The 71,541-nt window shown below is 50.4% G+C and overlaps 1 long non-coding RNA gene across 3 annotated transcripts; it reads left to right on the forward strand.

Annotated features, from left to right (window-relative positions):
• The first annotated feature begins 742 nt into the window (after positions 1-742).
• Positions 743-26,016, forward strand: LOC106560001. 3 transcript variants are annotated; one of them, XR_005373519.1, is made up of 5 exons: positions 743-1,220; positions 6,102-6,281; positions 13,123-13,218; positions 21,734-21,889; positions 23,287-26,016. It is a non-coding gene; the product is annotated as an uncharacterized LOC106560001 (long non-coding RNA). The 3 variants fall into 3 exon arrangements; XR_005373520.1 differs by lacking the exon at positions 23,287-26,016 and adding an exon at positions 22,018-22,237; XR_005373518.1 differs by lacking the exon at positions 21,734-21,889.
• The last annotated feature ends 45,525 nt before the right edge of the window (positions 26,017-71,541 follow it).

The following is a 71,541-nucleotide window of genomic DNA, read 5'->3' on the forward strand; positions in this document are numbered from 1 at the left end:
TTTGCAGGTGTTCTTTATGTAAAGGGGATGCCGGCCTAAGGTCTGCGGAGCGCTGGGCCTCCTCGCAAACCTTCGTCTGGCCTGTTCCCTCAGGGCTTCCTGATCTGGGCTGATGTCCTTCGAAGAGCTATTTTTCTGTGCCTTTTGCCTACAATCCATCCTCTCTGCCCCCTTGAAACGTGTGAGTGTGCACTTTTGCCGCCCGCAGCAGTGGGCTGTGAGCTACGGCAACCTGGTCCCGCCCCACTGCTGCCTCTCCTCGCACTGGCCCTCTGCTCCTACCTGCTTTCCTGTTCTCGCAGGGCGACCCGCTTTGTGAGGTTGTCAGGGTTTCCTGTTTGTCTCTCCAATGGGAGCGTAAGACCCATGCGGGCTGTGCCTGGGGCAGGGATGCGAGCAGAGACCCCAGACGGTGCATCTCCGTGCATCTCCCAGGGCCGCGTCTCTGCCTCCACCCCAGCCTGGTTTCAAGTCTTTGTGGCCTAGGAGAGTACACAACACAGCCGGCGTGTTAACAAGTGGTTACAATGGAACCCAAAAAAGTCTGATGGGACAAAGCATGGCCTTAAATCGTGTCCCCCAGAATGCATGCTTAAGTCCTGACCCCTGGCGCCTGGGAACGTGACCTTAATTGGAAAAAGTCTTTGCGGATATAATCAAATAAAGCCGACGTCACTAGGGTGGGCCCTAATCCAACAGGATGGGTGTCTGAATAGGAAGAGCAGAGACAGACACACAGGAGGCCACATGAGCACGGAGCAGAGACAGGACGATGTGGCCACCGGCACAGGGCCGCCCGGAACCCCAGGAGTGGAAGAGGCAGGAAGTGTCCTCCCCCAGAGCCTCCGGAGCTCGGCCCTGCCCACACCTTGATGTTGGATTTGGCCTCTAGTCATGGGTTGGTGGAGGGGGGAGATCACATGGTTGTCCTAAGCCAGCAGCGACAGCAGCCCCAGGAAGGGACAGCTGTCTCACCGAATGCGTGCCTGTCCTCCAAGCTGTGGCTGTGAGTGGCCCAGTAATGTGTAGTGATGGATTGAATAAGCACCAAGGAAGATGCCCAAGCTTTGGACCGTCACTGCACCACTTGGTGTCTCTCTACGTCGTGATGGAGGATGGAAGACACAAGTCAATACGGAGTCAGAAGAAAACCATGTCCAAGGGCCTGGGTGGGGCCTGCATGGAGAGGGAGGTGACAGGTGCGGTGCCTTCAGAGGGAGGTAAGGAGGAGGGTGGAGAGGATTCAGCGAGGGGCTGGGGGAGGGGTGGGGGGGCTTTGTCCGGGGGAGCGTGTGAGTGGGGACACCTGGTGGGAACCGGGGCCTCTGCCCAGCATGTGGCCCTCTGCTCTCCCTGCCGAGGCCCCTTTGGGACCTGGGTTTGGGTGCATGCAACCCACAGCACTTGTCACCCCTAACTCCATAGCTACCTGCCCCTCTTCATGGATGTGGCACCCTCTAAAATATGTCAGGGATGTTATTTTAAACCTCCCTCTAGCCAATAGGTTATAACCAGCTTACAGTGTAGTTTTGTTCGCTCAGACAGTCACGGTGCTGCTTTTCCTGGTTATTCTGTGATTCGAAGTGAGTGGACTGGTCATGGCTTTGGGGTCTCAGTCAGCTTCTCCTTGACCCAATAACCCTGTAGTGGGAGGCCATGATGCCATTCCCCAAGGTCACACACTGTCCAGGTGGTGGGCCTGATGCTCGACTCCAGGCCTCTGACTCCAGAATCCACTATCCTCACCACTGTCCTGGTGTTTCTCAAACTGGGGTCTCCAGCACCCCACCAGGGTGTCCAGAAAGCCAACACTATCTTCACAATTACAACAAGACACTGGTTTCCCTTTCTCTGTGTCCTTCATGAGTGAATGGTGGAACTTTCTGGAAGCTACATGATGGGTGGTATTGGCACATAGTGACGATGGACAGAAGCTGATGAGAAACCAGCTGTCCCCTATTACGCCCTTTTTACCAGGGTTTGGGTGGAGAGGAGGAGGAGGCAGTGACTTAAAAAAAAAAAAAAAAAGCATCATGTGTAAGCCCATGACACGTATGTTATTTTATTTATTTTTTATTTTATCATTTACATTTTATTTTTTCAGTGTTAAGCTTTTATTATCCCTGCTTGTAAAATTTAGTTTTATTTCTGCCACCTTACATTGAGCTATAACTGACTTATAACATTTATAAGTTTCAAAGTGTGGCAGGGTGATCTGATATGTGGATATCTTGTGAAATAATCACCGCAAGTGAATTTACTTCTTGCACATTTTCTTCATTGCGATGAGAACTGAGAACGGTTCAGATCTACTCTCTGCAACTTTCCAACACACAGCACGGCATCGTGAGTGATTGCCACCGTGCTGTGGGTCACATCCCCAGGACTTGTGGGTCTTGTAAATGGAGACCTGCGCTTTTGACCACCTTATTGATGTTTTCTTAAACGAACTTGTAAACAAATATTCTAAAACTTGGCCAGTGCCCATTTCCGCTATCCTATTACACGTGGACCCACATACACAAAAGGGTTCGGGACCCTTGATAGTGGTCAGGGGGTGATGCTATGGGCACCATGTGATTGGGGACCAGTCTTCACTTTTTTTTAAAGATTTATTTATTTATTCATGAGACACACACAAACACACACAGAGAGAGAGAGAGAGAGAGAGGCAGAGACACAGGCAGAGGAGAAGCAGGCTCCCTGTGGGGAGCCCCATGTGGGACTCGATCCCGGATCCCAGGATCATGCCCTAAGCCGAAGGCAGATGCTCAATTGCTGAGCCACCCAGGCATCCCCCAGTCTTCACTTCTTGGGGTCACAGTGCTCAGGTCCCTTGGTAGAAATGATGTCCCAATAATAGTGAAACACAAGTTTTCTGTCTTGAAACCTTCCTTTATTCAAAATAAACTCCAGACCAATACAGCAGTGCCCCCTCCACGACTATTTCTGGAGGGTCGTGAAGGGTCTCAGATGTGGTCAGGAATCCTTTGGGTCTTGGCCAGCTTCCAGGTTCCAGCTTCCAGCTTCACCAACCCCTGCTGTGCTGTGGTGCGCCACCATCGCCTATAATCCAGGAGAGACCAGCAAGGCCACTGCCCACCTCTGCCCAGAGGGCTCCACCTGTACCCCGAGAAACACAACTGATCAGATGAGTGTCTGTGTGTAAAGAGGTTTGTGTGAAGGACTTAACTCACATGCTTGTGGGCCCTGGTGAGTCCAGAATGTATAGGGCCGGCAAGGCAAGATCTCCAAGTTACTGTCTTAAGGGGATTCCTTCCTTCTCAGGAAACCTCAGTCCTTATACTCTTAGAGCCTTCACCTGATTGGATGAGGCCCACCCACATTATGAAGGTGATCAGTTTTACTTGAAGTCAAGTGATTTAAATGTTGATCACATTTACAAAATACCTTCACAGCAATGTCTAGACCAAGGTTTGACCAAACAGATGCTGGGTACTATGGCCCACTCCCCTTCCAGGTCACTCTGACATGGGTCTGGTATCCCTCAGCAGGGTGGTCTGGACCGTAAGATGATACAGGGTTTACTGGGATGGAGCTTTTTGCCCATATATTCCATCTGCCCCCCTTTCTCTCGGGTGATTGGGTCAGGAGGATAGGGTGGGTGGACCCTGACCTTGGCCGTGCAGAACAGACCCTGTCCCGCCAGGATGGCTGCTTCTCAGGGCCCCCAAGCCTCCTTGAAGACCGGGAGAAACACCTGACACGGGTCCAGATCCATTTTGCAAGAGGTCCCTGAACATCATGCCTATTGGGAATAAGCAGATGCCCGGAGAAGGGGTTGGGCACACGGAAGAGGCAGTTCTCTGGAAGCTGCTCTGTGTCCACCAGAAAGAGGAGAATGAGAAGAACCATACAGAGCAGAAGGGACTGGGGGACACAGAGTCCAGATGGACGGCAGCAGATCACAAATAGCAAGGGGACCGTGAAGGAGAGATGCCCGCGGGGCAGACACCCTGAGGGCTGGGGAAAGTCGGGTCAGATGGTGGGCACATGGTCACTTCTGCTTCCTGTTTGTGCCACTCCCCCGGGGAAATTTTGTTTGTTTTCTTAAAATTTAAAAACATCCATTGTTTTTCTGGGTGCTTTTGCACTTTGACTTCGGAGCACTGCGTCTTGCCCTGACTGGCTGGTGCCTGGTCCACACCTCACGGGGGAGACGGGCCAGGGGTGTTGAGACTCAGCTGGAGGCCTGCATGGTTCCTGCCAGGTCCTCTCCCATGGTTGCCCTGACCCCCTGACCGGACCCCAGGCCATCAGGGAACATCTCGGGGGAAGGAGAGTGAGACAGAGCCTGGGGGGCAGGAGTGCTTGATTGCTGCAGAGAGTGGGACCCTCTTTCCATAACTCAGCTGTGCTCAGCTGAGCTGGGTGTGTGCCAGGCCCGGACCTGCTCCCCATCTTGGCTTCTGGGGGACGGGCTCCAGGCAGACATGCTTCTAAAGGGTTTGTAGCTCGAGCTGCAAGGGCAGGAGGGGTCTGGCTGGGAAGCCTGAGCATTCCCTCCTCTGCTGCTCTGTCCTGCTCCCGCTCCAACGCCCCCCGGCCCCCCCTCAGGTCGTGGAGTTTGCAGAGACATGAATTTGCACTTAATTGCTCCGAAGCATCAATCAGTGCGCTGGCAGGATCCCTTCATTCAGGGGCATAGCGCAGTCCCTCAACCTCCACCCCACCTGCCTGCCGCCCCCACCCCCTCGGGAGGCACCGGCTCTGGGCCTGGGAAGAGCCTGTTTTGCTTCCTCCCCAGGAGACTGTTTGGAGGAGGGGCTCCCACACCAATGGGCTAGTTCGGAAGTGCTGCTACAGCTCTGCTTTGCCTGGAGGTGGCGTTCTAGCACCGTCCATGAGGCTACAGGCTACCTTTAAGGAGGTTTAGGGAGATTTGCAGCACTTTGTTGAGATCTCGTGCTCAGCCGCCTTCCTGAGACCACCTGCAATGCCACAGGTGGTCACTGCAGGCTCATCCCCACAGCCGTCATGCACCCCACTTTACAGATGAGGCACAGAGCTGGGGATACATAGCTGGCAAGTGGGGGGCGGGGTTGGGGGGCTGCCCCTGTGTCTGTGCATCCTCAGGGGAAGGCTGGCCCCCGGGCCAGTGATGTCGTGAGGACCCTTGTGAAACCCACCCCACTGATTGTCCCGGGACTGTGACGATTTTCTTGCCATCAGCCGCTGGGCTGGGCTGGTCTCCCTCGGACGCTGTCAACGGTGTGGAGCCAGAGCGTTTCCCTCTTTGCCCAGAGCTGGGAGCTCAAGATGTTGTTGTGGGAAAAACAGTTGAGTGTCAAACCATTCAGCTTTGGTTTTCGAGCTGGCCTGCCCTCGGAGAAGCTTGCAGATGCATCCCAGCCAGCGCAGGGCTGGATGAGGTCCGGCCGGATGAAGTGACGTGAGGTTAGGGTCGTGGGGACCACAGGGCGGTGGGCTGGGCAGGGGTGTGGGAAGGTGGCAACCAGGATGAACGTGAATTGCACCCACGTGTGAAAGCATCAGGGGCCTGGGGCCTATGGTGTTGCTGGGTCTGCACAGGGCAGGTTTTGGGGCGAGCTTTTGGTCCGAGAGGGGCCGCAGGGCCGGAGCCGCCGTGAAGACAAGCCTCGGTGGGGAGCCCCTTGCAGAGGGTGGTCTCGGGCTGGGCAGGTACGTGGTGGTCAGTGTGCTCCTCATCCCAACAGGCCGCCCCGTGGCAGCAGCTGGCTGGGACCAGGGGGTTGACTCACTCTGGGGGACAGGAGGCTCGGCTGTGCCCTGAGGGGGACAGAGGCTGCTGCCTGGCGGCGGGGTGCCCCGTGTGACTGGCCAGAGCGCAGGACAACAGTGAGGGCGGCTGACAGTTACAGAAGAAGCTGTTTGGGGCCAGGATTGTAGTTGGGCTTCCTGGACTTCTTGCTGGTGTGGTGGACCTGCCTTCCTGCACCCCTGATGCCCTGGGGCAGCGGGCGGCTGCCTTGGTGACTGTGGACGGCGACAGAGAGGGGCTGACAGTCCCCGTGTCGCCCGTGGCCTACATGTCTGTTTGGATGTTTGTCTCCAGCGTTTTATCACATTCAATGTAATTGAAATCTTGCCACTTGCAGCAACGTGGACGGTCCTTGAGGGCATGAGGCTGAGCGGAACAGGCCAGATGGAGACGAACCCGCATGACCACCTTCCACGGGGCTGGGAAGTAAACCCGCCGACACCGAGAGAAGCTGCTGCTCGCCAGGGCTGGGGGCTGCGGTGAAGGTGCTCGGAAGGTCCCAACTCCCAGTTATGAGGTAAATAAAGGGGAAAAATCTTGCGAGTTTGTATTTGAAAGGTCAAATAATGTGGGGGGTTTAGAGGGAAAGCAAGACTTGGCCTCCCTCTCCCTCAGCCCTGGGCCCCATGCAGAGGATCTCTCTCTGTCTCTGTCTCTCTGCCTCTGTCTCTTTGTCTCTGTCTGTCTCTCTGACTCTGGCTCTGTCTGTCCTCTATCTGGATCTCCCTCCCCCCACCCCTGAGGTCCAGGCTCAGGCAGGACGGGTCCTCCTGAGGCCAATCTGTGTGTGTGTGGACGGCTATGCTCTCCCTGGGTCCTCACTGGGTTATCCCTCAGTGAGTGTCTGTGTCCTGATCCCCTCTTGTTGTGAGGACCCTGGTCACACTGGATCAGGGTCACCTTGGTGACCCCATGTCACCTCTAGCACCTCTGTAAAGGCCTGATCTCCAGCCGTGGTCCCATTCTGAGGTCCAGGGTGTAGGACTCTGACTTATGAATTTGGGAGACACTGTACTTTGAACATCCCTCCTCTTGGGGTAAATTTCCTTCCTGGCTAATTCCCAGAAAGCCACACCAGCACCAGCTCTGAGGGTCTCTAGATCCTGCATTGGTATAGAACCTGACTTTCCGGGTACCTCTCCAGGGAGGTCTCACCAGAGTCCCAGGGGTGGGTGGATCGGCTAATCTGGCCCGAGTTATTCGCCCACTGTTTCTGGGGCTGGGGCCCTCCCTATCACAGGGGGAGCAGGCTGGCACACCCACGCAGGTTCCCAGGTGCCAAGCAGCAGCATCCGGACGCAGGCAGTTGGCCCAGGAGAAGCAGGGCTGGGGCCAGCGGCCAGAACCACGGGAGCAGGAACCCCACCTCTCTGCAGCTACAGAGTGAAGACGGGGATGTGGGTGGATGGTATACTCATCTCTGGAGCCCTGGCACCCAGTTGGGACCCTCAGAGAATCAGGCCAGTGCCATGGGCACGGTCGGCTATAGGAGAGGCCGGGTCAGCTGCTCCGTGGGTGTCCCGGAGCCTGGCGACCTCCCGGGCCTCTGAGCTGGCCTCTGCATGCGGCCTTCCTGTGACGAAGGGTGGGTGGCTGGGGAGGGGGCACAGGGGTCAGGTGGGACGTCGGCTGGGGTGGGGGTGACGGCAGGGTCTCGGCGGGGCCAGGAGGGGACGCTTGTTCCCACCGCTGCTTTCCGGGTGACCTCCTCTTGCACTTTCTACATCCTGTGAGAAGGCCCCTTGCCTGGGTTCTCATGTAAACATGTACGGCTATAAATTCTCTTCAAGTCTCTGCTACTTTGGGGCCTGTCTCCCTGGTTTTGATACAGAATCTTTTCTAAATGTTGTCTAATTGCTGGAATTACTTCTTTAATCTATGCATTATGGGGAGATATGCCTTTAAATTTCCAGAAACGTGGGGCTTTTCCAGCTATCTTTTTGATGTTGGTCTTCAAAAGTCCTGCAGGGGATGGAGAACATTCCCTGCGGCTGTGCTGAGATTAGGCTCATCGTGAGTAAGTGGACAGCTGTCCGGGCTTACGGATGCCCGTTCTTCAACCACGGGGTGCAGAGTCTGTCCACACCCAGAGTCTTTAACCTTTTAGTTGTGTGCTTCAAACTTGCCGGCCTTCCTGGCCATTTTGAATCCGACCAGACTGAGAGAGATGTGCTGACCGTTCCCCCCTTAGGCATGCACTCACTGAATCCCCCCGACACTCTCGGCAGCCTCCTGCCTCAGGGCCTTTGCACTGGCTGGGCGAGAAAGCACTGCCCGGGGGACAGGACGGCTCACTGCTTTGCTGCGTCCTGGTTGACAGATGGACACCTTCCCCAGGAGGTCCACCCTTTAACACAGGCCACCTTCCCTCTGGGAAGTCCTTTCCACTTCCCTGTTTTATTGTCCTCCTTGGAACACTCTCTGTCACTCAGTGGTCCCACTTGCTTTTGTCTGTCCCTCCCCATAGAGGGTCACTCAGTGGTCCCACTTGCTTTTGTCTGTCCCTCCCCATAGAGGGTCACTCAGTGGTCCCACTTACTTTTGTCTGTCCCTCCCCATAGAGGGTCACTCAGTGGTCCCGCTTGGTTTTGACTGCCCCTCCCCATAAAGGGTCACTCAGTGGTCCCACTTGCTTTTATCCATCCCTCCCCATAGAGGGTCACTCAGTGGTCCCACTTGCTTTTGTCTGTCCCTCCCCATAGAGGGTCCCTCAGTGGTCCTGCTTGGTTTTGACTGTCCCTCCTCATAAAGGGTCACTCAGTGGTCCCACTTGGTTTCGACTGTCCCTCCCCATAGAGGGTCACTCAGTGGTCCCGCTTGCTTTCATCCGTCCCTCCCCATAGAGGGTCAGCTGCCCAGACTGAGATTGTTGTGTGTTTTCCTCCCATCTGCGTCACTGCTCCCAGCCGGTGCCAGGACAAAGCAGATGCCGCGTCGGGGCTGCTCAGAAGGACGGATTCTCCTCGGCTTTACTGTGCCGTGTGTGTGTGTTTCTACAGATCCTGTTTTCAACCCAGAAATCTCACTGTTAGCATTTCTCATAAACACTCAAAAATTCCCCCACATTATCTCTTCGAACGTTGACCCCCACCCCCGCCCCTCGCTCCCTCTGCCCCCTCCGGCAGCCCGGCGGCCTGCGGGTCCCTATGTGTCTGTGTTCCCGTGTGGAAGGAGAGATAACCTATCGGTGTTTACACACCCCGGCACCCACTCTCTTTTCATCTGGCCGAGCCAGACCCGGCAAGTTGTGAAATTCAGTTAGTGTAGTTCTTGTTTGTAGAATTTCCGCGTTCGCTGTCCCGGGTGCGTGGCCGTGTTTGTGGGCTCTCCTCTGCTCCCCTTCCAGAGGCTCTGGTATTTCTTTAGAGATTTCCGCAGCACCTCTTCTGTGCCATGTGTGCTGGTTGCAGAGACCGGAGCCTTTGCTGGGTGCGCTCTCCCGCCGGTGGCTGCTGCCTCTCCCACCAGGCCTGTGTGTGCAGTTTGTGATTTGTGATTTGGGCTCCCGGGAACTTCATCTGTGGGGTCCGTTGACATCTGCTTGCAGGTGACTTTCCTTCTGGGTTGTTTGCTCGCATCCTTGCTCACCTGGCGCGTCCCAGCCTGGGCTGCCTTGACAAGACGTCCCATGTGCCTCCAGTTTTCAGGAGACGCTTGGCAGGGCCAGCCTCGAGGCTGCTCTCCCGCCACACCCCTGGCCAGCACTGGTCCCCGCGGCTTCCCTTCGCCAGGCCTATGGGGGGCCAGTGGCACTCGTTCACCTTCCCCTGTGGATCCGAAAGTCCCTCAGGCCTGGGCACTGAGGAGCCGCCCGGTGACCTTCCAAAAATCATTCTGTGATCTAGCAGGTGTTTCTTGGAGGACTGTGGTTGGCGTCTGGTCGGCCTGTCTTACCCAGCAGGCTGCGTACAAGTGGAACTCAGAAGAACATTTGGAAATGTGCATGTCGTGGAGTTGACGGCTCCGGCCATGGTGCTGTTGGGTCTGCTGCCCTCAGAGCAGGCCCGGGGCCGGGCCCGGGGGCTCCAATTGTGCAGCCTGCGCCCCAGCATTGGCCTGCCTTGCCCGATGAGCCCCCAACGCCTGAGCTCCTGGGAGGACTGTTCTTGCACATCAAAGTCCAGAGCCTGGGGCCTCAGACGGGGGCCTTTTGTGGAAATAAGGCTGTGGCAGCCGCGGCTCTGGGTCAGGGAGCCCCTGACCCAACAGGACTGGTGTCCTTATAGCGAGTGGACATCAGGACACAGAGAGACGACACTGTGAGGACCCAGGGAGAGCATGGCTGTCCACACACAAGCTGAGAAGCTTCAGGGAGACCCTGCCTCCCCACACCTGGACCTCGGGCTTCGGCCTCCAGGACCAGGGGACAGTGAGCATCTGTGGTTCAAGCCAGGGTTTGTGGTGCTTTGTTAAGGCCACCTGAGCAAACTCATACAGTAGGGAACACGGTGGAGCTAGGGATGTTGGTCCCAAAAGTACGGGAGTGGAATTATGTAAAAGTTGTACATGTTTTTAATCATGTAGAAGCTGAAACAAAGACTCACAGAGTAAACTTCTGGGAGGTACAGATTGTATTTATTTAGAGATCCAGACTGAACACTTGTCAAAGAGGGAATCCCAGCAACTGAGCAAAGAACCTGAACCATTGACAGAGAAGGAAGGGAAGGGCTTGGAGACCCCGTTCCCTCAGGGAGGACCCCAGGGCACTGATGCCTCAGTGTCCTCCAGCTAGAGATTAGTGGCCATCCCAGTTCAGACAGCCTGGGTGGGTTGGGGAAGGAGGGACGTGGTGAAGCTAGGAGTGGGCCGGGGGGAGGAGAGGGTCGGCAAGGGTCCAGGTCAGAGGGCATCCAGCTCAGGATCCTCCCTGTGAGCTCTCTGGGGGCACCAAGTGGCTTGGTGAGCTCAGGAATGGTGGCGGAGGGGACAGGGCCCTGGGGTTGTTCATGAGTTGAGTCCTGAGGTCTGGCCACGAGGCTGCAGCTGTCCAGAGGACAATAGACCCAGGGTTGTACACCAGGAGCTCAGGACACACTGGCCATTCCAGGAGAGCTCAGATCTGCAGGAGCCAGAGCTCTGCTTTCTGGGTCTAGGATGCAGCACTTGTCACTGCCTAGGGGAGAGACAGGGGTACAAGGGCCACCTGAGGTCTGTGGCCAGCATCTCACACCTTGCACTGGCGCAAACGGGGACACAGCAGCAGGACTGGGAGCAGCAGGGTTTGCAGCAGCTGGACTGGCAGCAGCAGGGTTTGCAGCAGCTGGACTGGGAGCAGCAGGGTTTGCAGCAACAGGACTGGGAGCAGCAGGGTTTGCAGCAGCTGGACTCACAGCAGCAGGGTTTGCAGCAGCAGGACTGGGAGCAACAGGGTTTGCAGCAGCAAGGCTCACAGCAGCAGGGTTTGCAGCAGCAGGACTGGGAGCAGCAGGGTTTGCAGCAGCAGCTGGACTGGGAGCAGCAGGGTTTGCAGCAGCAGGACTGGGAGCAGCAGGGTTTGCAGCACCTGGACTGGGAGCAGCCACAGGAGCCACAGCCTCCCTTAGAGCCTCCGCAGGACCCACAGCCCCCCTTGGAGCCCCCGCAGGAGCCACAGCCCCCCTTGGAGCCCCCGCAGGAGCCACAGCCCCCCTTGGAGCCCCCACAGGACCCACAGCCTCCCTTAGAGCCCCCACAGGACCCACAGCCCCCCTTGGAGCCCCCGCAGGACCCACAGCCCCCCTTGGAGCCCGCGCAGGACCCACAGCTGGAGCAGGGACAGGCCGGCACACAGCAGCACACGGGCTTGCAGCAGCAGACAGGCACACAGCAGCTGGAGCCACAGCCCCCAGAGCAGCCACAGCAGGTCATGGTTCTGGTGGGTGGAGGGTGGAGCAGGTCAGAGGAGCAGGTGCAAGGGGAGGGGTTCAGGTGTGGAGCCTCCTGGGCTGGGGCCCCCCTCTATATACCTGCCCAAGGTGTTTATACTCAAGACATGATTACTTCCTTTTATGTGTTTACACTATTTCTTTTTTTTTTTTAATATTTTTTATTTATTTATTTATGATAGTCACACAGAGAGAGAGAGAGAGAGAGAGAGAGAAGCAGAGACACAGGCAGAGGGAGAAGCAGGCTCCATGTACCGGGAGCCGGACGTGGGATTCGATCCCGGGCCTCCAGGATCGCGCCCTGGGCCAAAGGCAGGCACCAAACCGCTGCGCCACCCAGGGATCCCTGTTTACACTATTTCTTATGGACAAGTGTTATTTTTAAACTCTGCAATCCCATGAACTCCTAAGAGCTCAAGCCAGGTCAACTTTCTTTGGTTCCCAAATCTGGCTCTTTCCTCATGAGTATTTTTCTTTGTAAACAGAGACCGAGCTCCTTCCTCAGGAGAGGAGGTCAGTGGTGGGTGGGCTGGGGGGCTGCCATCCGTGGCTTTTCCACTTCTGCTCATTGATAAGGATCCTCTGTCCCCCTGACCCTGGGCGCTGGTGTTTATACTCCTGCTTAAAAATCAGTTGCTGCTCATTTTTGTAAACATAAGTGTCAAGTTGAAGGACAAGACTCTTTGCAGCCACATATCCCCAAATGGTCAGCACAGATATTTTGTTAAATTGGTAAAACAAAATCTTGAAGTGCTTAGTTTTCATGCACCACCCATAATTCCTCTCTCTTACTCAATCAGCTCCCCGGGCCCCATCTGGCCAGCCCCCAGCACCAGCCACACCCAGAGTTCTCTTCAGGAGACCCAGTTCACAAATTCCTGCTAGGGCACCCACGCTTTGTAAAAACCCCACACATCCGCTAACATAATTCAAATTCATTGTCTTTGAAGTCTATGCCAGTTTACCAAGTGGGTGGGCCACCATTTGATTAGCCATCCTCTCTGGCAGACTTCCATTGTCTAGAAAATTAATTTTTTTTAATCAAGTTAACATTCACATCCAGTGAAATGCACATATTCCAAGTCCACAGCATTGAGTTTTGCTCAGCGTGTGGTGGTGCCACCACCGCGCACCTGGACAGACGTCTCTGGCCTTCCAGAAGGTTCCCTCTTCTCTGCCCACTCCTGGTGTTCAGTGTCGGGTGCTGTCCCCTCTCTGCGCATGTGTCCTCGTGCAGAGAACCGGCCCTCGTCCTGACCTTGATTTGCATTGCTCTGGTGACTAACGTTGTCTACCCTCTTTTCAGGTGCTTGTTGGTGACACACACATCCTTCTTGGGAAAATGTTCAAATTTTTTGTCCCTTTTTATTGTGGTTTTCTCTTGTCTCTTAGTGATTGATTTGTTGGAGCTCTTCATAGATGGTGGCTACATGAAGGGCTAGGGATGTATGTGTTATGTACAACTATATATAATTATATGTATTATCTTAACAGCGTCCTTGGAGAGGGAGACGTTTAACATCTGGCTTGAAGTGAGCCTGTTGCTCTGACCTCTCTGAAAACTCGGATTTTCTTCTTGGAGCGACGGAGGTATTTTTATGCGTATTTCTATGGTGGGCTTTGGACTGATTTTTGTGCACCATGAGAGGCCAGAGTTCATCTTCAAAGCGATTGTGCAGGTATAGACCAGACTGCAAGAGGAGGGGCCGCACGAGGATGGGATGTGCCAGGTTGGGATGTGCCAGGTTGGGGGAAAGTGCACCATCAGGCAGGTGAGCTGCTCTACTGGGAAGAGATGTTAGATGTGTCAGCTCCTCTGTGACTATTTTTTCTTTTCTTTTCTTTTCTTTTTTCTTTTCTTTTCTTTTCTTTTCTTTTCTTTTCTTTTTTCTTTTCTTTTCTTTTCTTTCCTTTTCTTTTCTCCTTTCCTTTCCTTTCCTTTCATTTCCTTTCCTTCGATTTTATTTATTTGAGAAAGAGGGAGAGCCAGAGAGAGAGCAGGAGTGGAGGGGAGAGGCAGAGGGAGAAGCAGACTCCCCAGTGAGCAGGGAGCCTGATGTGGGACTTGATCCTAGGACCTAGGATCATGACCTGAGCTGAAGGCAGATGCTTCACTGACTGAGCCACCAGGGGTCCCTCATCTGTGACTGTTTTCAGGACATGATGGCCCTTCCTGGTTCCTGGGGATGCAGGGTCTGGGGTGCTGGGGTAATGAGGACCAGCCTCGACTGGACCTGGGGTCTGGGCTAGGAAGTGGGCTGGATGCTGAACAAGGGTCTTGGTTGTTGAGGAAATTTCCGAGTGGTGGAGGAGCCACTCCTGAAAGCAGGGGGTGATGCAGGGATGGAGCCAGGGCAGCTGCCACCAACTGCCATTGGTTCTGCTTTGGAGGCCCATGTGGGCTCTGATGGGTACCACCTTCACCACCACCACTGACCATGTAGGGCGCTTTCTGTGCACCAGTCACTCAGTTCTGCTCTTTGGAAATGGCGCCTTTGGGAGTCAGAGGATCCCCATTGTAGCTTCCTATTTGGGGGAAACTGTAGGTTCCCAGCCTGTGGACTCACCAAGGGACACCATCAAGGCCAGATATGTTTTAATCTGAATTTTAACCATTCGTGGCTGCTCAGGACCTTCTAAGGATTATCAGTGAGCAGTTGGGGTCGAGAATTCTGTAGTTCCTCACATTTCTGGGCTGATCCCACCCCTGTCCTTCTGGCCTGCACAGAGGCCTGTTGTTTGAGTTCACCTCTTTCTCATAATGCTCTGCAAAATGTGGCCACAGTGCACTACGTAGAGGCAGCCCTGAGTTTCCTGAGTTTCCCCCCCAGAGATACATGATCTGGGACTGTGATACCAAACCCATAATAGCCATCTTTCCAGCCTCTGAAAACAATTTCCTTTCCACTCCCGCCCTGGCCACTGAACCAAGGCCACCACTCTCTGCTTTCGTTATATTACCTTTCTGGGTCAAGCAGGATGGGTCAACCAATTATGCTGCTGAGCTAGCTGCCCCCACGGTTCAGTGCTTATTTCGGGCTCGTGCTACACGCCACCGCAGGCCAGCTCCCGGCTCACTGCACTTCCTCCCTTGGGACTCAGGCTGGAGCAGCCGCTGCGCTGGGAATGCTAGTGGTCTGGAGGAAGGAAAAGCGTACGTGGGAAACTGCACTGAGGTCTCTGCTCACGGGCTCATGCAAATCACATGGTCACGTCCAGCTGCCGGGGGACCTCGGGGGCCACTTGCCACCTGCCATCTGACCCTGTCCCCAGGAAAGGAGGAACAAGGGGGCCTGTAAATAGCCTGGATTCAGTGTTCCGTGTGGCAGCCCTGTCAGCACTTTAGATGGTTTTAGCTAATGATCTTAAGCCTGTCTTCTCAACTCACTTATGCATTTGAAGCTAGAAGTTTCCACTACGCCCGACTGGGTTGTGTTCAGTAAATTTAATAGGTAATGATTCACCATCATCACCTACACCCGTCCTTTTGCTGGGGTTGCAAAGCGGTGGGTTTCTAATCCTGCGGTTCCTCACTGATGGGCTGGGGTACGTACGTCCTCTCGCCATCTGCTTGCCATACGGTGGAGTTTGTGTATTGAAAACAGGAAAAAGCACGATTCTTTTCCTTATCTCCTCTTGTTCAGAATAACGAATTGATTCCCAACATCCTCCAAGGGCAACTGAAGGCCTTGCATATTTTTCCCAGCTTCACTGAGGGGTGGTTGATAAATGAGGAATGCATAAACTTAGTCTGCACCATGTGATGTTTTGATGCCTGTACACACTGTGATTACCACCATCTAGGTAACAATCCAGCACCTCGCACACTGACCCGTCCCCCCACTTTTCTGTAGTGAGAACATTTAAGATCTGCTCCTTTTGTCACTTTCAAGCGTACACCACACTATCGTCAACTATAGTCCCCGTGGTGTGCCTTACATCCTGGGAACAGTTCGCCCTACAATGGGAAGTTGGTACCCCTTGACCGACGTCTCCTCCCCTTCCCCCAGCCCACCCCATGGCCGCCACCATTCTGTAATTTATTACTGTGAGTTCCATGCTGTTAGATCCCATCTATAAGTGAGATTATGCAGTATTTGTCCTTCTGGGTCTGGCTCATTTCACTGAGCATAATGTCCTCCAGCTTCATCCATGTTGTCACAAATGGCAGGATTTCCTTCTTTTTAAATATTGTGTAATGGTTCATTGTATATGTAAACTATACCTTCTTTATCCATTCATCTGTTGACAGACACTGAGGTTGCTTCCATATCTCGACCATTGTGAAGAACGCTGTAGTCACCATGGGGGTGCACGCATCCCTTCAAGCTAGTGACTTCATTTCCTTTGGGTAAATACCCAGAAGTGCAATTACTAGATCATAGGGTAGCTCTATTTTTAACTTTTTGAGGACCCTCCATACTGTTTTCCAGAGTGGCTGCACCAGCTTGCATTCCCACTAACCGTGCACAAGGTTCCCCTTTCTCCGCATCCTCACCAGTGCCTGTTGTTTCTTGCCTTTTTGGTACCAGCCATTCTGACAGGTGTGAGGCGGTATCTCATTGTGGTTTTGGTTTGCAGTTCCCTGATGAGTGAGGTTGAGCACTTTTTCATGTACTCATTGGCCATTTGTATGTTTTCTTTGGAAAAATGTCTATCTATTTGGGCCCTTTGCCTATTTTTTAATAGAGTTATTTGTTTTTTGGCAATTGAGTTATATGAGTTCCTTATATGTTTTGGATATTAACCCCTTATCAGATAATATGGTTTACAAATATTCTCTCCCATCCTGTAGGTTGCGTGTTCACTCTGTTGATTGTTTTTTGTTTTGGTTTTCGTTTTTTTTTTTTTTTCCCCTGTGCAGAAACTATTTAGTTTGATGTGGCCCCACTGTTTATTTTGCTTTTGTTTTCTGTGAAAGCTATCTGTCTTGGATTTTCCTTTGCTGGGAGATTTTAATTCAGTCTCCTGACTGGTTATTGGTCTGTTCATATTCATTCTTTCTTTCTTTCTTTCTTTCTTTCTTGGGGGGGAGGAGGGGGTGGATCAAGGAAGGAGGGCATGAAGAGGAAGTAAGATCTCATACCTCCTCCCATCCCTCCCTCCTCCCTCCTCCTTCCTTCCTTCCTTCCTTCCTTCCTTCCTTCCTTCCTTCCTTCCTTCCTTTCTTCCTTCGAAGGAGAGTACACATGAGCAGGGATGGTGGGAAGGGCAGAGAGAGAGAGAATCTCAAGCTGACTCCCCACCTACTGCAGAGCCTGACATGGGGGCTTGATCTCACAACCTTGCGACCATGACCTGAGCCAAAATCAAGAGTCAGATGCTTAAAACCGACTGGGCCACCCAGGCTCCCCCAGATTTTCTATTTCTTAATGATTCAGTCTTGGTCGGTTGTATGTTTCTAGGAATTCATTCCTTTCTTCTAGGTTGTTGTGGTATGATAAAAAAATATATATATGGTCTTTGTCTCCGGTTTCTGGTAAGAAGCTCCTAAAAACCTTAGGACTTCCTGAGAGGTAAGAATGTCTTTTGTCACTTATTAGGAGTCTCTTTTGAGCACACCTGAGTGAATGCTGATGAGGTGACTCAGGGTGGGCCCCTAGATAGCCCCAGGGTGGGGCTAGTCTCCAGAAAGACCTTGGAACTTTCAGCCCCACCCACCTGCCTCTGGAAAGGGGAGAGGGTGCCCTACAGATTAGGTTCTATAAAAACTCTTAAACATCAAGACTTGAGGAGATTCCAGGTTAGTGAACATGGGGAGGTTTGGGAGAGGGTGGTATGCTCGGCAGCATGGAAACTCTGCGCCCTTTCCCCGAACCTTGCTTCCTACATCTCTTCCATCTGCCTGTACCTGAGTTTATCCTCTTATAATCCACCCTTAATCTAGTATACGTGACATGTTTCTTTGAGTTCTGTGAGCAACTCCAGCAAATCAGTCAAACCCAAGGAAGGTTGTTGGAACCTTAGGTCTCTCACTGGTCGGTTAGAAGCACAGGTGACTCTGGGCTTGCAATTGGCATCAGAAGTTGTTGGGGGGGGGCGTTCCCATGGGACTGTGCCCTTCACCTGTGAGAGCTGATGCTAGCGCCAGGTGGATCATGTCAGAACAGGTTTAAGTGAACTTTGTGGGACACTCAGTCTGTGACTGCAGAGAACTGGAGGGTTTTTGGTGGTGTTGAAAAAACACACGCTGGAGGGCTCTGATCTGTTGGTGTGTAATTGCTCACGGTAATCTCTTAGGATAAGTTGTGTTTTTGTGGGATCTGATATAATGTCCCCTCTTTCATTTCGGGTTTTATTTGAGTCTAAATTAATCTAGTTAAAGTTTTGTCAACTTTTTTTTTTTTATCTTTTCCAAAGCCTAACTCAGTTTCACAGATCTTTTTAGTTGTTTTTCTATAGTCTCTTTCATTTATTTCCACCCTGAACTTTATTATTTCCTTCATTCTACTAACCTTGGGCTTGGTTTGCTCTTTTGTTCCCTAGTTCCTTGAGATGTAACATTAGTTGTTTATTTGACATCTTTCTTTTTTCTTAATCTAGGTATTTGTCATGTAAACTTCTGCCTTAGTCTGTTGGGCTGCTGTCGCAAAATATCACAGCCTGGGTGGCTCTTAAACAACAGAGCTTATTTGTTATAGTGGTGGGACAGAGTCCAAGATCATGGTGCTAGCAGATTGGGTGTGGTGGATGGTGAGGGCGCCTCTCCTGGCTCATAGATGATGCTTCCACCTGTGTTCTCCCTGTGGGAGAAGGCGCTGGGGAGCTCGGTGATGTCTCTTGGAAGAACACCAATCCCATTCAGGAGGGCTCCACTCTGATGACCTGGGCCCCTCCCAGAGGTCCGACCTATTAAAACCATCATCTTTGGGAATTAAGATTTTAATATGAATTTTGAGAGGATGGAAACATTCAAGCCATGGCAAGTAACCTCTTATGCTGCATCCCATATATTTTGGTATGATGTGCTTCCATTTTCTTTTGTCTCGAGATATATTTTTTAAAGATTCTATTTATTTATTCATGAGAGACACAGAGAGAGAGAGGCAGAGACACAGGCAGAGAGAGAAGCAGGCTCCCTGCAGGGAGCCCGATGCAGGACTTGATCCCAGGACCCCAGGATCACTCTCTGAGCTGAAGGCAGATGCTCAACGACCCAGGTGCCCCTCAAGATATTTTTTGGTGCTTCTTTTGATTTCCTTTTTGACTCAGTGGTTGTTCAGGAGTGTGTTGCTCACTTTCCATGTACATGTGAATGTTTCCATTTTCTTCCCATGACTGTTCTCTACTTTCCTGCCTTTGGCTGTCAGAGAAAATGCTCCATACAATTTCAATCCTCCTGTGTTCAAGATCTGTTTTGTAACCTAACATGTGATCTATCCTGAAGAATGTCCCATGTCACTTGAGAAGCATGTGTTTGCTGTTCTGTAGGTGTCTGTTAGGTCCATTTGCTGTAAAACAGTTCAAGCTCAGTGATGTTCTGTGCGAGTGATCTGTCCATTGATGAAAGGGGGCACTGAGGTTCCCTGCTACTCTTGTGTCTGTCACTACTTTCTGATCTGTTACTATTTGCTCCATACATTTAGGTGCTGTGATGCTGGGTGGGTTATAGCTTCCTTGTCATCCTCTTTGTCATTTATTATTATTATTATTATTATTATTATTATTATAATTAATTTATTTATTCATGAGAGATACCGAGAGAGAAAGAGAGAGAGAGAGAGAGTCCCCTGATGTGGGACTCAATCCCGGGACTCCAAGATCATGCCCTGAGCCAAAGGCAGATGCTCAACCGCTGAGCCACCCAGGCATCCCTCCTCTTTGTCATTAATAATGACCTTCCTTGTGTCTTGTTACCATTTTGACTTGAGTCTCTTTTCTCCGATGGGAGTACAGCTTCCCCGACTCTCTTGCTTTCCATTTGCTGGAAATATCTTTTTCCATCCATTTACTTTCAGCCTATGTGTGATCTGGAAGCTGAAGTGAATCCCTTGTAGGCAGCATAGAGTTGGGTCTTTTATGTTTTTTCTTTAAATCTAGTAAGTCAAAAAAAACAAAAAAAACAAAAAAAAAATAAATCTAGTAAGTCTGTGTCTTTTGAAGAATTTAATCCATTTATGTTTAAAGTAATTAACCTGTCTCTTTATTTTGTGTATATCTACTGTAAGGTTTTTCTTGTGTGGTTACCTCATGGTACCATGTACCCTGGTTACATGAAACACCTTATAGTTATGACACTATGCATTTTGCATATTATTTGTATTATTATTTGTGCATTATTATGTGCTCATAGATTTAAGCATACTTTTTAAAAAATATTTTATTTATTTATTAATGAGAGACATGGAGAGAGGAGAGGCAGAGACACAGGCAGAGGGAGAAGCAGGCTCCATGTAGGGGAGCCCATTGTGAGACTCGATCCCGGGACTCCAGGATCACGCCCTGAGCCAAAGGCAGAGGCTCAAGCTCAACCGCTGAGCCACCCAGGCATCCCATTGATTTAAGGATACTTGACGCGTATCAGTCCTTTTGTTTTTTTGTTTTTTGTTTTTAAATGTTCATTTATTTATTTGAGAGAGAGAAAGAGAGAGAGAGAGAGAGAAGGAGAGAGAGAGAGAGGAAGAGAGCAGGAGGAGGAGGAGGAGGGAGAGGGAGAATCTGAAGTAGACTCCTTGCCCAGTACAAAGCCCAATGCAGGGCTCCATCTCATGACCCTGAGATCATGACCTGAGCTGAAACCAAGAATTGTATGCTTGAGCCACCCACGTGCCTCTGTATCAGTCCATTTAAACATTTGGTGTTCACATTACCCAAATTTATCTACTGGAGATCTCTTTGAATTTGACACCCTGCTTCTTTTCATGACCTGAGGAGTCTTTGTCATCTCCTTGCTTTCTGGGATAATGAGATGTCCAGATTCATCTCGGTTCATTTCCAATCCCATTTCTGCAGAGAACTGAGGTTCCACTTATGTACAAGAGATGATATTTAACAACAATAGGCTTGGCACAAGGAGTGCTCACAGCTACCAGGTTGGCCATTTTTCTAGGTCTTTCAGTGAAATAGGAAACTAATTTTTTTCAAAAGATAGCTTACATTGTAATTTCATAGTGACATCTTTAATTCAAATTCAGCACTGTAGAGTTTTTAGTCAGTTTCATCAACCCCATACCCACAACCACATTTCTGGTACCAACCTAATTTGCTCTCCCCTGGGACACTCAAACTGTCTGAGTGATAATACCAAGCTGCCACCAATAAAACGATTACTGAAAACAGCTTAAGATTTCTGTTTTTGTGTTTTTGTACGCTGAGAGCGTATCACACCAGGAGATTACTGTGTTTTCAAATGACTTGAAATAACTCATCTCTATTAATACTGCCTTTTAAGAATTTTGAAAGAATGTGGTTGGAGGTCTCAAAATAACAAGGGAGGCCTCAGAGTATGATTTCCCAAGGCCCTCAGTCTGGGAAACAGCCACTGTTTTTCTTTTTCTTGACAATCCCTTATGTATTATGCAGATTGGAACAGATAGGTTAAGGGCTGGGACGCGGATACAGAAGGTGAACTCCCTTCCTTAGGCCAGTGTGTGAGTTTCCTGTGGCAAGAGGCTGGTTGTACCACGGTCCTCAAATGTGGATGATGAGTGGCAATGTCTGGTTCCCAGGCCCCAGCCACTTGACTAAGACAGGGATTCAGCTCTGCCTGTGGTCGGAGAAGGAGGGAGGTGGCACAGGCCTGGGACAAGAGAAGGGACAGTCTAGAGCCCCAGACTGTCCCACACTGTGAGGCCTCTGTTGGCCTGGCCTTGGGGACTGTCCTGTCTCCATCACATCAATGGCTGGTAAGATGTGAGGAAGAGAGTGTCCTGAGGATAGAAAAGACAGGCCACAGAGGAGATGTGAGGCCAGGCTGACTGCCAGCCTATCCTGGGGGTGGGGTGTTAGCACCCCCCAAAAACAGATCCATCAACCTCCTCAAGTGTGGAATAGGATGAGAATGAGAACAGCAGTGACCATAGTGGAAGTAATGACCAATGATAGAAACACACAAGCCATGGGTTTCAATTTGTCAACATGATGTTTTTATTCATTTGTAACATAGGATTGAAGATAAATCAGAGTGTTTGACATGCAAAGCAGCTCCAAGGAAGTCTCTTTAACCACAACTTTGTTCCCAGTGGAACACCAACACTTACATCCTCTTGGAGTGAAAACAGGACTTCAGCTGGAGCCCATGCCTGTCAGTGGACCAATCAGGGTGAGGTCAGGGGAGAGGAGGGACATGCAGGCAGAAGGTGACTTGGGAATGGATTTGTCAGGAGACAGTGAACATTAGAATGGCTTTTCCTCAGGAACTAGAAACCAAATCTGGCTTCTTTCTACAAGGGTGATGGATCCCAAGATGTGATTTGGAACTTAACAATGAAGCACAGGACATAGCTGGGGAAACCTGGATCAGCTGGAGTCACAGCCTCAGACCTTGCACTGGCAGCAGATGGGGGCACAACAGCTGGACTGGGAGCAGCAGGGTTTGCAGCAGCTGGACTGGGAGCAGCAAGGCTTACAGCAGCTCGACTCACAGCAGCAGCAGGGTTTGCAGCAGCAGGACTGGGAGCAGCAGGGTTTGCAGCAGCAGGACTCACAGCAGCAGCAGGGTTTGCAGCAGCAGGACTGGGAGCAGCAGGGTTTGCAGCAGCTGGACTCACAGCAGCAGGGTTTGCAGCAGCAGGACTGGGAGCAGCAGGGTTTGCAGCAGCAGGACTGGGAGCAGCAGGGTTTGCAGCAGCTGGACTGGCAGCAGGATGACCCACAGCCTCCCTTGGAGCCCCCACAGGACCCACAGCCCCCCTTGGAGCTCCCACAGGACCCACAGCCCCCCTTGGAGCCCCCACAGGACCCACAGCCCCCCTTGGAGCCCCCGCAGGACCCACAGCTAGAGCAGGGACAGGCCGGCACACAGCAGCACACGGGCTTGCAGCAGCAGACAGGCACACAGCAGCTGGAGCCACAGCCCCCAGAGCAGCCACAGCAGGTCATGGTTCTGGTGAGTGGAGGGTGGAGCAGGTCAGAGGAGCAGGTGCAGAGGGGAGGTGTTCAGGTGTGGAGCCTCCTGGGCCGGGGGCCCTTATATACCTGCCTGGTGTCAGGTGAGATGCTGGGCGCACGGTCATTTCCTGGTTCCTGTTTGTGCCACTTCCCCAGGGAAATCACATCTGCTTGTTTGTCTTCAATCTTACAATAACCTCAGTGCTCTCACAGTTCTGCTCTTCTATAGCCCATGATTTCCTCTCACGTGTTCCCTGAAAAACAAGAAAGCTTCTGTGTCCGTTGAAGGCGATGGGAGCAGGGTCCTTGGCTTTGAGGCCGTGTTCATCTTTGCTACCTGTGTTACTTTTCTGTGGCTCCCAGAACAGATGACCACAAAGGCAGTAGACGTTGATTGTCCCCCCGTTCTGCTGGAAGTCCACGGTGGAGTCAGCAGGGCCGTGCCCTCCCTGACAGCTCTGGGGGAGGATCCCTCTTGCCTCCTCCAGCTCCTGGGACCGCCAGCATTCTTGATGCTCCTGGCCTCCAGCTGGTGCCTAACTCTGATTTCATGTGGCCTTTCTCCCTGTGTGTCTGCACCTCACCTCTCCTCCTCTTTTCTCTTACAAGGACACCAGCCATTGAATTGGGGCCTCACCTCAACTTGACTCCACCTGCAAAGACCTGATTTCCAAATAAGGTCGTATTCTGCAGTTCCAGGAAGACACTGTTCAACCCACTGCACTGCCTCATCACGTTCCTGATGTGATTCCTGATGCTGCCCTGGCTGTGAAAGCCCAGGAAGTGTCCTAGAAGGCAAGGGGGGATGGAGTCCAGGGAAATACTCTGGACCAGTCAGTCCCATCGTGCCTGTCACCTCTGGGAAGAACAGGACTCAAGGTCAGGACAGGATTCAGGATCAGGATAGGACTCAGGATTAGAATAGGACTTAGGATCAGGATAGGACTCAGAGTCAGGACAGTCCAGGATTAGAATAGGGTTCCCGATCAGGACAGGACTCAGGTAATGAGCTGGGATTCCCCTTCTAGGCTTCTAGGATTCTGGGGTATCTTCACTCAGTTGGGCAAATTTTTTAGGGGAGGCTCCTAAAATGTTCCAGCTGAACCATAAACACAGCAGCAGACTCTGCCCTTTGTGATGAGAAACTTCTCAATAAACAGCTTTATTAAATAGCATGCATCCCTGAAATAGGTATATTTCTGTAATATGCATAATATCTATCTGGTCACATATTGCATATTTGCTAATTTTTTCACATTTTTGAGGCTGAAACACAAATATGTTTTAATATGCTTTTCTGTGATCCATGTTGGAGACCATACTTGTAGGCCCATGCTTATGATTCATATACCCCTCTTTGAAATTCAAGTGAGAAACTCCTTAGACATGTCTATATATATGTGCATTTATAAACATAGAATTATGCATAAAATTTGCAAGAATTCATAAGGTCCTGATGCCCATCCGTGGTCTGTAGCTCCAGATTATTAGACACCCATTGATTTGTAACATAGGATTTAAGATAAATAAATAAAAAAAAAGGATTTAAGATAAATCAGAGTGTTTGACATGCAAAGCAGAGGAGAAGGAGGAGAGGCTCCAAGGGAGAGGAGGCTCCATTAGGAGAGGAGGCTCCAAGGGAGAGGAGGCATTTCTCCCAGATAATTACTGTGGGCTTCCCATGAAGCTTACAGGATTGATCACATGAGTTTTTGTGCCTCTCTCACAATAAGAGGAAAACAAAGGTGCTGGGGCAATATTGTGTCAGTTGGTGAAGTGCTAAGTGACTTAGCAGAACAAGGAAAGGTAGTCTGAAGCCCTAGGGCAGGGCTGCAGATGAAAATACCAACAACATAATGATTCATTTGGAATGAACTGATGGTGTGTGATTTGGAGGAGAGGTCATAAAAGGCATGTAGACTCTCTCTCGTCACTACCCTTGCTGGTGGGGGGAATCAGATGCCATGTCACAGCCTACAGAGAGTCCCATATGGTGAAGAACTGAGGCCAACTGCAGTGGTTTTTGTTTGTTTGTTTGTTTGTTTGTTTGTTTGTTTGTTTTTTTGCCATCTTGGAAATGGCTCCTTCAACCCCACTCAAGCCTTCAGATGATGCAGCCCCAGCCAATGCCTTGCTGAGAAGGTCAGAGGAGATCCAGAGCCAGGGCCACCCAGGAAAATGTAGAGCTTGACAGAAAAGAATGAAAACAGGGCAAGCATTCAAATAGAGGTGCTAGAAAAAGCACAGAATGAAACCAAAATAAGAAAAAAGCAGAACAAATATGACAGATAAGTAACAGTCAACTCTGCATCTCTGAAAAAAGTAGTAAGACAAATATCCATAAAACTGAGCCGCAGAAGAGGAAGTAAAATGCAGATGAAATATAACTGGGCAAGATTAAATAATCCACAAGTAACAGATTTTACATAAAGGAATTTGGGGAGCAAATTTGCTGGTAAGTTGAAATCTAAAAGAAATGGGTACATTTCTGAAAAAAAAAAAAGAAAGAAAACCCATCACATGGCAAACTTCACATGAAAAGATATTGAAAACTTAAATAGATCGATAACCATCAAAGACAGTGAAATTATTACCAGAAATGTAAGCCCCATAGACCCCAGACCCAGACAGCTTTATGGACGAGTTCTAACAGACCTTCCACCCCTCTTTGAATGTTGGGAATAAAATGGAAGGGAAGGGCAGCCTGGGTGGCTCAGCGGTTTGGCGCCACCTTCGGCCCAGGGCGTGATCCTCGAGACCCAGGATCGAGCCCCACGTTGGGCTCCCAGCATGGAGCCTGCTTCTCCCTCTGTCTGTGCCTGTCTGTCTCTCTCTCATGAACAAATAAATAAAATTTTTTAAAAAAGGGAAGGGAAGCTGAGCAGGTTCTCTCATGAAGCTATTATAACTTTCATTTCAAAAATCAGGCAAGCACTGTAAAACAATAAAAAAATTGTAGATCCACACAATTTCTAAATCCAATATTAGAACAATCAGGTAGATTATTGAAAATAGCCAGTCATAGTCAAGGAGGGTTTATTCTAAGAAGACTAGGGCGGCTCACCATCAGAAAATATATCCTCATAACTCATTGCTACGGGGCTCAGAGGAGAAAAGAATTTACGCGATCATCTCAGCAGGTGTAACAAAAGGGCCAATGAACAACTTATGACTTTTCTGCCGAAAGTGGAGAGACAGAAGGATCTTCTTTAACAATTTGATAAAACCTGCCTGTCCAAACCCCACACCAAATGCGACACTTAGTGAAGGAAGTTCAGATACGTTCCTTCTAAATTTATATGTAAGATGAAGATATGAAAAAAAAAAAAAAGATGAAGATATGGCCCATCAAAACTGTGGGAAAAAGACAAACCGGTGATTGGCAGATGATGTGGCCGTCTCTAACAGCAACCAGAATGGACAGAGAGGAAATTAGAATAAGAGGGCTGAGCTAGGCTGCAGAACTCCTGCCCAGCGCTCACAGGGCAAGAGTATTCTTCCTCAGGAGGTAGGAAGTGAGGGGACGGGCACAGGAATGACAAAAGTGCCAGCCACCCGGGAGTGCTCCCGATCCAGACCTGCCCTTCCCCGTGTAAACCCTTCTGTGACAAAGACATAGCAATGGAAAGGAGAGTCTCGTTCTCTCCAAAGTGATCTGGGAAGCCTCTACAATTCCAACAATCTCAGGATGTTACAGGAAAATCATTGCTATTTCTTGAATTATGTGGAAGAAGCAGGTCTCACGGATCGCGAGGAAGGGAGAGTCCACTCACTGCCTCCGCGAAATGGCAAGGCAGGGCAGAGGTGGGCAGGCCAAGGGACAGGGCATGGCCGGCACCTGGCCCCCCATAGAGAGCATCCCGACTGGGTGATGACAGTTGTAGGTCACACACGTGACCTCTCCTGTGTGTCAGGAGACGCTCTCAGGGCTTGCTATATGGTGCCGCCGTTAACCCCGCCAGCAGACCTCTGACATGGGGCCTGGCACTGATTTCCTTTCCAGGGGGCTAGACCCAGGTGCCCCCTCAGCCCGCACACTTAGGACATGGCCAGGTCGCCACGTAGGACGACGCTTACAGTGGCCATGTCGTGGGCAGGCCAGTTGGGAGCCCTGATGGTGTCCAAAACGGAGAGAATAAGCAGAATGAGGCATGTGCTGATGCTGGCAAACCGCATATCAGAGAAAACACGTGTTGGATTTATGGTAAAGAAATGTGGCTTAATTTAAAAAATGCAATACTCAGCAAGAGAAGGCACTGACGTAGATCTGTCGCCGGCATCCACGTCAGTTGAAAAATAAGAATGTAAAAACTACAGCATATATTTTTTTCAGGATGTGCCCACATGCATCGATATATTTGAGGTGCATGAGAGGGGTCTTTTTTTTTAGGGGATGGAGGGGATGTGGGAAAACCAAGAGGGGCTTTAGCCCCACCTCGTCAGAGGGGCAGGATGGTAGCAAACAACCGGAAAGTTAAACGAGAAACAGTTTTCAAAGGAACTTGTGATCCCAGTTGACTCTAATCCCCTTGCTCACTCGGAAGATAGAAGAAGAATCAGAGCAGGGGAGGAAGATCCTGTAGTTCATAATTCTACACTCGAGGATTACAGTTAAGTTCTCTGTGGCGGCTGTGACTTGTATAATTGCTCCACGTTAATCCTCATCTTGTGGGACTCGGCGCTCACCCCCAGTGCTTATCCGTGCCGCCCTTCATTCCCTGGAGCCGATCCCAGGGGGATGGTTTCCAGTACCGTTTGATCAAGGCGCCCGGGGGTGCCATGGGCTCAGACATGTTTGGGACTGCCTGCCTGTTCTCTTTTGCTTACATGATGTTTTGTAGAGATACACACACCATCCTAGGGTCATGCTTCCTTTTTATCAGGCGTTTGGAGATATTGCTCCAATATGTTTGGGCTTGGGATGTTATGGCAGGACATCTGGAAGCAGCCAGACGTCGGCACCCGCCCCACCACATGCCACAGAGGGCTGGGAATTCGCTGTTGGGGCAATATTTTGGGTGGGGGGTTAATCTTTGGAATTCTGTAACTTAATAATCATATGTCTTACTCTGGAGCATTCTGTGTCCATTTTTTTTCCCAGAACATGTCACTCCTTTTTTCCCCCCCAAAGATTTATTTATTTACCTTAGAGAGAGAGAGTGGGGAGGGGGATGCAGAGAGAATCCCAAGCACACTCCCTGCTGAGCATGGAGCCCCCGAGGGGCTCGATCTCACGACCCTGAGATCATGACCCGAGACGAAATCGAGAGTCTGACGCTCAATCGACCGAGTCACTCAGGCGCCCCAACACGTCACTCTTTCAGATTAAACTTTCAGATCTTCCTCGGGCCATGGAGGGTTTCCTGTATTTTTAGCCTAGTTCAGCTCCACTGACCGAGGTCTTCACCACTTTTCAGGGGGCTAGGTCACCCAGCCCCCCGTGTCCGTCAGCCCCTCTCCCTGTGTTTCCACCCACACTGGGAACTTCCCACACCTTCCTTTTGTGCTTGCTCTTCCGTTTCTGGCCACCCCTGGGCTGCTGCGGGCTCTCTGCTTCATTTATCCCTTCTGCGATGCTCTCTGGTCCTCAGCCACAGGCCTCTGCTCTGCCTTATTCTTTTTAATTTTATTTATTTAAAATTTTTAATTTAAATTCCATGTACTTAAAATATAGCGTATTAATAGTTTCAGAGGTAGAATTCAGACATTCATCAGATGCACCTGACACCTAGTGCTCATCCCATCACGTGCCTCCTTCATACCCGTCACCCAGTTACCCTGTTCCCCTACCCAGCTCCCCTCCATTCCCTGTTTGTTTCCTGTGGTTAAGAGTCTTTTTATGGTTTGTCTCCCTCTCTGATTTGTCTTATTTTATGTTTCCCTCCCTTCCCCTATGCTCCTCTGTTTTGTTTCTTAAATTCCACATGAGTGAAATCATACAGTCTTTGTCTTTCTCTGATTGACTTATTTTGCTCAGCATAATACCCTCCAGTTCCATCCACGTCAACATGTCTCCCAAGGCAAGAGAAACAAAAGCAAAAATGAACTATTGGGACGTCATCAAGATAAAAAGCTTTTGCACAGCAAAGGAAACAGACAACAAAACTAAAAGGCAGCCTACAGAATGGGAGAAGGTATCTGCAAACGTCTTATCAGATAAAAGGCTCTATAAAGAACTTATCAATCTTAACACCCAAAACACAAAAAATACAGTTCAGAAATGAGCAGAAGACATGAACACACATTTCTCCAAAGAAGACCTACACATGGCCAACAGACACGTGAAAAAATGCTCCACATCACTCGGCATCAGGGAAATACAAATCAAAACCACAGTGAGATCCCACCTCACAGCAGTCAGAATGGCTAAAATGAACAAGTCAGGAAACAACAGATGCTGGCGAGGATGCGGAGAAAGGGGAACCCCCTGACTCTGCTGGTGGGAATGCAAGCTGGTGCAGCCACTGTGCAAAACTGTATGGAGGGTCCTCAAAAAGTTAAAAATAGAGCCACCCTACGACCCAGCAATTGGTATTCACTCCAAATGATCCACTCTTACTTTTAAAATGTATTCTATAGTTTTACGTGTCCCTTGTGAGCCCTATTAAAATTATTATGCATATTTTAATTTGCTACACAGCTCAACCATTTGTAGGAAATGCACTGCTGTTTCCTAGATTGTGTTAAGACTGATTCATCTTTTGTTTACTCCCTCCCTCTTCTCTCTGTAGCCGTTGGCAACGTCACCAGGACATCCCTCTACCTTCCTCAAGTTGGGGCAGTTCTGTCTACCTAGACCCTCCGCTTCCGTGGAAACAAAAGGGGAAGTTTCTTGTTTTCTGTGGCCTGGGTTGGAGGAGGATGGGGCCCATATTCTGTGCCCCCACCCTGAGCTGCCAGGCAGCAGGGGCGCTGGGGAGAGAGCTCGGTTAGAACCCCTGAGCTCTGCTGTCACTCTGGGGTCCTGGGATGTCCCCACCTGGCACTCACTGCACCTGGTGGGCAGTGTAAGCTTTATCAGTGGAAGGCCCCAGCTTCAGACCCAGCCCCCACTGGAAAGCTGTGCTGAGAGGGTGTCCTGGCCGCACAGATAGAGCTGCTGTTTATTTAAACATTTCCTAGGGGCGCCTGGGTGGCTCAGTCGGCTAAGCCTCTGACTCTTGGTTTTGGCTCAGGTCATGATCTCAGGATCCTGGGATAGAGCTCCCTCCCCCTCTCCCTCTCCTTCTGTCCCCTGCTCCCGCCCCACTCTCACACTCTGTCTCTCTCTATAAAATAAATAAATAAATCTTAAATAAATAAATACATCCTAACCTGAACTCCCACATAAACACCTGTGGAAAACAAAGTACATTGTTTGAGGGCTAGAAATTCCTTTCCTTGAGATATAAATAACTTCTTAAAGCAATAGCAAATTCAAACAAAATGTAATTTACAGTAAAATAATTTAAAAAAATCACCCTCACTAAAAAGGAATGAAAGTAATCAATGAAATTGTGAGCACTCTGATGTCCTGAAGAAGCCAAAAGGCAAAATTAGCTAGGGCTCACCGGTAATTTTTTTTTTTTTTTTTTTAGTTTTTAAATTAAAAAAAAAAAACATTTTTTAAAGATTTTATTTATTTATTAATGAGAGACCGAGAGGCAGAGGGAGAAGCAGGCTCCCTGCAGGAGCCCGACATAGGACTGGATCCAGGGTCTCCAGGATCACACCCTGAGCCGAAGGCAGCGCCAAACTGCTGAGCCACCCGGGCTGCCCGGCTCATCGGTATGTTAAGATGGGATAAGGCTATAAAGTCTTCTCTTCAATTGAGCCTCTTTTGTGACATCGATAAAAGTTCGGCAAAAATAACTGAAAACCATAGTTACACAGAGATTATAATTTAAAAGGAAATAGAGCTATCTGGGGAACAGGTAAGATAAGGAGAAGTTAATCAAAAGGTTGCCATTATGTGATGGGATTACTGGTTATTTTAACATCTTTCCTTATATTTTGAGTTTCTCTTTTTGCACCACCATCTTGTATTTTAAGAGTTGGAAGTGATGTAAAACAATAAGTGCTATTAATTGTATTTGAGAGACTGGCCGATTCAGTGGAAGGTGTTTTTTGTTCGGGGAAGGTGATCTTCTAAAAAGCCATCCTCTACGTGTCACCTGGGGAAAGCAGAGAAGGCAGGTGATCAGGATAATTGCAGAGTCCAGATGCGATGGGGAGGTGGCCAATGAGAACCTGAAGTCCAGCAAACAAATAAGCACATCCCAGGAAGTAGTGTAAACAGCCACAGTGAAGTCAGCAGGTGCTCAGAGACACCCCAGGCAGGTATATAAGGGCCCCCTGCCCAAGAGGCTCCACACCTGAACACCTCCCCTCTGCACCTGCTCCTCTGACCTGCTCCACCCTCCACCCACCAGAACCATGACCTGCTCTGGCTGCTCTGGGGGCTGTGGCTCCAGCTGCTGTGTGCCTGTCTGCTGCTGCAAGCCCGTGTGCTGCTGTGTGCCGGCCTGTCCCTGCTCTAGCTGTGGGTCCTGCGGGGGCTCCAAGGGGGGCTGTGGGTCCTGTGGGGGCTCCAAGGGGGGCTGTGGGTCCTGTGGGGGCTCTAAGGGAGGCTGTGGGTCCTGTGGGGGCTCCAAGGGAGGCTGTGGGTCCTGTGGGGGCTCCCAGTCCTGCTGCTGCAAGCCCGTGTGCTGCTGTGTGCCGGCCTGTCCCTGCTCCAGCTGTGGGTCCTGTGGGGGCTCCAAGGGGGGCTGTGGTTCATCCTGCTGCCAGTCCAGCTGCTGCAAACCCTGCTGCTCCCAGTCCTGCTGCTGCAAACCCTGCTGCTGTGAGTCCTGCTGCTGCAAGCCCTGCTGTTCCCAGTCCTGCTGCTGTAAACCCTGCTGCTGTGAGTCCTGCTGCTGCAAACCCTGCTGTTCCCAGTCCAGCTGCTGCAAACCCTGCTGCTCCCAGTCCAGCTGCTGTAAACCCTGCTGCTGTGAGTCCAGCTGCTGCAAACCCTGCTGCTCCCAGTCCAGCTGCTGCAAACCCTGCTGCTCCCAGTCCAGCTGCTGCAAACCCTGCTGCTCCCAGTCCAGCTGCTGTAAGCCCTGCTGCTCTGAGGCTAGCTGCTGTGTCCCCATTTGCTGTCAGCGCAAGATCTGAGGCTCTGGCCACCAACCTCCAGTGGCCTGTGCTGATGCAGGGGCCCAGGCTGCCCAGCCCACTGCCCTGGGCCTGTCTGACTTCACCTCCCCACGACTTCACTCCCTGACTTCCTCATCTGCACACCCCAGTTTAGGTAACATATTATCGAGATGGGTGGAACCCTGGGACCACCTCCTGGTTCATCCCCTACCTCTTCTCCTGGACCTTCCCTCTCTGCCCCTCACCTGACTGAAGACCCCAACTGGCCCCCAGAGACCCATGAGGCAGCCTGGACCCCTGGGACCGTGAGAGCTGCCCTTCCTTTCAGGAGCTGCAACGACCCTCTGGCTCCTTGTATATCCAAACCTAATCCCCAGTCTTCCAAATAAACAGTTGACAAGCACAAAGCTCAGTCTTGTCCTTCCTTTCTGTAACTCCCCAAAGCATCATTTCCATCCCAGGGGCCTGTTCCAGGCCTTTCTCCTCTGACCTCTTTTGTACACTAAGCTGACATTTACGGTTCTCTGCCCTCTGCCCTCATGGCGTTAGGCTCCGAGGGTCAAGTACATGTTGGCGTCCTGAGCCCCATGACCTCAGAATGTGACCTGATTAGGAAGTAAGATTGTAGCAGAGTGGGGTGGGCCCTGATCCGCTGTGACCGGATCCTCTGTACGAGGAGAAACCCACACAGATGCGGAGGCAGGGAGCATGCTGTGAGGACGGAACAGAGGTGGGGTGAGGCTGGTGTTATCAGAGGCTGTTGGGTCGCAGGGACAGACCCTCCCTCGTAGCCTCAGAGAATCAACCCTGCAGCACCTCATCGCTTGCTCCCGGCCTCCAGACTGCCCCATGAGCATGTGGTCTACACCCCTGGCGGCACTGTGTTTCAGCAGCTCCAGGAAAAGGCTGCATCAGGAGCCTGGAGGGGTTTAACGTGGAAACTGGGTGCTTACAAGGTTGATGGCGGTTCCAGAGGCCACACCCCCAGAAGGACTCCTCGAAGTCCACAGTGCTGGCCCTAGGGGACTTCTTTCTCTAGGACTGACCCAGAGTCCTGATGCCCCCATGACCATGGCCCAGGCATCAGAGCCATCGGAGATGCTGATCTATGGGTCACACCCCCCTGCGATGCCCACTGTCCATGTATCTCCGTAGCAATATTCGATCAATATTTGATCTCATGACCTTGGCCTGCTGAACACAGGAGTGTCAGTGCCTCACCTTTGCTTCTGGGGTGCAGGTGGGGAGCCCCATCGGGTGTAGGACGGAGGACCGCTGGCAATGAGGGGCCAGCAGGGGGCGCTGCAGGTCAGGAGATGGTGGTGGAGGTTCCCGGCCCGCAGGAGGGCAGCTGGGCTGAGTTCCAGCCCTGGACGCTGGTGACAGCCCTGGCATGGCAGTCTCAAAAGGCCGAGCGGCTGTCAGTGGTTCTGAAGTAAGAATAAGACTTGGTCTTTGTAGAAATATGTGAACTGAGCATTATTTCCACTTTTCGGTTGTTGATAGAGCCGGGAGCAGAGGGACCCCAGGAGAGTCACAGGAGGGAGTGAGGAAGTGAGTGGGCAGAGAGAGCTGGGGGGGGGGGGGTGTGCAGGGTGCGGGGGGAGGGGACTGCTCTGTCCCTGCAACAGCCTCTGTGGGGTCGGGTGTGAAGGGACAGTGGACCCGCAGACCCCCCCGCCCCCCCACTCCCCCAAGGCCCAGGCACCAGGAGGCTGTAGGGGCCTGCGGCTGAAACAATGTTTCTGTTTCTGGTGAACAATGTTACTTTTACCTGAAGTGCTTTTAGTTTGTTACTGGATTGAGACCTGAGCTCTCTTCACTGCCCCAGTGCACTCATGGGGGAGGGGAGGGAGGGCAGCACTCCCCCCCGCCCCCCCTCCCCCGTCTCCCACACCCCAGGCCACTCACACCACATGGACAGTCCTTGGCATCCCCCAGCCTTGGGCTCCTCATTGCCAAAGCTGGTCAATGCCAGATACCCCCAGGATCCACTAGTGGTGGGACAAGTCGGAGGGTCCCCCCGTGGAGCATCTCAGTGCTCCAGATAGAACCTGCTGTAGGATTGGGCTTGGGCTGGGAGGTTGGGGAGGGTCTGCGGGTCCGGGGCTGCGCACTAGATCGATGCTCCCAGAAAGCAGTCTGCTCAGCGTTGAGCTTCTCTGTCTCCTCTGAGAGGAGGTCAGTTGCTCATCCCAGCCTTGCTCATCCCAGCCCGGGGAGGAGGTGGGGGTGTTGGCTACTTTGTGGGTAGCCCAGCGACCTTGGTTTGTCTGTGCTTAGGAGACTTAGGAAGGTGCCTCCTTCTGTCTCATTTCATTGTGGCCTCAGAGTGACCTTCTCTGCAGTGGCCCTGCTGGGGACAGGAGCTTCCACCTTCCCTCCCTCCCCCTCCCCCCTTCCTTCTCTCACTATTTCTAGTGCTCACACCCTCCCCCAGGGTGAATAGATATCAGCCTTCCTGATATTGCCTCAGCCCCCGCAGGGCCCCTCACCTTCATGGACAAGCAGTGACTGCTTTGAGTTTGCATCCTGGGCCCCACAGACCCCTCCACCCCCTCATCTCCTTGTCCCCTTCACTCCCTCTTCCCACAAGAGGATGAGGGGAGACAGGGGCTGGAACACTCCTGAGAGCCCTGCTGCAGGGCTGCCCCCAAGTCCGGGTCAGGTCATTGGGAGCTCCGGGACCCACCCCTTCACCTGAGGCTTCAAAACTCTTGAAACTTCTCTTCAAAGAGTTTTATTCAACTTCCTTTCCCACTTCCGTTTTTCTTGTTCTGGTATTTATCCACTCACTGCCCCAGGGTCTTTGCAATGATGCCACCTGCCATGCCCAGGCCTTAGCCCCCAGCTGGGGGAAAGGCCCTCCTTTTGCCCCAGGATATCAGGTTCAGATGGGTCCCCAGTCCCTAGAGCTCTTCCCTCTCTACTGCCTGAGGCTGAAATGCAGATCATGGGGTGGGGTTGGGGGGGGGGGAAGCTGTGAGGTCAGGCACTGCCCAGCACTTGGGGACTGTGAGTGTGGGTTAGAGCAGCTGGGGGTGAGGCCCCCACTTCCCGAAGGGGTGGAGGGAGATGCTGCTGTCCTGGGCCTCTGGTCACTCAGCAGTGACCTCCAGAGGGGTGCGAGGGGGACACTTGTGCCTGTAGAGCTGGGAGAAGACAGGTGCTCTGATGCCCTCTGCCCCACTTACCAAGAGTGTGCCCACTGGGCCCCTCCCTGTCCCCTGCACATGCTGGCAGGGCCACCTGACCACCTGAGGCTGGACCTGGGGGTGGAGATGCAGGCGCCAGCAGCCCAGTACCCTCCCTAGGCGGGCACCGCTGGAGAAGGCCAGCTGGCTTGTGGATGGAACCCATCCCAGGTGTTATTCCTCCATGTCCTCCAGACCCCCGGGCCGACAACAGAGGCTCCCTAAGGTCCGGACCTACTGGCGGGGGCACAGCCTTTCCCAGGTGTGTGGCCTCATCCACCACTCTGCTCCTCTCCCTGTACCCTGGGCCTCCTCAGTGGTGCCACCTACTTAGCAGAGGGCCAAGCCACCAGGTGGCAAGTTCGCCTCCAGCTGGAGAACTCTGGGAAAGGCCTGGTGGGTGGGAAAGAGGCATGCCCCTCCCTGCAATCAGCAGTCATCCCCTCCCTCTGAAACCCCAGGGCACTGGTCCCTGTGTCCCACCCCACCCCCACCCCCCAACACACACACCAAGATCGGGAAGGTGGAGCTCACCCACCCACAGGACAGGGAGTTAGGTTGGATGTGCTAGAGCCAAGGCCTGGCTGGGCAGGCGTGGCTGCTCCAGGGACCCCACGGGATGGCTGTCTGTCTATGTCCCTCTGCTTGTGCCACCCGATGCCCATGGGACGGATGACCTGGATTGCCACCAAGGAGCCACCTGGAGGATGCGAGACAGAGGGATGCTGCCACCTCTCCTGCCCCACTCCAGGACTTCTGCTGGGCTGGAGAAGGGCTGGGGTTGCTGGACTCTGCGATCCTGACTCGGTGGTCCCACTGATGCCTGAGGCTTCTGCTCACCCAGTGGCTGTCACCACTGCCCCACTGAGCCACATGAGACTACAGGGGTTCACCCCTGAGAGGTCTGGTGGCAGGTCTGAGGACACCAAAAAGGGCTTCCTCCAGCCTGGGAGACTGTATGGGGTCAAGTCCACCATCTGCATCTGGTAAGCCCCTGGGGCCTCCCTGAGGTCACCAGCCATCCAACCTTGTAGAAAGGGAGGGGGTAAATCCTCACAACTAAGACCCAGGTCCTGGGGTTCCCTCTTTCAAAAGAAACACTTGGGATCCTTAGTCCCATCAGGAGTGGCAGCCCCCAACTGGGGGACACCCAGACAGGCCACCCAGAGCCCCTGTGGGTAGCTGTCCAGCCCCACATCTGGAGGGTCAAGTGCACCAGTCCTTGCAGAAGGCTATCTTCACCGACCTCAGGGGGTCCACTAGTCCCAGGGCCCCCTTCCTCATCACAGGTTGCTTGAGCACCAGCCAATATCCTGGATTTCAGAAAGGAACCCCTTCCTCAGTGAGCTGCATCTCAGGGACCCGAATAATTGATGACAGGATCTCAGATGAAGATGCAAAGGTAGAGTCAGAAAACAGCCATGTCCTGAGCCCAAGGAGAAGATGGACCTACAGTCATCAACAATGCTGAAAGGAATCAGGTGAACTGAAAGGGACAGGTGACCCCTGAGCCATTCATTGGTCTCCAACTTAAGTTAGGACCATGTGACATTGAGCCCTTGTCCACGTGATGGAGCAGGGAGGGTACAGCCCCCCAAAGAGATAAACCTGACTCTGCTATGAGTCTCCTCCAACCCTATGGACAGTCTACAGAAATCCAGGACAGGAGAGAAGATGGAAAAACGGCACCTGAGGGTACAATCAGTCAGATTCAGAGAGTAGGGGACCTTATGAGGAGAAATAGCCCTGTCCACTTCGGCAAGTGATGAGCATTACAAAAGACACACAGAGGTGGCAGTGGTGGTTTAGGCCAGAATATGTGTCCAGAACTGTTGGGATCATGGTAGCACACATCACTTTGGACTGAGCTGCAGGATTTGAATCCCTGGGGGCAAGCCAACATCATCGAAGCATGTTCACTGCATTGGGTGGCCTAATGATGTTGGGGTTGTGTTCTGAGAGGTGGTCCCTGCTAGACATGCGCACAGGTGTTTGTGGGAGAAGCAGAATGACGTTTGCCTTATAACATCACAGCAAAGATGTGCACGGGAGAGGGAGAGCGAGCAAATCAGGAAAACAGAGGTGGGAGAGACGGTGTGGCCTGCCTGGGGGCCAGGATGGTGTTCATTGTAAGTTGTTGTGGGTTAAAAAACCATATGGAAATCCTAAGCTCCAGTACCTTAGAATGTTACCTTATTTGGACATAAAGTCTTTACAGAACTAATGCAGTTGGAATGAGGTCATTAGGGTGGGTCCTAGTTCGATAAGACTGTTGTCCTTATTAAAAAAAAAAAAAAAAGAACATTTTGAAGGACACACATATACACAAAGAGACCACCATGTGAAGGTACATGCAGAAGTGGGGTGGTGTCTCTACATGTCAAGAACCACCGAGATAGACAGCAAAGTCCCAGAAACAAGGAGGGGACACAGAGCAGGTTCCTTCTCCCAGCCTCAGAAGGAGTCCATAGACACTTTGACCTTGGACTCCAGCCTCTAGAATGGGGACTATATATTTCTGGGGTTCCGGCCACAGAGTCTGTGGTACTCTGCTGTGGCAGCTTTAACAAATTAACACCCAAGTGTGCAGTGAAGCCAGCGATGACACCTAAGGGATACCAGCCAGTTCTAGTGGCCTGGTGCTCTGGCTTCAGAAAGGCAAGTCATGATGCAGGACACGTTAGCACAGGACTGAACCCCATGTCGGAGTCTCCACATGAACACGTGTCCCCAGAGGGGACAGCATCACTGAAAGCCTGAACTGTAAAGTAAGGTGTCCAAAGGCAAGGAAACTGAGGGTCCCCTTGTGTGTCTGGGTGCAGCGGAAAAGGGACATGATAAGTATAACCATATGGGAACTCAACATTGGAATTTCAATATCTGCGTGGCTCAAATCCTGGCTGAGAATTTGGTTTCAGATTCCACAACTTCATGGAACCCCCTGAGCTCCTTGGGCCAAAACGAATGCAAGTGATTCCTGCAAGACCTTACTTTACGCTCACGTCCCTGGTACCTCCACAAACGTATTCCAGTTGCCTGTGAGCTCCCAGTGACAACAATCACATACCCAAAAATAAATCAGAGGGAAAGGCTATCTTTTGGAGCATCAGAATAAAAGGAAAGAAAAGAAAAGGAGGGAGAGTCAAAGAAGTTCACGAGGATTTGGACCTTTAGAAAAATAAAATTAAATATATTTAATCTGCTAGAAAATAAAAAAAAAATCACAAACTTATGACTAAGCAATATAATACTGGAGAGGTTTGAGGTCAACAATCGCTTCAGAAATGGAAGCTAGCCACGGCCAACATACATAGGTAGCTTCGAGGCTAAATATGCTCCTGGATGATGGGCAAGCGGGAGTGCCGATGTGAGGGATTTAGCAGGACCTCTTCACCAGAGAAGACAGACTCCAAGATTCCAGGGTGAGGACCCCCAGCAGTAAAATGCTAGGATGGACGTAAAAGAAAACTCCCAGATAAACAGTTTCTCGGAAATCAGAAAGCAACCAAATCCACCCAGAACCAACAGGTGCACCGAGAGCCCAGGGCATCTGTCCCCACCTGGGCACGTGTTCATGAGGAGACTCCGACATGGGGTTCAGTCCTGTGCTTACGTGTCCCGTATCATGACTCGGCCTTCTGAAGCCAGAGCACCAGGCCACTAGAACTGGCTGGTATCCCTTAGGTGTCACAGCTTCACTGCACACTTGGGTATTAATTTGTTAAAGCTGCCACAGCAGAGTACCGGAACCCCAGAAATATATAGTCCCCATTCTAGAGGCTGGAGTCCAAGGTCAAAGTGTCTATGGACTCCTTCTGAGGCTGGGAGAAGGAACCTGCTCTGTGTCCCCTCCTTGTTTCTGGGACTTTGCTGTCTATCTCGGTGGTTCTTGACATGTAGAGACACCACCCCACTTCTGCATGTACCTTCACATGGTGGTCTCTTTGTGTGTACGTGTGTCCTTCAAAATGTTCTTTTTTTTTTTTTTTTTTTTTTTAATAAGGACAACAGTCTTATCGAACTAGGACCCACCCTAATGACCTCATTCCAACTGCATTAGTTCTGTAAAGACTTTATGTCCAAATAAGGTAACATTCTAAGGTACTGGAGCTTAGGATTTCCATATGGTTTTTTCGGGAAGGAGAGCACCATTCAACCCATAACAACTTACAATGCAATCTCTCTCTCTTTTTTTTTTTTTTTCACATCATTGCCTTAGTATGCTGATCTGGAAAAAAGATTTCATACAGTTACGCTTAAAATGAGCACTGAGCCCGAGTGACAGGGTCAAGCAACTAGAACATAATCAGAAACAGATACAGTGAAAGACACACTTGAACGTGATCGAGAGGCATGTCACTACCATAGAACAGTAGGCAGGGGAGGGGTTCTAAAAAACAAGGAAGGATGAACACCTAGGTCTCACATGTGGGAATATTTCAATTGCCACTAGAGACCCCAGAAGGGTTTTTATGTTATCATATATATATATATATATATATATATATATATATATATATATATGTATTTGTGAAAGTAAATGCAACATATAAGCGTTCAGATTGATCCCAGTCTTCTGGAGCCACCTCTTCCAAGGTCTGAGGGGAAATGATTATTTTAATCACCATGCAAGTTACATTCAGCTTCTTCTGGAATGACCAGAGACCCCGGACAGTCACCTTGACTTGCGAATAGGACAGAATTGGGTCCTGGGAACTCAAAGAGGCTCTCTTGCTTCTCATGTGTCATGCCTCAGCTTGGACTGAGGTCCCGTGTCCCAGAAGTGCTATTCTGACGAGATTATATGAAGGGAAGGGGTGCAAGAGACAAAATGCCTGATGGAATTAGGAGCCACAGGTTCTCATCTGCCACTAAAACTTAAGATGCCCACAGATGTGGTCAGTGTGACATGTGCGGGGAGGAAGTTCAGAGGAATGGGATGGGCAGGGAGGGTGTCCTTGGGAAACAGTCTACCCGCTTGTCTTCCCTTGTTGGCCTTGCCCTGGGCAGCCACAGCTTCCGTGGCTTTCCACGCACTCTCTTCATCCCCCCGGAACTGTGTGGGCTTCACCACCTTCACGTTCTCCTCCAGTTCACGGGCTGTGGGAATACCAGTCGGCAGGTTCAGCACCATGACAGCTTCTCCAGAAAGACCCTCCAGATGCCTGACGATGCCCTGAAGTAGGTTGCCAGAGGCAGCAATCAGTACCAGTTTCCCTTCCTTGACCTGGGAAGCGATATCTTCATTCCAAAAGGGTAGAACTCCAGCAATCATGTCGTGCAGGCTCTCACAGGAGGGTAGCTGACCTTCAGTGAGGCCTGCATCCTTGAGATCCTTGCTTATGTTGTTCTAGAAGGGATACTCAGGCTCCTTTGGAGGTGGTGGGACATCACAGGGGACTCCAGCTCTTTACCTGGGCCTTGCCATGCTTGGCAGCAGTTTCTGCTTTATCGAGGCCAGTCAGACCCCCTAGTGCCACTCCTTGAGGCTCCTGGTCCTCACTATTGGTAGCCACATTTGGTCAGTGGCATCCAGCACTGTCCCGAGAGTCCAAATAACTCTCCTCTGCACTGAGGTGAAGCAGGTGTCAAACTCAGAGCCAGCCTCTCAAGGTGCCTGCCCACCACACGTCACCTCCTCATGCCAGGCCAGGCTCAGGTTGGTGTCATTCCAGCTGGTGAAAGGGATTTCTGGGTCCCAAGTGCTAAGACTCCAGAGTTGCTGTTTAGCCTCTGCTGTACCCGGCGCTTGAACCCCATCGCTGGGCTCCCATGCACTTGTTCACCCCAATTTTTAAATGGATTTTGGCATCTAACCATCTTATGTTCTTGCCAGGCCAGTCATGCTTTGGGAAAAATTTGTAGTGTAATCAAGAAAAAAAAAAAAAAAGAAAAGTAAATGAAAAGGAATGAAAAAGAACACATGGTTATAGATCCTATAACCATCAGAAAGATTATAAAAGGATTTGGCAATTTCTATAAATGGGTAAACTCCTTCAAGACTATAATTTATATAGTCAATAAAGAAGAAATAGGAAATCTAAATGGTTCTGTCAGTGAAGTCAGTTGAATCCATTAGAATCTTCCTACAAAGAAAACCCCAGATCCAGATGATTTCCTCAGTGACATTAAAAAAAAAGGACATTAAAAAAAAAAAAAAAGTGAGAGATGCCTGGGTGGCTCAGCAGTTGAGTGTCTGCCTTTGACTCAGGGCATGATCCTGGGGTCAGGGATTGAGTCCCACATCAGGCTTCCTGTGAGGAGCCTTCTTCTCCCTCTGCCTGTCTCTCATGAATAAATAAAATCTTTTTTAAAAAAGGGAAGAGTATTAATTTTGTGTATATTTTTTTGGAGTATAGACAAAGTGGAAGACATGATATTTTATGATCCCCCAAACCCTCAAGGCCATTTTGAAAAAGAAATACTTAAAGCCAACTCTGTTTTGAATACAGACACAAAAATACTTAACAAAGTATTAGATAAGAAATATAACAACATTAAAAAAAATAAGATATCATGACCAAGTGGAATGGACTCCAGGTTTGTGAGGGCAGTTTAACATTGAAGCACCCAGGTGAGGTTTTGCTCCGGGTGCTGTTCTGTGCATTGTATGATGTTTACAGGCACCTTTGGCTTCTACCCACTAGATGTCAGGAGCACCACACACTCCAAATTATGACAACAGCAAATGTCTCCAGATAGTGCCAAATGTCCTCGTGGGGTAACATAGCTCCCAGTTGGAAACCAAAGCATAATAAAAATTTTAGAATCTATAGCTAGAAGTAAACATTCCTACCTGATTTTTAAAAAATCTATAAGATTAAACTAAATGTTGAAATATTAAACATTTTATCCTAAAATCGCAAACAAGACCTGAATGTGCCTGACCCCTGGGTCAGTTGAATGTTGAATAATACAACCCACTCATTCAAAAGGCAAGGAAAAGAAATAGCACTATAAACACATACTGGAAAAGAAGAAATAAAATTGCTAAAATTAATAACACAATTTTTAATGTATAAAGTTCAAATAAATCTATTATAACCAAAAAGTTAATATAGCAAGATAGATGGATATAGGATCCATATAAAAGTTAATCATGTCTTATGGCAAGCAACAATCTCTTAAAAATAAAATTTAAAATAGATCAAATAAAATTAAAAATTTTAAATATTAAAATTAATTACCTACGTATAAAACCAAGGAAAGAACTAATGAAAATTGTGACATATTTTTAAGGAAAATTAAAGATCTAAGTAAATAAAGCCAAAGATTACATTTATGGATTTGAAAAGTCACATTTTATAAAGATGTCAATCCTTCCAAAACTTATATATGGAATCCATGCCATTTGTATCAAAATCCCAGAAAGTTAACTTTGCTTACATTGAAAAGCTGATTTTAAAATTTATATGGAGACTCAGAAGACCAAGAGAAGCCAAAGCAGTCTTAAAGAACAAAGCTGGTTTTCTTTACCAGATATCAAACCTAGTAGGAACAGAGAATAAGAGAATGTGGCTGGGAGGGAAGGTAGACCAGATGATTATTGGAACAGCCCACAGTCCCGTCCTGTAGAAGCTCTGGGATAATAGACATGTTCTACAGAGATACTAGCTACATGAGTCTGTTGAGCATTTGAAATGTGACTAATGGGTTTGAGGAAATGAAATTTATTTTTAATTAATTTATAATTACTTTATTTATTAATTTTTTTTACTTTATTTTTTTAAAACATTCTTTTTTTATTTTTATTTTTTTATTTATGATAGTCACACACACACAGAGAGGCAGAGACACAGGCAGAGGGAGAAGCAGGCTCCATGCACCGGGAGCCCGATGTGGGATTCGATCCCGGGTCTCCAGGATCACGTCTTGGGCCAAAGGCAGGCGCTAAACCACTGTGCACCCTAATTTATAATTACTTTAAATGTAAACAGCCACACATGGCTACGATATTGGATGGCACACTTATGGAGTTTCCAGTACTTGTCCTGCATATTGTATAACAACCTTATTTTTAACCAAGGTGATGCTTTAGTTCAATGTGCAATAAATATTTTGAGATAGGCTATCCATTTAAAAAGGCAGTTGACTCTTACATCATACACAGAAGTCAATTCCAGATGCATTGCATTTCTAGGTGTGAAAGATTAAAAGCTATAAAACTTTTATGGGAAACATAGAGCAATATTATGTTCCATGTTCTCTTAAAGGGTAAAATATAATAGTTTGGGACATAATAAATTTTAAGATTTCTGTCACTAAAAAGAAACCTTTAAGAAAATGAAAAGGCAAGCAGAAGAGCTGGAGAAGATATTGAAAAAGCATATATTTGATGAAGCACAAGTATCAGGATCCCATGAATAATTAAGTATAATAATCATAATAATGACTCTCATTAATAATTTCTTTAAAAGACAGATACTCCAATAGAAAAATGAGCAAATGATTTGAATAGACATTTTACAAAGAGAGTAGCCAACTGGCTAAACATAATAAAAACTGCCCCCCCCCAAAAAATAAATAAAAAAATAAAAACTGCCCAGATTCATGAGTCATCAGAAAAGTACAAAATGAGTCACAACATGCTAGTACCACACGCGTGTAACAACAGCTAAAGTGAAATGACAAAGTACTGCATGGTGGTAAGGATCTGGGCCAGTTGGGGTTCTTATGCGTTGTTGGAAGAAGCAGAACTTGGCGCAATCACCTTTTTTAAAAAAAGACTATTTATTTATTTATTTATTTATTTATTTATTTATTTATTTGAGAGAGAGAGAGAGAGAGAAAGAGAGAGCGCATGAGCTGGGAAGAGGGGTGGAGGGAGAGGGAGAAGCAGACACTCCGCTGAGCAGGGATTCCAATGTGAGGCTCTATCCCAGGACCTGGGATCATGACCCAAGCTGAAGATTTAACCCACTGCACCACCCAGGTGCCCCAGCACAATCACATTTGAAAATGGTTTCCTTATGACTCAGCAAATCCATTCTGGTTATATATATCCAACAGAAATGAACGCTAATGTCAATCAAAAAACCATGCAAAAATACTCAGTCACTTATTCCTAATGCTCAGAACTGGAAACACTTCACATGTCCATGAACTACAGAGCAGATAAGTAAATTGAGATGTATCTGTGTGATGGAACTCTGCGTGTCAAGGGAAAGAAAAGAAAAAGAGAAGGCAGAAAAAATATTTCAAGAAATAATGGTGAGAATTTTCCAAAATCAGTGATGGCTACCACACCAATTCAGAGAAGATCAATCATGGTAAATACCCAAACACACACACACACACACACACACACACACACACACACACACACTGAGGTAAATCATATTTAAATTGCTGAAAGCCAGAAACAATGGGGAAAATCTTGAAGGCAGCCAGAGCATAGGAACTACATCATCTGCAGAGAAACAAGGATGAGAAATGCAGCAGGCTGCTCATCAGAAACCACACAAAAAAGATAATGGGGTGATATCTTTAAAGTGTTAACAGAAAATAACAATCAACCCAGAATCTATATCCAACAGAGGTATCTTTCAAAAGGAAAGGAGAAATAAAGACTTTCCCAAATAGAAGCAAAGGGACTTCATTTTCAGTGGGCCTACCCTATAAAAGATATTTAAGGAAGTTCTTCAGCCAGAAGAAATGTGATATAGGTCAGAGACTTGGGTCTACAAAAAGAAGAATGTTGGAAATGGACAAAATGAAAGTAAAATATATTATCTTTATTTTTAATGTTTCTACAAGGTAGCTAACTGTTTAAAATAGTAATAGTAACAATGAACTGGATGATCACAGTTTATGTAAAAGTGGGATATATGACAACCACTGCAATGGTATAGGAGGGAGAATCTGGGAACATAAGGCCTTTACCATATACATTAAGCAGTATAATATTATTTATTGGTGGACTTAGATTATTTTAAAGTGTATATTGTAAACCTTAGGGCAAACTCTAAAAAAAATGTTTTTAAAAAAGAGATACAAATAAGTCAATAGAAGACATACAATGGAAAAAATTTTAAATTGCTGAATTAAACCTAAAGAAGAGAGAAGAAAAAAAAAAAAAGAGCAAACATGACAAATATAAAACAGCTACCAAAATAATAGAGTTTAATCTACGTCAATAATCGCTGCAAATGTGAGTCTTCTAAACACAACAGTTAAAGACAGAGATTGTCAGATTGGGTAAAGAGGCAATATCCAAGTATACATTCTCTGTAAAAAAACCTAGTTTAGTATCACAACTACGCTGGATCGATGGTAAAGGGATGGAGAAAGATATGCCATAGTAACACTAAGAGGGATGTCACACAATGATAAAGGGGTTAATTCACCAAGAAAATAAAATAAGCATAAACACTATGCACATAATAACAGAGCTCCAAAACACAAGAGGCAAAAGTTGATCTGAAAGATGCATCCTCGATTATAGCTGGACTCTTCGATGCTGCTCTCAGCACGTGATACAGCAGGTGGGCAGAGGTCAGTAGGAATGTAGAAGACCTGACAATACTATCAGCAACTTGACCTAATGACATTTATAGAATATTTCCCCAAGAATAGAGAAAACTTACTCTCTTTTTAGTGATTTTTAAAAATTGAAGTCTAGTTAGCACAGTGTTAACACTGGTTTCAGATCTGTGCTCACCACACACCTCTGGTACAATACCATTGACTATATTCCCTGTGCTGTACCTTTCATCCCCGTGACTCATTCTCTCCATAACTGGAAGCCCGTACCCTCACCCTCTTCACCCATTTTGCCCATCTCCCCTTCCCATCCAGCACCCACCAGTTTGTTCTCTGTATTTATGGGTCTGTTTCAGCTTTTTTTATTTGTTTGTTGAGAAAGCTCATTCTTTTCAAGCATGCATGCGGACCATTTGCCAAGATAGATCATATTCTGGGCCATAAAGCAAACCTTAACACATTTAAAAGAATAGAAATCATATGAAGTATGTGTTGAGCAAGTGGCATCTGTTGCTTGTCACCAGGAGTAGACGTCTAAGCACTTCTGTCCCCTGCCTCTCCGTATTGGGGTCGCCAAGAAAAACACAAGGCAGTCACGCGCCGGATGGGACAATACTCTGCTCACACGAAGGAGAGACAGAGTGAGGTCAGTTTCAGCAGCGGGTGGTGCTCTCCCACGGCCAGCTGGTCCCTGCTGGCAGCTGGCGTGGGGCCATTGGCCTGCATGCACCCTCTTGTGCCACAGCAGAAGGACCCTTCCTCTCCACCCCCAGGGACAGATAGAGCAGTGGGTTTGACCAGCCACCATCAGATACACCATCAGATACACATGTTTAAGCAGAACAAAGGCTCACACAGCGAGTCTGAAACAGGGAAAGATGTTTCCACCCAAGGTGTCAAGGCCAGTATAGGATGTGCGACTCCTTAGGTCCCAGGGAAGGAGATGTTGGGGCCCCCACCTGGGCCTGTTCCACTGCTGGTGACCACTACAGGCATTTCCTCACAGGGGCTGGTGTCACAGCAGGACCAGCACTGGTGGTCCGTCCTATGTCACAGGACACACTTCAGCACCAGCCATGGGGGAACTTTGGGGAAGCTTTTGCTACTCATGGCTCCTGGAGGGCACATGCACACCTGTGGCCACACAGCAAGGTCACAGGTCAAGAGGGAGGCTGCGTGGACCTTGGTCTCTGACTCTTTGGGGTTGGGGGTGCAGGCTGGGGTTTCACAGGTTCACTCTTTATTGATGAACTTAAAGCACAAGAGCAGGAATTTGGGTGCACAGAGGGAAATGCAAGGTCAGTGCTGCAGTCTGCTGCCTCCGTCACATGGGGCTTTCTGGAGCCTAACTTCGCGGGTGGGCGGCCTGGCTCCTTATCTGGCCGCGTAGCTGGCAGTGTGATTACCAGAGCTGGATGTCTTTGAAGTGGCTGACTCGGCTGCCAGAGCTGCAGACCAGGCCCCAAGGTGACGCTGAGCCTGTGATTCTGGGTCCCCTCCCTCCTGGATGCCGTGTGGCTGCCCGGGTTCCCTCCTGCCCGCCCCCCCCACCGGCTCTGGCTCCAGAAGGAACTGGGGTGACACAGGGCTGCCCACTGGCACCCCGCTTGGCCTGCTGGTGCATGTGGACTGTCTCCATGGGCGTCGTCCCCCGTCAGGGCTGCAGTGTGGCCAGAAGCGGGTCCTGTGGATTCTGTGGAAGACCACGCACTCGAGTCCTCACTCTCTGACAGCTTGTTCCTAGTCTCTTTACATTTTTATTAGCTTGCATTTCAGAGATTCCACTGGGAGTTTCAAACAGTGTGGATCTACTTGTCACATCAAAACGATGTTTGTTAACTCAGAGCATTAAAATACTAACATCTGGCTGTTTTCATATTAAGGACGGTGGACAGTTAGGCAAGCCAGTGTCAGGCAGTGATGTTTGTCCTTAATCACACTAACTGATAATGGGTGTTGAGGCACTATTCCGGTCGAGCGAGATGAGATCCCAAAAGTGGAGGCTCTGTGTGTCTGTATGGAGTGCAAATTCAGTGAGCACATCAGTGGCAATGTCTCCCCTTACAAAAGAACTGTCATTTTGTACAGTAGTCTTAAGCACAGGGAGTGGATCTCACCATAGGTTGTTCTTTTTTTTTTTTAAGATTTTATTTATTTATTCATGACACACACCACACACACACACACACACACACACACACACACAGAGGCAGAGACACAGGCAGAGGGAGAAGCAGGCTCCATGCAGGGAGCCCGATGTGGGACTCCATCCCGGGTCTCAGGATCATGCCCTGGGCTGAAGGTGTTGCTAAACTGCTGAGCCACCCGGGCTGCCTACCATAGGTTGTTCTAATGCGATCACCCCCACCCAATGTCCCTCATGGGGTCAGAGCAGTGTTTCGTCCTGTGGAACCCACCCCTGGCCCCTGTGCCCAGGCCCTGACAGCTGCTTTCCGAGCTCCAGGGAATATTGTCCTGACTTTTCCGTTGCCATCTGCGTGCATAGAGCTTTAAAGGCCAAAAGACCTCTCACTGAAGTGACTTTGGCAGCTTTGTATGACTTTATGTCTGAAACTTTTATCTTCAAACACATTTGTCTTGCTTGGAAATCTGTATAATCCAACTCATGCTGCATGATGCCACCTAGGTGGGGGGCACTGTTGCTTGCAGACAAGACCCGCTGTCCCTCTGGCGATGGGGATGGGAGGGTGCAGGAGGAAGTCCTGTGTTTGCTAAGGTGCCAGAGAGGAGCAGCAGGGTCCCAGGCCGGGCACACAGAGGACAGTCACCGCAGTGGAAGGAGGCATCCTGTCTTGTAACCTTTCTGGATTCCTGACTTTTGAACGTAAAAGCACCATAAACGATTGTGTTTTAGCTTGAGGTTTTGCTGGTCTTTTAAAGTGATATAAAAATCATTTCCATTTCCCTGTTCCATTTAATGCAGAGACACAGGGAATGAGGACAGACCCAGACAGGGAGGTGGGGAGAAACCCACCCCCGTCCAAAATGCAGAGCCCTGCAGGTTTGGATGCCCCCCTACCCCAAGCGGCCTGGGAACCCACCTAGCCGGCTGGGGCTGGCGCGCTGCGCCCTCTGGCGGACGACAAGGCCAGCTTGGTCGCCGGGCCTCTGCATCTCACTGAGCATCAAGCCCCGGCTGGAAGAAAGCTCCTTTAGGGGGAAAAAAAACACCTGCTTTGGTTTACAGCTGCAGCCTGAGGACCTTGACAGGGTGGGTGGCTGTTTGCAAAGTGGGGAGAGAGGAGTGCAGGTGGTTTGCTGCCCACCAGCCAATGCCCCAGGGTTACTGTTGTGACCAAATCCATCAGTGCCTGTTTCCCATCCCTAGAGTGCTGCAGCCAGCCGTGGGAGTCCCAGGGAGGGACCCGCGTCCTGGGCTCTGTCCCCCTCACTAACCTGCCTGTACCTGCCCTCCCAGGTGGGAGAAGGGACAAAGACTCTCCTCTGCTGCTCTGGGCAGGGCTCGGGCTTCACACTCACCCTGCCTTCGGGATCATCAAGCCAGAGACCCGAGAAGAAAGCTGTGCACGGTGATGTATTTCATTAATAATGAGTACAAGATTTCAAGCCAGTTATAGGATGTAAATAATCAGCAGAACCCAGGGAGGTGATGGGAAGAGGAAATAGAATCTGCGTGACGCCCGCGTAGAGTCAGATGCCCAGATGGACTTGTGTCCTGGCACCTGCTGGCGCATCTTTTCAAGAGGTTGTAGGTCAAAGTTTGTAGGGCCAGGGCCTCCCTGTGGCACCAAATAAAGAAAACCAACACTCTTTCTTGTTTTGCCAGCGGAGAGCTCACAGTTCAGAGAAAGCACCCAAATCACAAAATTAAAAAATTATAGAGCTGTGCTGTGGGTTCCCTGAGTGTGTCGGCTACCAGGTCAGGTGGAGGCATTCAGTGGCCCTCCATAAGTGTATATTGCTAGGTTCACGGAAGGAGTCTCGGGCTCGTGTTGCACCTCAGGCTCTGACCTTGCCCTCAGGTGCTCCCGGGCCCTGGCCAGCTCTGCTCTTGTCCCGAGTGGACTCTCTTGTTGTTGTTTCTGAGTAGGTATGAGTGTGCATCTGGGTTCTGCAGAGACACAGAACCAACAGCGTGTGTCTGCCCTCTTGGTATGTGTACACTCCCTCCCCCTCAATTTATTTTAAGGAATTAGCTCACAAGGCGGTGGGAGCTAGCAGAAGGGAGGTTGGGGCTCCTGATCCTGGATTCAAGGTGCTCTGGAGGCTGGACTGTCCCAAACAGCAGGGGACACAGGACGTCCAGGGCCCCGCTGGTCCTCGCCCTCCACACCAGGACCCACTCTGGCCATGGAGAAAGACAGACTGCCCACTGAGAGGCAAGAGGGTTTTTTTTCTGAGTTCCCTGCTTGCCCGGGGCACAGTCCCCTTGATGTGGGGAGGAGGACGCTGTGAGTCCAGAGCAGAACCTTGGAGGCTCGTTATTTGAAGTGTAGACTCTGCTGGCTGTTCACACAGCTGTCCCCACTAGGACACTCCAGGCAGAAAGGATGGGACGACCAGCTTAAGTCTCGACCAACCGCAGTTTGTGTGGGTCTTCACGTCCCACCTGTGAAGCTGTACTCAGTTTCTACGCAGGTATCTGTGCTTGCACATTTTGTACAAGCACAGATGCATCCTAGCTGCATTTTAAAGAGTGCTCAGAGGGATTTTAACATTTTACTGTTGAATTTGATGTGGGCATCTGAATTTGGCTGAGTGATTAAAAAAAAAAAAATCACTTTGCACAGGGTCCTGTGTTCTGAAATGCTCTCTGCAGACGGGAAAGAGTCGGTGTAGAGCTGACCACCAGATGGCACTGCTGTCTGGCAAAAGAAAGAGGCGCCTTGGCTGCAGGGCAGGTGCAGTGGCCACAGCAGCAGTGGGGGTGGGGTGGGGGGGGGAGGATGATCTCCCAGGGAGGGCGGGAGACCAGACAGCATAAGGTGCTGGGTTGGGATGTTCCCTTTAGAGCAGGCCGACCAGAGAAGTACTGGGACTTTTCCTGGAGGTTCATCATTTGTATTCTGCATGCAGGATGCTGGACCCCATCTCCAGAACCACCCACCCAGACCCTCCCTGCCCCCGGGTGCCCGTGCTGTAGGCACTGTCAGCATGTCACCCATGGTTCCTTCCCACGCACTGTCTGCCCTCAGCTGCTGACGTTCAGCCAGCAGCCATTGTCCTGAGCTCCGAGCACCGGGCAGGATGTACTGGGCACTTCGGCAGGACAAACCTGAGTGAGGACACAGCGGTCAGTGGGCTTGGACTGAACCCTCCGAAAAGCATCACACATTTTAAGGGTCCCCTGGGCCTGTAAGCCCCTACTTGCCCCCCTCCCGAGGGGAAATTTGCAGGCCCCTGGGCAAGAGGTCCTGGACCTGTGATGATCCTTATCTGCTTGTCTATTTGCTTCGTCTTGAGTCAGGTGGTCCGGCTCCCCACACCACACAGCTCGAATCTGGCTGCTGCTCTGGCAAGAGGGAGAAACCAGCTTAGGTCTTGTGTAGGTTCTTGTGACGTTGGAAAGGAAGGAAATGCATGCAAATCAAACACAGGGGCTCCTTCTCTGTGTCTCCATCACACAGCAGGACGCTGACGCCCAGGCCTTGCCCTGGCCATCCTCAGGATTTCCATCCTCCCCTGTGTCCAGTGGCACACAGAGCCCAGATGCCAGGTGAGGGTTCCAGCTTCAGATCCAGCAGGGCCACCCTGTCTCTCTGGTGGCCTTCCCCTGGCACCGGACCACCAGCCTGACATGGGCTCACAGGAAGGGACTGTGTGATTGTCAGGAGAGAGACCCAAAGCCAGCCTCTGGGTAATGGCCCTGCCGCTGCTTACTTCTTCACTTTGGGCTGTGATCCCTTAGCTCAGAAACCCACCAGCACCAAACTTAAACTTTTACACACTTGTTATTGAAAAATAGCCCAAACAAGTAGATTTTCAGCTCTTTTAGAGACGGCCTGCTTTATACAGTTTTACATGCTCTGGGAAACCTCACCCCCCTGTCCCCCCCCGTCCCCAGCTGTTGTCTATTGAGAATTACTTCCTGCCCCTTACTCTGTGCTCTGTCTTCCTCTCTGTCCATCTGTCCATCTGTCTCCCTCTGTCCCATGTGGATGGGAATGATAGACTCCCAATGGCCAAGACCCATGGAGGAAGGAGCGAGGTCTCTGCACATCTGCTTGGAGGAGACCCCTCAGCTTGTGGCATGAATAAGCAGACTAGCAGGAGCTGCTGTCCCTGCCTGCACAGCCGACCCAGCCCGGGTCCTGTCTCTAGGCACAAGCAAGGTCCCTGCAGACCAGGGGCAGAGCCAGGATCCCAGTGCTGGCGGCCTTCATGGAAAGGTGGCCTGATTCTGACGTTTGGTCTGTGTGGACAGACACAAGTGCTGGCCAGCCCTGAGCTTGGCTGCCGGTGCCAGAGTCACAGTGACGGGTTCCAGGAGATGGCCCTGGGGTGGTGGCTGTTGGTAGAGCCCTGACCTGACTGTGTTCATCAGGACTGGAGAGTAGAATGTGATGGGGCCCTCAGCTCTGGGCCTCTCCATCCCTAGTGATGAGCTGATTCCTGCAGTTGCCTAGAAAGGGGGCATCATACCCACAAGCTTCTCAGTGGGACAGAGGGCCACAGGTGCCCCCTTGGCCCTTGTCTTGCTGGTGGTGCAACGACTGCAGAAGTGACTGCAGGATCTGCTGGGCCTGCCCTGAGGTGGGTAGGAGCTGACATTTATCTTTTCCCCGTGCTCCCAGCTCTGAGTGGTGCCTGGCCTGGTGTGTTTGTCCCCATGAATTTAGTGTTGGCGATCCCTGCACAACAGTGCCTGTATGAGGCCATGGCTGCTTACGGAAGACCCATAGAAGATGTGCAGCACCTCCTTTGAGCAGATCCAGGTGAGGTCAGGAGCCCTGGGTCTCCTGCATGGCGAGGGCCCTGGGAAAGGTCGGACACCTTTTGTGCTCACCTATCCCCAGCTGCCGACGTGAAGGGTCTAGCTCCTTTACCTTAAGCGCTGGGGAGAAGCTACTGCCCCTCATGAACACTACGCACACTGGGGGCTTCCCTATAAAGAAATGATGGTGTTGATAGGAAAGACGGCTCGTTGCTGGAAAACAAAGGACGCAACAAATGTTCTCTATCGATAACCCAGGAAGCACCTGATAACACCTAGCAGCCACTTATTACAAAACCCAATGTCAAACAATGGTAGGAAAAACCTACTGATGCATGAGAAATATTATTTTCCAAAAGCCAATGGAGGCATCAATTAAAAATATGCAACCACAGACCATGTCAGTAAAACAAGGAGTTACTGGAGATTCTCACACCACCACCATTGCTCATCATGCTGCTGGGGGCGCTGGTGTGGAAGGAGAACGCACCCCCACGTCAGTGTGCCAAGTGGAAGGGTGGATGTGCTCACTGCTTGTTTGCTATGACAAATTACTGGATAGAGGTTCAAACTCGCCCCAACCACTGGGGCTGCCTGGCCTGCCCCAGTCCAAGGGGTCTCGGCTGTGGGACGTGGCCTGCGAACGCTGGAACAGTGCTCAGTGAGCACCTGGGATGCATGGGTTGCCCTCGGGCCGTGATGAGTCCCAGTCAACCCGGGATGGATGAGCTCAATTGTCGCTTTCCATTCTATTTGCATGACCCCCCGGATTCTCTCCTACGTGCGCCGGCCATCAATATTTCTTCTTGCACGTGAATTTCCCGTTTACATTATTTGTCCCTGGTTCTGCTAGTCCTTTTGTCTTCAGCTTTTTAATTTGAATTGCAGATATGTTCTGGCACTTGAGGCCCATTTTGGATCTTGGTCTGAGCCGAAGCGTGTCCGCATGAGGATATTCAACAAACAAGGACGTCTACGGCTGCATTATGTGTCATGGAAACAGCAAAACAATACAAAACAGATGATCTGGAAATAATGTGATTTTCCACCAACAGGGTCATTGTTTCATGTGCGGTGACACACCTACATGATGGAATATTGTGGGACAGAATGAGCTGCCTTGACATATGTGACCTGAAAGTATTCCTGTCTTAGAGATGCACGAGGTGTCGGCCTCTGTGTCCACACGAGCAGGAAAACGGGTTGAGGTCAGCAGGGCGAGGTGGGGATTCGAGGAGGCTGGGAGACGTTTTCACTCTTACTTTATTGACCACTCTACCATTCACCTGGTAACCATGATTGTCTAGCCCTTTCGCAAAGAAAGCAATTCACAAAGTGAAGGAATCTTGTCAGGATGTGAGGCAACATGCACACTGTGATCTTGTTTCATGAAAAGGAAAAGCACTTCATGGAGGAGTTTGAGACCTTTCTAACTTTATACACGTAAAAAAAAGAAAGAAAGAAAGAAAGAAAGAAAGAAAGAAAGAAAGCAAAAAAGCAGATTGATAAAGATAAAGCCATAAATTAAAGAAATAGGAAAGAAACAGAAAACCAGAAGACTTGATAGAATGGGAGCTGGTGTTTGGTGCTTGACAAGGTCTTGGCAGGTCTGGTTGAGAAAGAGAAGCAGCACGGCCCGGGGGCTGGATGCCGTGTGTGCCCCTGTCCTCTTCCATCTGGACGGAGACAAGGTTTACACGTGCAGTGGCAGCTGGGACAAGGTAAATACACAAACCCCGAACTTCCTCGCTGCACCTGACATCGCCAACGACACTGGCGGCCACGTATGGAAACAACCAGGCCCACATTGAACAAAGAGGTAGAGATCCACAGGCCATCAGCTCTAACACTGAACTAACTTTATTTATTAATGAGCTACACGGGAGAATGGAAAGTCTGCCCCACACCCCAAATCTGCCCTGGGAGATGTAGCATCACAGAGGGCCGCCACCCCCTGCCCCGTGCATATATTCACACAGACCCCAGGAGAAAACCCACATCACAGCCACCGGTCCGGCCTCTGCGGATGCTTTTTAGCTTTTATTCTAAGTACAGCAGGAAGCCATTGAGGCTTTGAAGAGGGGAGCGCAAGGGGCTGGTGTGTGTTTGTTAGAGGCCCCAGTCCCTGCCCTGTGAAGACGGGCTGTCAGAACAGGAAGAATAGGGGGCACCGGCCAAGTCCCCGGGCACCCTACAGGTGATGGTGGCTGTGACGGCCCGAGGGGGCCATCAGCCCGAGATGCTCATCTCGGAGCAGGAATGACAGGGCCCTCTGATGGATGGGTGTGAAGCTAGCCCCCAGCAGGACAAGCAGGCCAGCGACTCACCAGGGACCCGTGGCACCAGCTCCCACAATGGGGGGAGGGTGGCTGGAGTGCGTGGGGGGACGCAGGTGTCTGAGAGGTGCCCAGAGTGCCAGGCACAGAGAGGGCTGTGCACGTGCTGGGGGGGTCGGGCTGGGGTGGCCGCAGGGGAGCTGGGGTCTCCGGAATACAGATGACAAGTAAAGACAGAGGAGCAGGGACATGGCTGGCAGCAGGGGTGGGGCGAGGAACTCAACACCTAGTAGACAAGGAGAAGCAGTGGAAGGACCAGGCGGAGGGCTGGGCAGGGGGTCTCTTCGAGGGAGGATGACTCTGGGCCCTGAGGGCACAAAGCTCAGAAGGGTCTCTGGTGGGTTGGAGGATGCTGATGGCCCAGACCTGTGCTGCGTGACGGGTCCCACCGAGACAGAGGTTAACAGACAACCATACTCCCCAAGCAGCCTCCGGTGACCAGGGGAACCCAGGCCACTGCTGCTTCCCCCAGAAGGACTTTGCTCCAGCCAGGCCTCCAGCCTCTCCCAGGTCAGACAAGGACTCCCTGCTGCACAGCCAGCAGCACACGCATCAGCACACTGGCATCCTGTTCCTTGTCCCTGGGTGCCCAGCAGGGATGGGGACACAGTAATGGGTCCAGATGATGTGGGCACAGCCAGCGGTACAGAGGCAAGTAGCAAACACTGTAGCAACCAGCACACCTTGTACCATGGGTCTAAGGGGGCAGCAAGGTGGGCAGTGGGCAGTGACCCTGCAGTGGGCACAGGTGGGCAGTGACCTGCAGTGGGCAGTGAGGTGTGCAGTGGGCAGTGACCCTGCAGTGGGCAGTCAAGTGTGAGGGGGCAGTGACCCTGAGTGAGCAACCAGGTATGGAGTGGGCAGTGACCCTGAATGTGCAGTAGGCCATGAAGCCAGCAGCAAGCAAGCTCACCCCCCCTCCCCACGGGGGCAGGCAGCTGCAGGTAGTCACACTGGGGGCACTTCCACCACATGGTCACCTGTGTGACCTGGTATAGAAGGGCCCAGCAGCAGGGATGGTCGGGCTTGCTGTCTGGGGCACAGAGCAAGGGGGAGCAGGGAAGCTCAGGGGCCCCCGCTGACCACCCGCCTCTACCGCGGACCACAACATGTAATAAGCTGAATAAGAAGATTGTGTCAGCAACATCCTGGTGTCGGGCGCTCCCTGAACGCTGAAGGTGTGTGAGAACACTGCTGCTCATGTGTGCAGGGGCTGCCCACGTGTGCAGGTGTGGGCACTGCAGAGGGGGCTCCTCTGCTCCGGTGTCTGAGAGGGCGGGGGCCATGGGAGAGAGGGGCACATGGGCTTTCCAGCCGGGCCCACAGCATCGGCCCTACACACCCAGGACCACAGGGTCCCACTGGCCTGAGGATGGGTGTCCCTCTAGAACCTTCACCAGGGATACAGCCACTGGTTCCTGCACGAGAGCCTTCATGAGCGCCACGGCCCTGACAGCACACGGCTGCTGGTTCCAGCACAGGCTCCGTGCATCAGTGGGGATGGAGGCAGCGGGACGCAAGTGCCTGGGGAATGGTGACCGTGACAGGCGGGGAAGGGGCGAGGACAGAACTCAGCCACTGAAAAAAAAAAAAAATTAAAAAAATAAAAAAAGAGCTCCGCCACCGCACGACCATGCGAACCGTGTCTCTGGTCGGCGCCAATGGCTCGTGCGGGTTCATCGTCCCGCCGCCGTCCACGCTGCAGGTGAGGAGCGACATGGAATTCCACTGGCCACCTGAGAGCTCGAAGCATCTGTCCCCCGAGCACATGAGGCTTTATCCTTAAGGAAAACAAATACACGCGTCTAAAAATCATCCAAACCCGGTTCAAGCCCCACAGGTTCCAAGTGTGCTAAAACCATGTGAGCGCAATGTCAGCTCAGCAGCGTGTGGCCATTCCAGCCCGAGAACTTCAGAATTAGGGCACCAAAGCCACCCCAAGGGTCAAAATAAGTGCTGCCCACGTGTGAGAGACGTGGCACCGTTTCATCAGCGAGACAGCAGCCGCGGGAGAGAAGGCACGAGAGACGGGCGACACCGAGGCCCCGGGGCGAGGCTGCACCCCGGGCACACGGCAGAGGCCCGACCACCGGCCCCCGACGGCGCGGGGGCTGCGCCAGGCCGCCTGTCCTCTGCCAGGGCCTGCCCCACACCTGCACCGCCAGCCCGCGCTCCGGCTGACCACCCGCGTGGCCGGGCCACGGGCTGCTGCGTCCCCCAGATGGGGCCGTGCGGACATGGCGAGCCTCGCGTGATGGCGCAGACCGTCCCGGGGGACCCGAGAGACCTGCGCAACGTTAGCACAAATGAAAGGGAAGGAGAGGGAGACACAGACGCGGTGTCCTGTAAACAGTCTGATTTCTCGATGTAAACCAGATTCTGGCCCGGGACGTCAGGTAAACATCTGTGCCAGAGCCCGGGCCCCCCACCTCCGGGGAGGCCCCGCGGTCTGCATCGCCTACTCTGGGACACGTCAGAGTGACCGCCGAGACATTTCGTAATTAGGCAAAATTGGTCTTGCATTCCTTCCCTAAATCCCCAAGATCTCTGCAATTTCAGGTCTTCTCAAAAATGAAAACATTTGGTAATTCAATGACACAAGTGAAAAAAGCATAGGATGTTCTGTCAACTGGAAAATACCAATTAGGGCAGCAATCCTGATTTTCCACCCACCTCGGGCTGAGCCGGGAGCTTATCTCCGGGGAGAGGAATCTGCCGGGACCGGGGGCCCTTGTGCCATGGCTTCCCCTGAGAGCGCTGCTGGCGGCCCAGCTCCGAGGGCGGGGGGCGGCTGGGGGGTGCGGGGCTGGGGCGAGCCTGGCCCTGCTGTGGGACCGGGCGTTTGGGGACGGGGCCCTGACTCTGCGTCGGGCGCTGTGGCAGCACCAAGGACAGTGGCGTGGGCGCGGGGCAGCCCGTGGGGGTGGGCGTCCCTGCAGGCTGGCCGTGTCCCCGCACCTGCTCCTGTCCTGCGACAGCCCCGGCCACCCCGTGGAGGGCGAGGGATCGTCCAGGCCGCAGTCACCAATGTGAAGTCAGTTAAGGCTGGCAGATTTCTCCCGTCATTCCCGTTTGGTTGCCCGCCATCCTTAGCAATTGTGTGGATTTCACATTTTTGACAAAATGGGCCATGAGATTGGGGCCAGGGTTATGACTTCCCTTCTTGCCTCCTGTCCTTTGTTTCTGGTTTTCCTTCCCTGTGGGTTTTGCAGGAATAAGTACATACCTCCCTGGTCCTACTTTCCTTTCTCACACAGAACAGGGACACAATATGCTCTCATCTTAACACTCAAAATTCAATAAAGAATCTTTTTTATTTTGAAATAGATATAGATTCATGGGACGTTTCAAAAATAGTACAGGGACATCCCATGCACCCTTCAACCATTCATCCCACTGGGGGAGTCCTAGCCAGGGGGCAGCTGTATCCACGCTGGGAGCTGGCCTTGCCGAAGCCTCCTGAGGCTCGGGCCGGCACGGTGACACGACTGTCCATCCTGCCCTAGTCATGGTCACTTTTCCACCCCTGACCTGCCTCCCGTGGCTCAGATGTAGTCATTCTGAGAATGAGGCGTGAATGGAAATCACACGGTCTGTGGCTGCTCGTGGTTGGGGTTTTCACCACTCAGTAGAATGACCGTGAGATCCTTCAAGATCACGGTGCGTGTCAACCCCTGATAAGTGCACCCCCCGGTGTCCACATGCTCCGTGTGTGTCTCCATCCACCCATGGAAGGAGACTTATTTCCAGTGACGGGTTATCCCAAAGCTGCTCCAAGCAATCATGTACGGGTGTTTTGTGTGCGAGCATGAGTTTTCATTTCTCCGGGATAAGTGTCCGGGATAAGTGGGACTGCTGGGCCATGTGGTAAGTGTACGCTTTGTTTTTTAAGAAACTGTCAAACTGTTTTGCAGAGTGGCTGTCGCGTTCCGCATTCTGGGCAGCTGTCCGTGAGCTCGTTTCTCTGGACGTCACCGGCGCTGGGCAACATCACAACTTTTTCTCTTTCAGTGGCACTGACGGGCGAGCGGCAGCTTCTCACGGCGGGGCCCATCCGCTCGTCCCGGTGGCGAGCAGGGTCGGGCCCTTCCATGTGTTTGTTCACCACTCACACCCCCTGCGATGGCCAGTCTCCCGTGTCCATCCCCGTTCTGTCTGTCTCGTTACTGTCCTGGCTTGAGCGTCCCGTCTACGTTCTGGGTGCACAGCCGCCCGTTGTCACATGTGGCCTGTAAACATTTTCTCCTGGTCGGGAGCTCCTAGCCGGGGCTCTAGCAAGACAAAAGTTCTCTTTTTACTTTCATTCCAATGTGATTAACAGTGTTCTTCTCGTAAAGCAGAAGTTTTTAATCCTGACAGAGTCTACTTCATTGATTAAAAAAAAAAAATTGATGTGTCACACTTTTGATGTTACGTTTAAGAGCTCTGCCCAGCGCCAGGTCCTGAAGGTTTTCTCCTATTTTTTTTTTTAAGTTTTCTATTTTGTGCTTAAGTTGATGCTTCACTCTGAGTTAATTTTTTTAACAAGGTGATGGGGGGTTTAGGTCAAGGGTCTTTCTTTCCCCTACGGACGTCCACTTGCTGCAGCTCCATTTCCTGAACAGACTGTCCTTCCTTCGTCATTCCTCACCTGTGTAGGACGTTGTTGGCCCTGCCTGTGGGGTCCGGCCGCCACCACCCTGCTGCTGGGCTTGCTGGTGCACCTGCCTGTCTCGGAGCTGCACACAGTCACTGCCACTTTGCAGGAGTCTTGAGCTCAGCTCTCTGCTCATCCTTCCACCTGATTCTTCTCTTTAAAAAAAAAAAAAAAAAAAAAGTTCGGCTATTCTAGCTTTTTTGTCCTTTTCTATAAATTTTATTTTATTTTTGAAGATTTTATGTATTTATTCATGAGAGACACACAGAGAGAAGCAGAGACACAGGCAGAGGGAGAAGCAGGCTCCATGCAGGGAGCCCGATGTAGGACTCAACCCTGGGACTCTGGGATCACGCCCTGGGCCAAAGGCAGGTGCTAAACCACAGAGCCACCCAGGTGTCACCCTTCTCTATGAATTTTAGAATCATTTTGTTTATTTCTATAAAAAAGACTTTCCCTGTGTTTTGATAGGAATTGTGTTAATTCTATGCAGATCAAGTTAGTAAAAATCCAAGCAATTTACTGTGTTAATAAAGATAATGAGGAAAGGTGTGTGGGTGTCACCCACGCTGTTCCCCGAAATCATGCTCCTCCCTGCACAGAATGCTTTCTGTTGAGCTGCTAGCCTCTTACATGTGGATTTCTGTGGCCAAGGTGGATATTGGGGATATTAGTATTTTCATTGTTACATTTGCTAGAGATGTTTTTGTTGTTGTTGTTGTTTTTCATTTTTATCTGAATGCTTGCCCTTCACCGGGACTTCCTTCGGTGGAGAGATGCTCACTGGGGGGGAGCTGAGCCCACAGCCACTGTGCCCTGTGCTCCTATTTTCCTGCCCTGAGGTGATGTCCACCCCCATCACGCATCTTGTGGGACATTTCGTACTTCCCTATGTCTGTTCAGATTTTGGTTCCTCTTTAGCTCACTGCCTTGTTTAAGTCAGGACCTACACATCTTGCTCCAGATAACTTTGCCATCACGACAATGGCCTTGCGGGCTCTTCCATGGACTTGATCACCTTCCGCCCCTCTGTCCGCCCCTCCGTCTGTCTGTCTGCCCCCCAGTTCCACGTGGCCTTGCTCGAATTTGATTCTGAGTCCGTGCACTTGCTGCCGGACCCACGGGCCACCATCCTTTGTGCTCATGTCTGTTTGGAGAATCATTCCGTTACACCTTCTTTTTTTTACACCTTCTTTTCCTTTTGCTTTCAAAACTGTAGCATCTTCAATGAGAGCAGACGTGGACACACTCTTCAAAAAGACTCTGAGGGTAACTTGGTGACATGGAAATTGTCCTTTATTTTAAGTTGGACAGAATTAAATTTGTAGATTCATGGTTGCAGAACTCAAGTATAAAGTCTTTCCAAGTGTAGAACAAGGTCTTTCTCGCTATTTAAATTTGGGGAGGGGCACCTGCACGGCTCAGTGGTTGAGCATGTGCCTTCGGCTCAGGGCATGATCCTGGGGTCCTAGGATCGAGTCCTGCATCGGGTTCCCTATGTGGAGCCTGCTTTTCCTTCTGCCTGTGTCTCTGCCTCTCTCTCTCATGAATAAATAAATAGAATCTTTTAAAAAAGATAAATACATTTGGGGAGAGAGTAGGCTCTTAATATTATTTTTTAACTAATTTTTTTCAAATAAAAATTAAATAAAAATGATTTTTACTAAATTATTTTAGTTGTTCTCTTAGGAATTCCCTATAAGCACCCCACAATTTTTAGCTTATGAGTCAGGGATGTCACACATTTTTTATACACAGTGCACAAAGATCTGTTGGTCTGAGGTGTTGAATCCCACGTGGGGTGTTTGCTCACTGTAGTGTCTCTGCCCTTAGACGTTCCTCGTCCATTGACTCTCCATCTCGTCGCCATGCCATGGCGGCAAATAAAACAGTAGCAGCTGCTTTCTTCGAATGTTTCATGTTTATCTGAAGTTCAGCGTCCATCTCTGGTGGCTATCTCTCAGAAGGGAAAACTATTGCCAGCTCTTCAAGTTTTTTTCCTTATTTCTAAAAGCTGGATGTTGAGCTTTGAGTGTTTAGACTTTGAACTTTGTTGAACTTACAGGCCTTTGCAGCTTATGCTGGAGACTCTCATAGATTGATAGTTTGTGAAGTTTCGGGATTGCATAAACAGGTTGTTTACTGTCTTCATCTTCCTGGAATAAAGACATATTAAGCTCAGTGCTTGGCACATAATAGATGCTCAGTCAATATTTGTTGCATAAATGAGTGAACGGAGCAGTAAGAATGTGGAAACCACCCCTCTCGTGGTCCACACATGAGCCGGCTCACCAATGGGGGTGGCAGCGGGGACACTGAGGAGACCCCTCTGAAGCCCCAGGCCATGACCACTGCTGAAGATGCACCCCAAACCTGTGTGCCCTGTGGCCACACCAGTGGAGCCTACCCGAGGGCACGGCCACAGGGCCTGTAGGCTCACTCTGGACTCCAGGGAGCCTTCACCTCTGCTGTACATAATGCACTGCATCAGCGCTCCTGATGGTTTATGAGGTGACAACGAGACAGGTCCAGAGGACCACTGAGTGGCAGGAGCTGCCATCAGGTGGCTGCATAAGGACACGCACACACGTTGAGGCTCTCTCACAGACGTCTGACAATCACTGTAGGCCAGCGACAGGATCCAGTGTGAGAAGTGGGCAGGAATTCCAGAAGGTAAATGAAAACTCGCAGAAAACAGTTGAGTGGAAATGACGCAGGAATCCCCGGCAGCCCGTGCAGGATGAGGGAGAGAGCCTCGCACCCGAAGCCCGGTGCACAGAGTTGTCCCAGATGAAGCACAGCTGGAGAACTGCCTGAGCTGAGCGTGCAAGAACTCCTGCATATGCCTGACTCCGGCGTCAGGAAGAAAAGAAAGCACACGTGTGAGAAAAAGTACTGGAAGAGACAATGGCCACAGTTTCCCCCAAATTAGTGAAAGATGACAAACCACAGATTCCCGAACTTCGGAGAGCCCTGAGCAGGACATGTGCATGCACCTGTTACAGCTACCCAGCCCGGCTGGCAAAGCTGCAGGGTACGGTGTCCCCAGACCGAAGTCAACTGAATTTCCCTGTTAGCAATGAGCACCCTGAATATAAAATTAAGAAACCAGGGGATCCCTGGGTGGCTCAGTGGTTTGGCGCCTGCCTTTGGCTCAGGGCGCAATCCTGGAGTCCTGGGATCGAGTCCCGCGTCGGGCTCCTGGCATGGAGCCTGCTTCTCCCTCTGCCTGTGTCTCTGCCTCTTTCTCTCTCTCTCTCTCTATGTCTATCATGAACAAATAAATAAATAAATCTTAAAAAAAAAAGAAACCAGTTCCATTCATAACAGCAGCAAAAAGAACGAAATACTTAAGAATAACTGTGGCACAAGAGGTGTGAGACCCGAGGGCTGATGTCTCCGGCGTGGCTGGCAACTCCAAGGTGGCCAGCACACGGGGCACGCACCGTGTTCCTGGACAACGGAAATTCATCCCCAAAATGACTTGTACCCTATCACCATCCCAGGAGGTCTTTGTGCAAAAATTCACAAATCAACCCTAGTATTTATATGGAAATAGAAAAGACCCTGTACAGACAAATAATTTTGAGAAAGAACGAAGTGAGACTGACTTTCACTTCCCCATCTCAGAACTGGCTGCACAGTCACAGCAGCCGAGATGGGGCCACGCTGGTGTCAGAGGACACGCACGCAGGAGTGCAGTGGGACGGGGGTGGGGGATCCAGAAATCAACCTTCGTATTTAATGTCCGTGAGTGTTCGACAAAAGCACGAAGGCAATTCAACGGGGAAAGAATTGTCTTTTCAACAGTGCTGCGGGGACATCTGGATATCCGCACGCAAAAGAGTAAGTCCGGAGCCCTCCCTCCGGCGAGTCGCAGAGATTAATGCCAGGTGGACCTAACTGTGAGCGCTAACAGCAAAATTGATAGAAGAAAACACGGGGGGAAGGTATCTGCAGCCTTGGCCCTAGATACGCACCGAAAAGCGTAATCTGTAACAGAAAACACGGGTAAATTAAAAGTTTGTTATGGTTACAAAGACGCCACTGAGAAAATAAAAAGATAAACCTCAAATTGGGAGGCAGTATTTGCAAATCACAGAGCTGGTAAAGGATTGTGTTCAGGATGCGTCTATACGTATAAACCTCTCACAACGATGAGACAAACAACCTAACTCGAAACGGGGAAAATAGTTGAGCAGACAGGTCACCAGTCTCATGACTTGCGATTGATTTATTTGATGCCACATTTATTTATTTGATACCGTACATTTCCCGGCAAGGACGGGCTCCGCGTTCTGCATGCCCTTCCTTCTAACATGTACTGTCTAATTAGCATTACTTTCAATGATTTCATATTTTCACTTGTGATTACCTCTTTCAACCCCGAACTTAATAAACATATAGTATTTTAACTACCCCTTTTGTGACTTAATTTCTAACATTTTTGCCCTGGGGTTGCGGAGTATGTGCTCTGTGTACCGACCCTTTGACTCTCGGAAGCTCCACTTATGCCTTGTTGCTGAGACCGCTGCCCGAGTGTCCCCCGGGTGACACATCGGCTGGTTCCTGTCAACTACGCCGCGGCTCTTGTAGATCGCCTTTTCTGGGATCTTTTAATTTTAATTTAACCCATAACCTCTGTTGGGTTAATCCACCCTCTTGTGATGTCCTTGCCAGACCAGGACCTGCTCCTGCCGTCCTGCGCCGTGTCTGCCGCTGAGCTGCATTCTTCCCTTGTTTCTGATTTTTTCATTACCACAGACCGTTGGATAAACCAGGTTTCTTTCTACCGCTTTAACAAGTACACGGTCTGTTTTTATTCTTATGGTGATTACGCTTCACTTTTAATTTACATGAAACAATGTTTATGTGTTTAAGTTAACCAAACCTGTGCTTTTACAAACTCTCATTTTTAGTCCCACACATGACTATCATACAGAACATGGAAAAAATAGAATTTTTCTTATTTGGCTTTTGCTTTTTTAAATTTTATTTTATTATTTATTTATTTATTTTTGGCTTTTGCTTTTTTTTTTTTTTTAAAAAAAGATAATGCATTTAGCTAAAATATTTGATCATCTCATTTTATCAGATCTTTTCTGGTACCTAGTGGATATTTTTCTTTAATTATTTAGTGTTTTCACTGAGGGGTTTTATGGGACAATTCTCCTGACTCCCCCCCCCACCCCTTTCTTTTTTAAAGATTTCATTTATTTATTCATGAGAGACAGAGAGAGGCAGAGAGCCAGGCAGAGGGAGAAGCAGGCTCCCTATGGGGAGCCCGATGTGAGACTCGATCCCTGGACCCCAGGATCACGTTCTGAGCCAAAGGGAGATTCAACCACTGAGCCACCCAGGCGTCCCTCCTGACTCCCTTATTTTATGGGAACATTTCTTGACACCTTCACGTTAGACCCTCACATTTCCAAGTATTTTTGTCTGGATATGAAACTTTATATCAAGTGTTCCTCTGTGCCATGCATACCAGCGCCTGCATGGATCTCGCACTCCAGACCTGCTCCAGGGCCATGAGGTGCCAACCTGGCACTCATCCTGGACCGTGACTTTCTTCCTGGGACATCCTAGCTTCATCTCTGTCATGTATGCACACTATCGACACATATGGTAGGCAGCATCTTTCTTCTCCAGTCCTTTCAGCTAAGGTTTTTTTCTTTCCTTTTTTTTTTTTGAAATGAAATATTTCTTTAATTCTGCGAGAACTTCTCTCAATTATTTCTCCCCCCTGCCCTCCAAGTATTTTTGCTCCATTTCAGGTTCTCATCAGTTATATGGTGGCCTTCTGGTTTCATTGTCCCTATCGCTTCTTTTCCCTTTTATATGTTCATTCCTTAGCCTTTTCCTGCCTATTTTTGGAAAGGCTCCCCCATGTATCACTTGCCCTGCTCCTTAATACCTCACCTATGTGCATGAGTATTCACCAAGGGGCCAGTCAGGATACACCGGGGGCCGGGGGTGGGGTGCGCCTGGAGGATATCTGTGAGCGTTAGCTAGGATAAAAGAGCAGTAAGAAGACAGGGCTCTGGGTTTAGAGAAATATTTTATTTAAAGATGCCTTGCATTTGGTTTTAAACACAAAACTGGGACAAACTGGTAGAAGGAGGTGGGAGACATTTGAATACAGTGGTTCATATCTCCCAGCCACGGGGTCTCTGGTCACCATCTCAGACCTTGCACTGGCAGCAAACAGGGACACAACAGCTGGACTGAGAGCAGCAGGGTTTGCAGCAGCAGGACTGAGAGCAGCAGGGCTTGCAGCAGCTAGACTCACAGCAGCAGGGCTTGCAGCAGCAGGACTCACAGCAGCAGGGTTTGCAGCAGCAGGACTGGGAACAGCAGGGTTTGCAGCAGCTGGACTCACAGCAGCAGGGTTTGCAGCAGCAGGACTGGGAGCAGCAGGGTTTGCAGCAGCAGGACTGGGAACAGCAGGGTTTGCAGCAGCTGGACTCACAGCAGCAGGGTTTGCAGCAACAGGACTCACAGCAGCAGGGTTTGCAGCAGCAGGACTGGGAGCAGCAGGGTTTGCAGCAGGATGACCCACAGCCCCCCTTGGAGCCCCCACAGGACCCACAGCCCCCCTTGGAGCCCCCACAGGACCCACAGCCCCCCTTGGAGCCACCACAAGATCCACAGCCTCCCTTGGAGCCCCCACAGGACCCACAGCCCCCCTTGGAGCCCCCGCAGGACCCACAGCTAGAGCAGGGACAGGCCGGCACACAGCAGCACACGGGCTTGCAGCAGCAGACAGGCACACAGCAGCTGGAGCCACAGCCCCCAGAGCAGCCAGAGCAGGTCATGGTTCTGGTGGGTGGAGGGTGGAGCAGGTCAGAGGAGCAGGTGCAGAGGGGAGGTGTTCAGGTGTGGAGCCTCCTGGGCCAGGGGCCCTTATATACCTGCCTGGGGTGTCTCTTAGCACCTGTCACTTCCTTGTGTCTATTTATGCCATGACCCGGAGAAATTTGTTTGTTTATTTTAGTCTTAAAATAATGACATTAGTCAGTACAATTAGGTCACGCATTGGATGTTTACTGTTTTGCATATAAGTAAAAGTAAACCTAGGAAGTAATGGGACTCAAGTCACCCCCAGTTTACAGAAGAGGACACAGGTCTGGGGACCCTTTCACTCTCCCTCCACCTCTGTCCCTGCCTGGCCTCCAGCTCTCACTTGGGAAATCTGTAGAGAGGGGGACACTGGCACTGGACATGGGTGTGTGTGGAGATGAGCTGCCCCACAGGATTCTGCTCTTGGGGTGGCAGGGAAGCAAGGGCTGGGGCTTGGAGGTGAACCCTAATGCTGGGCTCATGGATCTTCAGCTCTGCTGGTGGAGCCTCCTGGGTGTGGAGGATTAGAGAAGCTAATTGAGTCTCGGGTTAGTGTGGCCTCAGAAGTGTGTTGTTGGAGCAAGTCAAGACTTGGGGCAATGGCAGTCTCTGTCAGAGGCTGCAGCATGGGTCAGACCACTGGCCAACCGGATGTCTGTTTAAGAAGAGGATGCCCGAGGACGCCTGGGTGGCTCAGCTGTTGAGCGTCTGCCTTTGGCTCAGGGCGTGATCCTGGGGTCCCGGGATAGAGTCCCACATTGGGCTCCCCACAGGGAGCCTGCTTCTCCCTCTGCCTGTCTCTGCCTCTCTGTGTGTCTCTCATGAATGGATGATAAATAAAATCTTAAAAAAAAAAAAAAGGAAGAGGCTGCCTGTCACCATGGAGGTGGGAACCTAATGACCTGATTCCCTTCCCTGCACAGTGTCCACTGCTCAGGGCTGCATCAGTTATATGCCCTTCTCTAGTTCGGCCTCTACAGCCAGAGAGGCTTCAGTGGTCAGCAGGTGTAAGTAGATAAGTCCATCCTGTTGTAAGTCAGAAATAGGCCTTAGTATCATTTTATAACAGTGTGCATGACTATCTCCTAAAACCCTTGCACAGGATGCATACAGTAAGACAGGGGTCCTCCACAGGGCCATACAGTCAGGATGACGACCGGGAGGCCCGTGCTAGGCTCTGCCGCAGCTCAGGTGCCAGCACGCACATGCCTCTCCTTCCATGGGGGCCTCTGCTCCATTTCCCCACCTTGAGGCTGGACCTGCATGTGATTCACTTGCCTCAATTGCTCAATAACAGCTGCTCACAGGCCCTGGGCAGTTTCACTCTTCTGCTCTGGAAGGGCTGCAGGTCTACCCACGGTACCCAGCGTGGGCTGGTAGAGAGTGGCTTTGCATCCCAACACTGGTCATTTGAAGAGTCATCAAATGAAGGCCTCCCTTATCCCATGACAGTACCAGCAGCAGAGGCACCTAGAGCTGGCCACCCGAGGGTGTGGGGGTCCAGGGACCAGCTGGGCAGGTGCAGAGGGTGCCCAGCTGACAGGGCCTCAGTATTTTTGGAACCCTGTCGGGAAAAATCTGGGAAAGCTGACAGCTCAAAGCCCAGAGCAGCTTTTTGTCCCCTAAGAAGTGATGGTTTGAGTCTACTTTGGAGGGGTCTGCTTTTTCACTCTGAAAAAATTGGCACATGGAGCCTACAATCACACAAGCAGGGAGGAGTGTCCATGCTTATCCTGGATCCAAATGATTCAGAACAAGAATGCCAAGTTTAGTGTGGTAATGCTGACTTCCGTGAACTCCCACCCATTCTCACCTTGACCCTGAGGCAACGCCTGGCGTGCCTGAGCAGGACACCCACAAACCCATATCTGACACAGGGCCAAGAGTCAAGAAGATCCCCTCCTCCCTCCTGACTGAGAATCTTCCTACCCCAGGATCAGCCTTTTCCCAGGATGACTGGTGTGGGGAGATGATCCTCGGGACAATAATACCAAAACATGAGGTGGATTTTGCAGAGCACGTAACACTGCATACAGGACAGCAGCCAGCCAGCTGCCCCTTCAGGCTCTGTCCTCCAGGGTCTGGGAGGGCTAACCCAACCCGCACTGAGCTCCACCATGATTCCTCATCACATGGAATTTGAGAGACTCACCAAAACTGAGGCATCCCTTCCCCATCTAATCAATAAAGGAAAGAGAGACAGAGAGAATCAGGAGTAAGCGATGACAGCACTATAGATGCTACAGATACTGGAGAGGGTAACAACTTATGAACAACTTCATATCGATAAATTTGACAATTTCGGGATGCTTGGGTGGCTCGGCAGTTGAGCATCTGCTTCGGCTTAGGGTGTGATCCTGGGGTTCTGGGATCGAGTCCCACATTGGGCTCCCTGTGAGGAGTCTGCTTCTCCCTCTGCCTGTGTCTCTGCCTCTCTCTCTCTCTGTGTGTGTCTCTCATTAATAAATTCTTTTAAAAAAATTGACAATTTTGATGTCATTGACAATTTCCTGAAAGATGCAAGACCCACCAACACTTTCCACAGAAGAAATAGATCAACCAAATGGCCTGATGTCTGTTCAGGAAATGAAGTTTGTAGCTACGAGTGTCCTGACAAAATGTTTTCACAGGCAGATTTCACCACACCTTCAGTAGAGGCATCGTGTAGCCTCTCCACAGACTCTACCAGGAGAATCAAGAGCAGTCCTGGGAGTCAGAATTGCCCTTTTAACAAGAGCAGTTGGACCACAAACCAGTATTCCTCAGAGACATGGACGCACAAGCTTCAGCAGATGGGAATCCAGTAAGTGTTGTCGGGGATGTGGCAAAATGGGGACCCTTGTGTATTGTTTGTGGGAGTATAAAATGATGTGGGGACTCTGGAAACCAGTTTCACAGTCACCTCGAATGTTACATGGGATCCTGGCAGTGACAGTCCAGTGACCGGCAAAAGGACCAGTACATGGTGTTCACAGAGGCTTTGTTCCTAACAACCAAACAGTGGGAACTGCCCAAATGTCCATCTGCTGATGAGCGCGTTACCAAAATGTGCTTTATCCACACAATGGAATATTACTGAGCCACAAGAGGAGTGAACCTCTGACACTTGAGGGTCACAACGTGGGTGGACTTTGAAGACATCGTGCATAGTGAAAGATGCCAGACACAGATGACCACACGTGTGAGAGTCCACTCCCACTGAGTGTCCAGAGTCTGCGGGTGCTTAGGCACCAGAAGTAGATTTGTAGTTGCTTAGCCATTGGAGTTGTCCGGTGAGAGGAATGGGGAGCACTGGCTAAGCAGTAAGGAGCTTATTCCTGGGTGACGAGAATGTTCTAGAATTGCACCATGAGATGGTGAGATGATGTGGAAAGTTCTACCTGTGAACATGCTCAAACCATTGAATTGCACACCATCAGCAGGTGAATTGTGTGCTATGTGAATTGTATCTTTTTTTTGTATATATTTTATTGGAGTTCAATTTGCCAACATATAGCATAACACCCAGTGCTCAACTGTATCTTAATAGAGCTGTTAAAATCGATTGCATTCCTATATTGTAGCAATTAACAACTGAAATATTGGAAAAAACATTAAAAATATATATGGAAATATAAAATCTTTAGGAATATATCAGAGGAAAAGTGTGCAAGACTCATGCAGTAAGAAATGCAGTGTGCTGCTGATACAAAGTAAAGTCAAAGTAATTGAGATCCATGTCTTGTCAACAGGCCAAAATCCCAATGTTGGTAAGGTGACAGCTCTTCCTAAATTGGTCTCTAGACACAGGGCGCCAGCCATCTGAATCTCAGGAGCTTCTTTCCTTAGTAGAACTTGCCACAGTGGTTACAAAATTCATGGTGATTGTGGCAACACAAAGGACCCACAGGGAAACAAAGAACTCTGAGAAGAAGAAAAAAATTGGAGGAGCCCCTGTCCGTGGGCTCTAGACTCGTTACAAAGCTTCTGCAACTAGATGGTGTGGAGTTGACATCAGGAGAGAAAAATAAGTCTGAAGACAGAACACAGAGTGTGGAAATCAACCTCTACTTGCGAACAAGTGATTTCAAGTAATGCTTCAAGGTGTCCAGTGGAGTCCAGAAGGACAGTCTTCTCAATGCTGGTTGGTAGCCAGCGACAATTGGCTACTCACCTGCCAAAAAATAAAATCCGTTCATGGCTTGCATGGTACACAGAAATTAAAATGCATCAGATCTAGGTGTATGCACGAAATTAGAAACCTCTAGAAGAAACTACAGAGGAGGTCTTTGCGAACGTGGTCGGTCAAAGACTTCTAGACGCAGCCCCAGAAGTGTGATCTGGAAAAGAACAAATTGATCAATTAGATGCCGCCAAAATTAAAATCTGCGGCTTCAGCTCTTCAGAAGACACGGTGGAGAGAAGGAAAAGACAAGCACACAGATGGGGGGGAATATTTGCAAGCCACCGATCTGAGAGAGGGCTCACGGCCAGAATGTAAAAATAACTCCCAAAGCTCAAATGAGGAGGAAAAAACATCCCAATTTAAAAATGGGCAAAAACCAAACAGTCACTTCCCTGAAACGTACAGATGGAAAATGAGGCAGCGAGTCCCGGGAAATCAGGGCCACAGCTCGCCCTCGTCAGAGAGAGCCGTAATTACAAGGACGGGCTCTGGCGGGCTCTGGCGAGCAGGTGGGAGCCGGTCCTGCGCTGGGGCGGGGGTGGCAGGGTGGGCGGCGGGGGCGGCTGCGGGAGGTGCAGGGAGGCATCTGCTTTGGAGGACCGGTTGGGGGTTCTCAGCCAGGCAAGCAAGCACCTCCTGGGTGACCCCAGCTCCCCCTTCCAGGAGCTTATGGAGAGAAGTGGGAGGCTGTGACCAAGAGGCTCACGGGCACAGGCTCGAGGTGGCATCCCCAGGAGCAGCCCAGACCCAGACACGCCCAGAGGCCCCCCGACAGGTGGCGGGACACGCGCAAGAACCTGCACGAATCTCGAGATGACGGTGAGAAAGCCAGATGTATTTAACAATTCCACTTCTCTGAAACACAGCGGCAGGGAGACCAGCGGCAGGGTGGGCCGGGTGGGGCAGGTGGCGGGAGGAGGGCGACCAAGGGCGTGAGGAACCTTTGGGGTGATGGGTGCTTCCTTTCCTGGTTATGCTGACGGTTTCATGGGTGAGCACGTGTCAAATTTTGTAACATTATACACTTTTTTAAAAAGATTTTTTAAAATTCATTTATTCATGATAGACACAGAGAGAGAGAGAGAGAGAGAAGCAGAGACACAGGCAGAGGGAGAGAAGCAGGCGCCACACAAAGAGGCCTATATGGGACTCGAACCCGGGACTCCAGG

The sequence above is a fragment of the Canis lupus genome, chromosome 18 (genome assembly GCF_011100685.1).
Source record: "Canis lupus familiaris isolate Mischka breed German Shepherd chromosome 18, alternate assembly UU_Cfam_GSD_1.0, whole genome shotgun sequence".
Classification (NCBI taxonomy): Eukaryota; Metazoa; Chordata; class Mammalia; order Carnivora; family Canidae; genus Canis; species Canis lupus.